Source organism: Epinephelus lanceolatus, chromosome 8, assembly GCF_041903045.1.
Source record: "Epinephelus lanceolatus isolate andai-2023 chromosome 8, ASM4190304v1, whole genome shotgun sequence".
Lineage (NCBI taxonomy): Eukaryota > Metazoa > Chordata > Actinopteri > Perciformes > Serranidae > Epinephelus > Epinephelus lanceolatus.
Genome location: NC_135741.1, coordinates 43,180,870 through 43,252,958, shown reverse-complemented (window position 1 = coordinate 43,252,958; position 72,089 = coordinate 43,180,870). Strand labels below are relative to the sequence as shown.

General features: G+C 40.9%; 3 protein-coding genes across 7 annotated transcripts; 2 read left to right on the top strand and 1 right to left on the bottom strand.

Annotated features, from left to right (window-relative positions):
* Nucleotides 1–21,559: 21,559 nt before the first annotated feature.
* LOC144464177 (uncharacterized) lies at nt 21,560–27,790 on the top strand. 2 transcript variants are annotated; one of them, XM_078170338.1, is made up of 4 exons: nt 21,560–21,633; nt 23,725–23,806; nt 26,809–27,135; nt 27,253–27,790. In XM_078170338.1, exons 3-4 carry the CDS (start codon nt 26,842–26,844, stop codon nt 27,523–27,525), a joined length of 567 nt encoding a protein of 188 aa, XP_078026464.1. In that variant the 5' UTR covers nt 21,560–21,633; nt 23,725–23,806; nt 26,809–26,841; the 3' UTR covers nt 27,526–27,790. The 2 variants fall into 2 exon arrangements, with proteins under 2 accessions (XP_078026464.1, XP_078026465.1); XM_078170339.1 differs by lacking the exon at nt 21,560–21,633 and adding an exon at nt 21,941–22,651.
* Nucleotides 27,791–27,866: 76 nt separating this feature from the next.
* Nucleotides 27,867–31,134, bottom strand: LOC117258016 (uncharacterized). Of its 2 annotated transcripts, XM_033628473.2 has the most exons (8): nt 30,400–31,086; nt 30,116–30,139; nt 29,817–30,026; nt 29,311–29,507; nt 29,116–29,172; nt 28,798–28,905; nt 28,375–28,612; nt 27,867–28,001 (listed from the first exon to the last, which is right to left on the bottom strand). In XM_033628473.2, the coding sequence occupies exons 4-8, from the start codon at nt 29,502–29,504 to the stop codon at nt 27,987–27,989; spliced, it is 612 nt and encodes a 203-aa protein (XP_033484364.1). In that variant the 5' UTR covers nt 29,505–29,507; nt 29,817–30,026; nt 30,116–30,139; nt 30,400–31,086; the 3' UTR covers nt 27,867–27,986. The 2 variants fall into 2 exon arrangements, with proteins under 2 accessions (XP_033484364.1, XP_078026463.1); XM_078170337.1 differs by having other exon boundaries at nt 28,375–28,905; nt 30,400–31,134.
* A 2,640-nt stretch (nt 31,135–33,774) lies between these two features.
* stk35 (serine/threonine kinase 35) lies at nt 33,775–63,798 on the top strand. Of its 3 annotated transcripts, none has more exons than XM_078170336.1 (4): nt 33,775–34,551; nt 37,236–38,050; nt 38,177–38,314; nt 59,799–63,798. In XM_078170336.1, exons 1-2 carry the CDS (start codon nt 34,005–34,007, stop codon nt 37,976–37,978), a joined length of 1,290 nt encoding a protein of 429 aa, XP_078026462.1. In that variant the 5' UTR covers nt 33,775–34,004; the 3' UTR covers nt 37,979–38,050; nt 38,177–38,314; nt 59,799–63,798. The 3 variants fall into 3 exon arrangements, with proteins under 3 accessions (XP_078026462.1, XP_033483752.2, XP_033483753.2); XM_033627861.2 differs by lacking the exons at nt 38,177–38,314; nt 59,799–63,798 and adding exons at nt 49,853–50,153; nt 50,306–50,905; XM_033627862.2 differs by lacking the exon at nt 38,177–38,314 and having other exon boundaries at nt 33,776–34,551.
* Nucleotides 63,799–72,089: the final 8,291 nt, after the last annotated feature.

Genomic DNA, 72,089 nt, shown 5'->3' with positions numbered 1-72,089 from the left:
AATAAGTGAGGACAGAAAAGTTGCTGTGCTGCTCAGTGTTATGGTTGTCCAAAAATACAACTTGCTAAGCAGCATCATTGCACCACCAAACCTGCCGATTAAACTTTTGCTGAGATTACAGAAACCCTAAAGCAGCATCTGAATCCAACACCACTGGTAATAGCGGAGTGCTTCAGGTTTCATAAGAGAAATCAGTCAAAGACTTAACCTGTATCGGAGTACATGGCAGAGCTGTGCAGGCTATCGGAGCACTGTCAGTTCGAGGAGGGGCTGTCCGACGGGAGAGGCTCGTGTGTGGGCTGCAGCACGAGGACATCCAGAGACTGCTTCTTACAGAAGGAAGACTGACACTTATTTGTGCATTAGAGATCGTGGTGTCCGCGGAAACTGCAGCAAAGGATGCTGGTGAGTTGTGGGGTAAAAACACAGTTACATGATCCTGCAGATTGCTGGTTTAAATATAAAGACTGCAGACAGTGCAATAAAAGAGGACACATACCGAAAATGTGTAAATCAAAGTACAGGGACAGACAGGAAAAGGAAACAGGAAAAAGGAACAAATAAAATACATGACATAACAGAGGCAGACTTCAGTGACAAAAAAAAATTGTCCTGTCTTGAGTTATAGTCCACAGAAGATGATAACCATGATGCCATATGGTTGACACCTAAAGTTAATGGAGTGCACTTAAAATGGAACTGGAAACTGGGTCAGCGTTGTCTATCATATCCTCAAAAGACTCCAAGAAACACTTCCCTGAACTGAAACTCGTAAACGTACAACTGTGTGAATAAAAACAAACACAGGTCAGAGAATCACTCCAGCGGGAAAACTGAAAGTAAAGGTAAAATATGAGAACCAAAGATGCAACCTTGAGCTGTATGTGCTAAAGTATGGAGGGGTACTATTGTGGTTAAAACACATCCGTCTCAACTGGCAGGAGATAAAGGCCATGCGAATTGCCAACAACAGGAAAACTCAGTGTGCAGATGGAAAACGCAGATAGTGGACAAACATGCAAAAGTGTTCAGAGAGGGCATAGGTAACCTAAAACACATAAAGGCATGGGTTGAGCTCAAGGACAATCCAACGCCAAAGCTTCACAGGGCACGTCCCATCTCATATGCCTTGTGCCCAAAAATGGAAGCAGAGCTCCAACACCTGATGGACCAAGGTGGACTGGTCTGAGTGGGCCACGCCCATTGTGCCTGTCAACAAAAAGACAACTGACAAAGCGCGTATCTGCGGAGATTTAAAGGTGACAATAAATCCTGTAATATATGAAGACCAATATCCACTCCCATGGAGAGATTATATTTTTGCATCTTTGAGACATGGTGAGCGTTTCTCAAAGATTGACCTCACACAGGCCTACCTACAAATGGAAGTGGAAGAGTCATCACACAAATACCTGACCATAAACACTCACAAGGGCCTATATCAATATAGTTGGCTAGTGTTTGGCATCACCAATGCTCCAGTGATTTGGCAACGTGCGATGGACCAAGTGTTCCAAGGGATACTGGACACCCAGTGCTACCTTGATGACATCATCGTGACAGGCCTGGATGATGCCACTCGTTTAACAAACTTGGAAGCTGTTCTGACAAGGCTAGAGGAATATGGACAGCGGGCCAACAGGAGCAAATGTGAGTTCTTTAAAGGTTCTATTGAGTACTGTGGACACAAAATCGACAAACATCATCCTCACAAAACTCAGGATAAGATTGACGCTGTCCTGAATGGTCCATAGCCAGAAAATGTGAGCCACCTGCGCTAATTTTTGGGTCTTGTCAACTACTATCATAAGTAACTGCCAAATCTATTAACTGTGTTACACCCGCTAAATGCATTGCTGCAGCACTACACCAAGTGGAGCTGAAACAAGGACTGTTCACAGGCATATGCAGTGGCAAAAAGAGCTCATAACCTCAGATGAAGTGTTGACACACTATGACCCATGTCTCCCTCTGTACCTGGCTTGTGATGCATCACCATACGGCATTGGTATTGTAATATCACAAAAATGATTGGTGGCTCAGAGCGACCTATTGCATTGGCGTCTCGATCCTCAACATGGGCTGAGCGCAATTATGCACAAATTGATAGAGTTTAAAGTTTAATTAGTACCTCTATGGAAGATGCTCCACACTAATGACTGACCACCAGCCCCTAGTGTCCATCTTCAGTCCCCAGAAAGGTGTTCCGGCCATGGCAGCTGCACACTTACCACGTGCGATAGGCTTTATTTTTAGGAGGACACATACACAATTGAATATAAAGGGACTAAGCTCCATGAAAATGCTGGTGGGTTATCTTGTCTTCCACAAACAAAATCTAAAAAAAGCTACTGACCCAGCCATAGTGCTACACATATCACAGGTAGAACCTCTTCCTGTCACCAGTGCACAGGTCCAAAAAGAAACAAGAAATGACCCTGTCCTTGCCAAAGTCTATGACTTGACAGTGAATGGATGGCCATTGCATGGAGACACCCAGATCCCAGACAGGGGCGATTGATCTGAGACAACAGGGGAGACTGAACTTCCCCTAAAATTTCATAGAAGAAGTGGTCACATATGCACTATTGAATTTACATTAAAATAAGAACTTACATTGCATTAAACGTGCACTAGGATGCATCAAATGTCAGCTGTTTATCACCAGTTTTCAAACGCAGCCTCCCTGTCATACATTCTTGTGTCAGCATAGTGGACACGGAGCCTCCAAGCATTCCTATGAGACAGCGCTGAGCAGGTTTTTTTTCATGCAGCAAAGCGAGACGGTCATTGGATAAATGCAACAAAATCGTCACTTCCAAGGAGGCTCAGCTTCCCTGGGACCTAATGGAGCGGTAGGTGGGAGAGAACGCTCGGTGTATGCATGATGATTGGAGGACCTGTCTAAAAGGCTGAGCCCCTTTGTGATTGACAGCGCTTTGGAAATACACAACGGCATCGTCGCATTTCGAGCTCAGTCCCATTCGGATATTTGCAAGTGGAGTCTTCTGACAGAGTGCCGTCCGGAGTTCCTTATTTCCATAAGCGATATAGCTCATTTTCACCGTTAAACCCATCTGAAAATCTTTGAGGTTTTTTTTCCTATGGGTCTATGGCATGAGTGTGGTTGAACAACGGCTTCAATTAAATGTTCCTTTGATAAGTTTCTGCCTCCCCACAACATGACAAATTTTATGATGCAAACTTAAGACCAGCAGCTGCCACTGATCCCAGAGTACTCTACTTGATGAGATCAGCTTTCTGTGTGCCAAGGCCGCATCATGTGGAGGTAACGTGTTGTTGTGCCCCCAAAACTTCGCTCAAGAGTGCATATGTCATTACATTAAGGGCACCTTGGTGTAGTTAAAACAAAAAACCTCGCCAGGAGTTCTGTGTGGTGGCCTGACATGGATAGCCAGGTCATGTACAGGTTGTCAACAGCCCAGCGGCAACCCCAACCCTCCTTTCCTAGTGTTTTGCATCAGTCCAATAGGTGTTGCCGCCAGAAAATACTCAGGTAAAAAAAAGAGAGACTAATCATAGACCTGTCTTCCCCACATGGCTCACACATTCCAAGCACCAATAGCATTATCCCCAGCCCAGATTTCTCCATGCAATACGCAACAATCAACCATGCCATCATCCTCATCCATTCAGCAGGCCACAGAGCCTGGCTTTCTAAAGCAGACATTACAAGTGCAGTCAAAGTCTTGCTGATTAACCCAGACTTCTGGTGTCTTTTCGGGAGCTTATTATCCTGCATCTTTCTCTGTCTCTGTCTCTGTCTCTGTCTCTCTGTCTCTCTGTCTGTCTGTCTGTCTCTCTCTCTCTCTCTCTCTCTCTCTCTCTCTCTCTGTCTCATTGTGTCATACGGATTACTGTTAATTTATTTCGCTGATCTGTTCTGTACGACATCTATTGCACGTCTGTCTGTCCTGGAAGAGGGATCCCGCCTCAGTTGCTCTTCCTGAGGTTTCTACTGTTTTTTTCCCCTGTTAAAGGGTTTTTTTGGGGAGTTTTTCCTTATCCGCTGTGAGGGTCCAAAGGACAGAGGGATGTTGTATGCTGTAAAGCCCTGTGAGGCAAACTGTGATTTGTGATACTGGGCTTTATAAATAAAATTGATTGATTGATTGATTGATTACTTTTCTGTGCACCTTACCTTCAGCTGCAGAAGGAGTCCCAAGATCTTCAACTCACTTTCAGAAGCCCTGTGCTGGATCCGGACCAACAATCACAGACTCATATACATTCTTCATCTTCTCGACGATTTCCTCATTGTCACTCCACCATCCTCACCTCCTCACCACGGGCTCACTACTTACACAAGCTTTCTCAGAACTTGGTGTCCCTCTCTCTGAAGAGAAAACCTCAGGGCCTCGCACTTCCATCGAGTTCCTAGACATCAACCTAGACTCCATTTCCTTTCAGGCATCTTTGCCCACAGAGAAAGTACAGTGCATCACTCTGCTTCTGTCAAATCTTCTGTTAGACAAATGCATAAAACACCAGCTACTGGCCCTTTTCAGCCACCTCAATTATGCCATTTGCATAGTTTCTCAAGCCAAATCTTTCCTGTCAAATCTTGTAACCAAAGTCGCAGCCATCCCCTCTCTCCATGATAAAGTTGTTTTGGTCGATGCATGCAATATGGAAATGCGTTTGTGGCAACATTTCCTTTCATCTTGGAACGGCATTTCTTTCTTCAATGATGACTTCAATCTCAATCTGAGGACATTCAACTTTACACGGACGCAACTCCTTCCGTAGGTTTCGGTGGTTACTACGGAGGGAAATGGTTCGCTTCCGCATGGCCCACAGAGATCAAAGCCCTTAACTCAGAGTCCCACTCTCCCTCATCCACGCTTCATGAGCTATATCCCATCATCATAGCTGCCATTCTTTGGGGGCATGAATGGTCTAGGAAGTCCATACCTATACACTCTGACAACACTGCAGTCATAGAGATCCTTAACAAAGGGCGATCTCATTCCCCAGCCATCATGCAGTTCATGGACAGGCTCACATAAATCTTAGCCCAACACCAGTTTGTCCTCAGGGCAGCCCATATTCCTGGTTACCATAACAGCATTGCCGATTCACTTTCTCATTTCTCATTCCAGAAATTCAGACACTTGGCCCCAGAATTGGATCCCACACCAATCCCACCGTTTTCAGCCACGACATTCAACTAGCTCTTCAGCTAAGAAACCTCTCTTACGCTTCACAAGAAGCCATCCTTAACAGTCTTGCTCCAAGCACTCTCTCAGCCTACTTAACTGGCTGGAATAGCTTCAAGGCATATCATGACACTTACCTGGACATCATGTTCATACTGTATGCAATTTTATCACCCATGCCCATTCCAATCAAAAAATCTGGTCCTCCACCATGCAAACCTATATAGCTGGTATCAACTTCGTTATCAAACTAATCACTGGCCACCACTGTCCCTCTATCTCTCACTCTCATGTCACAATGTTGATCAAAGGCTTGCGTAAACAGGAGCCCACTCTCACAGCTAGACGCCTATCATGACCTTCTAAGCCTCTGTATTCGTTCTCTATGACCAGGCTACATATCCCCTATGGCCGACTTAACCCTAGAATCCATGTTTCTGCGGGCTTTCTTTGGCTTCCTAAGATTCTCAGAATTCACACCTACTTCATCCTCCTAAAATCCTTCTCATCATCCCAGTCTATCCGACATCACCATCCACACTTCTGACTCCCTCATATTCATGCTCTGAAGGAGCAAAACAGACCAACTGGGAGTTTCTTTTCCTATTCACATTTTCCGCCTCAACTCCTATCTCAGCCTATACAAGCCACTGACCAAATACATCAGCTCTAGGTAAGCAGCCAATGCATCACCTCAACACCCTCTCTTTCTCACCGAAGCAGGAAAGATGGCCACTCAATTCTGGTTCCAGAAACATTTTCACAAAGTCCTCCGCATTTCAGGTATATCCTCAGAACACTACTCCAGCCATTCTTTCTGCATTGGCGCTGCATCCACAGCTGCCAGACTGAACATCTCACATCAAACAATCCAGGTCCTCAGCCACTGGTCATCTCAGGCATATCGCTCCTACATCTGCATCAAGCTAACATTCAACTCAGTTTACTTTAACTCTGGCTCTTTTGGGGGCCTGTAATCAGCTCAGATAGGAAAAATGCCTGAGACTTATCCCCCACACTGAGTCTCACTCCACCCAATCTCCAGTTCATTCTCCCAGACCATCCTAACAGAAGACATCTCTCTTTCACCTTCACCCCCACTTACATCCATTCACCATTCCTCAACAGCTAACGCCTCCTGAATTACAATAAACAGTTAAAAGACATATTGTTGTGGCGTGGTCCTTGCTAGTGAACATAAAGTTGAGTATTTCTGCATTACGACTCTGGAAGGCTGACTTTGAAGAAAGTTTATGTTTATTAAAAAGTGATCAAAATTGATATTAAAAAATCCCTAAGCGTGCAGCGGAATGGTTAATATACATACGGTATTCTTAGTTTAGTTGTGACTGGATACCTCGGTGGCATATCAAAGCCCCCTCTACTCACCTTTTTTCCTGTCTGCCTTCTCACCATCAATACTATTACTGCTCACATGCAATCTCTGTCACTGTAATATGATAAAGATTTAATCTCCTTATATCTTTCAACCTCCAAACTGAAATTAGTTTTCTGTGGTAAACCCTGAAAACTAAATCATGGTTATATGGTGTTATTGGTTTTGTGCTAAATAAAGGGCTGAGCTTATTACTGTTGGGACAGAGACATGTGACTCTTTAGGACTGAGAAATAAACTATTTATGCAGTGCCCTGCAGAGAGAGTCTATGGTGCTGTGTCCACAGTGAGATTCCTGCTGATTGCAGTGCAGTGGCCTAAGCCTCAGTAAATTCCTCTTTTGATTAGAGCCACAAATAAAGCTTTACTGGCCATTGAGCTGTGACAATAGACAGTCTGCTCTCTAAGTCCAGCTAGCCTGGTATGCAGGGCAATGAATGCCACAATAGGATGGCATAATACAAAAGCAGGACTTGTTTTTATCTGACAGTGTTGGGTGTTTAACCCTGCTACCAAAAGCAAAGGGCTCTATATGGGCTTCACTGGGTGTAAGTAATGGCAAGGACTCCAGGGGCCACTAACACAGTAACCAGCTCACCGGTGGTCTAATTTACAATATTGTGGATGAATGCATGTAAACACATAAACATGCAGATTACATTTTCATTATGAAAATACACTTATACTTACTTATACATGATAGAAAAAAGGATAAAACATTAAAATAAGAACCTAACCAAATTTAAGAACTGTGATGAAAAAGACATCATTTAGCCACAAGATCCTGACTGTTAAAGACCAATGTAGCCAGAACATACAACATTTCATTTGACATTGAAATAGGAATTTGTCAGTTGAACTCTAAAATTAATTAAGGGGATACTTTCCCGATTTTCCCTACATCTAACCAGTACACAGCTCCTCTCTCAGCTCAAATCCTCTGGATGAGCAGATTTTCACTGGCTGTTGTTCAAACTACAGATTGTCCTTCCTTATCTTGTACCTGCCAACCAGAGACACAAAGAGTATAGAAGCAGATCAAGAGAGAGAGACGCCATTCTCTCTCTCTTTCTCTCAAACTCAGACCAAACTGTAAAACTAAGCAGTGCTGATTAAATATAAACAAGATTCTGCAACATATTCTCATAAAACGGTTCAAATGAAATCCTTGAAAAATGCATGTACAACAGTTTGTATGATATCCTACAAATTTGAGCCCCATGAATGATGTCATGTCCTTAACGTACAGTTATGTAATTAACGTCAGTACACTGGTCACGTGATGGCAACTTTTCAAAATATGTGGGATTTGTACGGAATTATGTGCAATACTTTTTGTAGGAAAACATGCAAAAATTTGTGAAAACAGCTAATTACTGAATTGCCTCTTTTTCACCTCAAATGTTTTCAGAAACATTTTTTAACTTACTCTTTAACTTTACTTTTAGACTGTTGTTGGCAGCTGGCCACTATTTGTTTCCTGTGGTAAAATGGTAAAGCTCGCATTACGTCAAGCATCAATGGGAATGTTTATGGCAATGCATTCTTGTAGTTGTAGGTTTTCTACCCCCTTAGCAAAAGCATATGCACAGCCCTTCCTCTGTTTGTTCTGGTCATGTAGCATGTAATAATGTTTTAAAGACTTTTAATCTAATGTTCATTTAACCTTTTAAGGATGTTTATCATTTTTAATAATGTTCCTATAAGGTAAAATGCTAACTACAACATAATATTTTCATTGTAACATTCTGAGGATGTTTTGGTGATGTTGAGAGGTGACAAATCATAGAATATTCTTTTACAAAACATTCCCATAATGTTTCATGACAACAAAGGAAAAGCATTTTCAAAGCCATATTCAGAAATTGTTTTCGGGGTGTTATTGAGGCCTGACATTAAATTAAAAAAATGTATTAATCGGTTGTGTAATTAAGCAATATCACAGAGGGAGTGATGTTGTAATGTATATCATCACGGCTGTGATTCGGTCACAGGCTGAAGACAATTACAGCAGTCCTACAGTCCTAGGGAATTGTAGTTTTTTAAAAATATAAGTATTTATCCTAGATTTGGAAGTTGTTAAAATTGAATTGAGAGTACACTGTGGACTTTAAGGGGATGTTAAACACACTTGTGTAATCAGATTTTAAATATCTAATTTCTAAATGGGTGAAAAACAATTTTATCCATATTTTACCCATATCTGACAGCACCCCCAGTTGTTGATTCTACTCACATGATAGTTGAGGTCAAGAGCTCTCTATAACAGTTGGTCCCATGTCTTTACCTCCTGTTGTTGCTGAATTAAAAGCCTTCAAACATGCACTGAGGTCGAGGTTCAAAGGTCAGTATTTCAAAGCAGGAGCCATGTAGAATCTTCGTACTGACATATGTTACTCTCCAGGTTGAGACCTTTCCAATGATGTATTTGGTTTAGCTCTACGACAAAGTTTTGATTTTTTCATTTTTTGGACACAAGCCATGCCAGGTCTAGTTTCAGAGAGCACTTTGAAGGCCCAGTGTATAAAATGATTTTTGTTTGTTTCTTTGCTTGTTTTTTTTTCTTTTTTTACTGTAGATAGTTACTAAAATGAGTCATCCTCAAAGAATACAATACTACTAAAAAGTAAACCAATAATAACAATAATGAAATAAACAAAAATAATATCAAAATTATATTGAAATTTTAAAATTTATTTACAAAGTGGAATGGTAGCCTAATAGATAACTTAGACATTATTTATTATTATTTAGACACTATTTATTAATGCTTAGATACTATTTATTATTGTATTTACTTTTAGCATGCTCTACTTGCTCTACTTATCTACTGTATATGTTTTAATTTATCTCATCTTACTATATAATGACGAAAACTCTGTGTGTGGGTGTGTCTGTGTGTCTGTTCCACGTTTTTCTCCTCACTGACTTGGTCAATCCATTTGAAATTTGGCACAGTGGTAGAGGGTCATGGGGGATGTGAATGAAGCAATATTACATTTGGCCAAAGGGGGGTGCTATAGCAACCGATTCAAATTGCAAACTTCGAATGGGCATATCTCATGCCCCGTATGTCGTAGAGACATGAAATTGCACAGAGATGCCTCTCATCACGAGGAACAAATTTGCCTCAAGAAGCCATAATTTCCGGTTTATAGATTTTCCGCCATTTTGAATTTTTTTTTTTCCTTAAAGCCGCTACAAGGAACTTTTAACTGGATATGCAAAAGTCTCTTGTTTCTGCTGATGTCTGTGCATGACCTACAACAGCAAATGAGACCATCGGTGTGAAGATAAGCTATTTCTATATAGTGTATATCCATACCTTTAGGAAACTGTAACCGGGTCTGTCCCAGGTTGCTACCAGGACAAAACGATTTACGGCACTCAGACGGCACGTCTCAGTCACTCAGAGAAAATCCAATCCTTGGGAAGTCAGGAAATCCTTCAGGATAAACGTTTTGTTCGCTAGCGATCTAGCATTTACCAGCCCAATCCTGGGAGGAGCCGGCGGGTCCACAGCGTTAGCTGTCTGGGGAGCCACACACAGAGGCCGCAGGTTGCGCAGATTCACCACGCACCAGTGGGGATGAGGAGAGCAGGGGCCGCGGGGCTGGAACACCTCATCCGGGCCGACGACAGGTACCAGCCAGGCGTCGACAGGGTCCAGCGAGTGCCGAGAAATAAAAAGGCGAGGCACCGCTCTATACTCAGTCCAAGAAGCCGTGGAAGTGCTCGCCAAACAGGCCTTCAGCCTTACCAGTTGACCGTGGCGTTTACCTCTGCGGCGGTGGCACTTACACCGGAGAGGTGGAGCTGGGGCGCGGCAGAGGTGAGCTGGGATCCCCGATACGAGCGGGGGCAAAGTTTTCCCGTCTTGTTGTTTCATTCATCCCCAAAACAAACACGTGTGAGCCAGGTAAGCGTCTTTACGACAATACGCGCTAGAGCTCATGGGAAATGTAGGCTTCATTCTGGCAAAACACTACCGCTTTTGTCCACAGGGTCGCCAAAATCAACTCAAAATGAAAGTTCCTTGTAGGGGCTTTAAAATCAATCTCTTCCTAGGAAGTTTGACCTATCTCCATGAAACTCATAACATAAGTTTTATAGTTTAAGTTTAACATAATCTAGGGACCAATATCTAAAGTTCCCTCTTGGTAAAAGTTGGAAAACTTACTAAAACTGAGCTTCTATAAGGCAATCAATATTGCGCAGGGCGTGGCTCATCACATAAAGGTGTATAACATCTCAAGGGTTTCACCGATCACCACGCAACTTTGTAGGTATATGACCACACATAATCTGAGGAGACCCCTCCATTATTGACCCGATCAAACAAAATGGGGGCGCTAGAGAGCTAATTTCTTATCTAGGCCTCTCCGCCATATCGATTTTTACTAAACTTGGTAGATATGTAGAACAGGATGCCTAAAGAAGAAATGGAGAAATTTAACTCTAATTGGCAACTGGGTGGCGCTATAACAACAGAAAAATGCTTAAAAATGGCTAAAATGCGACAGAACGCTGTGGCTTCCCCTGTGGCCAAATGTTTTTTTTTTCTTTTCTAATCTTTGCTATGACTAAGTCATGGTATGGTATGCTGTACATAATCATGGAAACTGTCAGTGTGTCAGTGTGTCAGACATTCTGCCTGTCCCATGGTTTTTTGATCACTGACGTGGTCAATCTATGTGAAACTGCACATAGGCATTGCTGCTTTTGACATGTAAAGCATTTTGTGCTATATTTTATTGTATGAAAAGTGCTCTATAAATAAAGATTGATTGATTGATTGATTGATTGATTTTTAATAGTCCGGAAATCCCATCTTCATTCTGTTTAGGATATACTGCCATGGTACAAGATTTGATGCACACCCACACACACTTTTCTTAACAGAGATAGTGGCGTTTGGATTCGGTTGTGGCAGACAGGCGGCAATTTGAAATGGAATGCCCACAGATGGCAGACAGTACAAAACAGTAGTCGAATGCGCCACATCCGCCCACAGCACAATGCTCTTAAAACCCTACGCTATCCAAAGCTGGCAAAATACATTTATTTTATTTTATGGCCTTGACATTAACCTATCATATTGTTGAGTTATCAAGGACATTTTCGTGTTTTTGTGTGTATACAGTCAAGTCAAGTCAAGTCAAACTTTATTTATAAAGCACATTTAAAAACAACCTCAGTTGACCAAAGTGCTATACAGTTATTAAAATACAATATAATCATACACAAAAAAAAAGAGTAAAAGCCAAGGATTCTCACCTAGCTGGGACTGAACGTCAAGGAGAAATGATGGGTTTTCAGTAATGTTTTAAAGTGCTCAACAGACCGTGCAGCTCTAACCTGGAAAGGTAGGCTGTTCCACAGCTTTGAGGCTGCCACTGAGAAGGCTCTGTCCCCACAAGTAGAGAGTCTGTACCGAGGTACTGCCAGGAGCAGCTGGTTTGACGACCTAAGTGCTCTAGAAGTACTGTGAGGCTGTACAAGCTCTGATAAATAAGACAGTGCCAGACCATTTAAACACTTAAAAACAATTGATAAAACCTTGAACTGGATCCTAAAATTAACAGGCAAAGATGCAAGGATGGGACTGATGTGATCACACCATTTCTTTCCAGTCAGCAGGCGGGCGGCTGCATTTTGGACTTGTAAACGATGCAGTGCTGACTGGTCGAGACCAACAAACAAAGAGTTACAGTAGTCTAGGCGTGATGTAACAAAGGTGTGAATAACTTTCTCAAAATCATTTCTGTTGAGATAAGCCTTTACTTTTGCTAATAGTCTTAGCTGGAAGAAGCTCGTTTTGACAATAGAGCTTATCTGCTTATCAAACCTAAAGTCACTGTCCAAAATAACACCAAGGTTCCTTGCAAAAGGGTGGCAGTGAGACTTAAGGGTTAATGGTGCTGTCATACCCATCTAACAGATTTTGTTAGCCGAATAAAACAATCTCAGTTTTATTTTTGTTCATGGAGAGAAAGTTCACTTCCATCCAAGATCGGATATCATTGAGGCAGTCTAATAAGACCTGAACAGAGGCTTGCTCATTTGTTTTTAAAGGCAGATAGATTTGTACGTCATCTGCAAAGCAATGAAATGAGACATTGTGCTTTCTAAATATGGATCCCAATGGCAACATATCGAAAAGAGGAGGGGACCCAAAATAGAACCCTGAGGCACCTCACACCTCAGGAGGGAAGTGGCCGAAGAATACTGGCCCAGCTGGACAGAGAAGCTCCTGTCTGAGAGGTAAGACTGAAACCACTTAAGAGCAGTACCCTTAATGCCCACACAGGTGTTTAAGCAGACAGGAGAATGTTGTGATCAACCGTATCAAAGGCAACTGTCAGATCCAGAAGGACCAGGATCGCAGAGTTACCAGAGTCAACTGTTAAAAGAAGGTCATTTAAAATTCTTAAAAGCGTTGTTTCTGTGCTATGGCGTGACTTAAAACCAGACTGGAACTTCTCGGAAATGTCATTTAGATCAATAAAAGACTGCAGCTGTTCATTAACCACCTTCTCCAAGACCTTAGAAAGAAAAGGACGCTTGGAGATAGGCCTAAAGTTGGATAAAACTGTGGGGTCAAGATTATGTTTTTTGATGAGGGGCTGGACCACAGCATGTTTAAAGGCAGCTGGGACACATCCAGACATCAAAGATGAATTTATCAGATCCATAACACAGGGTCCAATGACATGGAAAACGTCCTTAAAAAGACGGGGTGGGATGCTGTCAAGAGGACAGTAAGAAAGCCTGAGGTGCTGGAAAATATCAGTTAAAGCTGAGAGAGGCACTTGTTTAAATGTGTCAAAAACAGCAGGGCAAATGGGAAAGATGGCAGGATCTAATGCAGACAGCAAAAGAGAAGACCTAATATCGGAGATCTTGCCAATAAAAAAAACTTAGAAAATTTTCACACAGTTTAGGTGAAGGAACAACACCATTGTGGTCACGGGGGTTTAAAAGAGTACTCAATGTATTAAAAAGAAACTGAGGTTTATGGCTATTGACTGACACAAGATCGGATAAAAACTGACTCTTGGCAGCTTTAACAGCTTTCTGATGCAAGAAGGTTTTCAAGATGGCGGCGTGAGAGAGGGTCACGTTCAGGAGAGCTGGTGCGCTAACTCGCTAATTTTTCCCATTTAACCCTGCAAAAATAGCACTCCAACCTCTTAATGGTTCATTAGCCTAACATGAACATTGACAGTTATTTTCTGAGACAGTCCGACACCATGCCAGGCAAGAAAAATCAAGCTGTTGACGATGCTGAGCATAGCCAACAGGCGGGCGGTGCCCACGCTGGAGCTAGCACCATAGCCGATACCGGAGCAGATGCTAGCTTACTGGCACTTCGTGAAGCCGTGGATGAAATTACAGCCAACATCTCCAGAGTTATCGACGAAAAGCTAAGCCCACTGTCAGAGCTCTCAAAAATACATCGGGAGGAGCTCGACAGCCACGATAAGCGCATAACTGAAGCCGAACAGAGGATTTCGGCGCTGGAGGATACCACAGACCCGGTTGACGGAAAAATGAAAGCGCTAGAAAAGATGGTGTGTGAATTAAGTGAGTGGGCTGACGACCTGGAGAACAGGGGGCGACATAAAAACATCCGTATCGTCGGACTTCCAGAAGAGGCTGAGGGAGAAGACCCGACTCAGTTCTTCGAGACCTGGCTCCCTGAAATCCTTCACATGGAAACGAAGTCGGGTCGAGTGAAGTTGGAGAGAGCACACCGCTCACTGGCCCCAAAGCCCCCCTCCACTCAGAGACCACGGCCGGTGCTGGTTAGGTTCCATAACTATCAAGATAAACAGCGTGTAATGAATGCGGTGTGGGAGATGGGACGGAAAAATAAAGCACTGAAATATGAAGACGCGACAGTGATGATATTTCAGGACTTCTCCGCATCCGTTCTCCGCAGGAGAAAGGGATATGATGGAGTGAAGAAACAGCTGAGAGCACTCTGCGCTGACTACAGGCAAATCTACCCTGCGTCTCTGAGAGTCACCTGTCGCGGATCCTCCAAGGTGTTTCACGACCCAGCCGCGGTGGAGAAGTACATCCAGTCACTGAGGGAGACCCTCCGTGACGATGTGTGAACATTACTCTGTAAGTTTTTCATGCTGAGCAGCGGATTAGTCGGACTTTTACTTTGTGTTACAGTTAGACAATGGATATACATTGCGCTTTATCTGGAGCGCTGAGACTGTTAGCTTTGCAGGCACATTATAAGCAATACCTCCCGACCTCCCGGATAGATAGCTTTCTTTTGTTGCTAGAGAACCCTTTCACTCGAGCTCCCCTAAGTTTAGGAGAAGGACAGTGTTTACATTTTATGCCAATGTTAGGCAAGGTGTGCTTTAGGTGCACTGTTTTTTGTTTTTTTTGTTATAACCGTTATAGTGTTATGTTCTGGTTCCATTTGGCTCACTCTGTTAACAGATTATTTTACAGGCGATATGTGTTCAGGCATTATTTTGTTTCATAGTCAGTAACTATGTCAGCTTTGAAGCTATGCACTTGGAATGTGAACGGTGTTCACACACCTGTCAAACGGAAAAAGATCCTAACTTACCTTAAAAGGGAATGTGTTGACATAGCACTGTTGCAAGAAACACACTTAAATGACAGTGAACACTTGAAATTACAACAAGGAGGTTTTGGACAGGTTTATTTTTCATCTTTTACTTCAAGGAGTAGAGGTGTGGCCATCTTAATACAGAGAAATTTACCATTCAAACTTCTAGATTGTACAAAAGACACAGCAGGTTGTTATGTGATAGTGAGAGGCGTACTTTACGGGGAAGAAATTGCTATAATGAATATCTACAACCCACCTGGATACCCAAGTGATCTTCTGACTACTTCTTTCTCTAAAGAGATAGATCTTAATATTAGAAACACGTTTATTGGAGGAGATTTTAATTGTCATTTAAATCCCATTATGGATAAATCTCCACCTGGAAAATCATCTCTTTCACCTCAAGCTAAAACTGTCTCAGCACTTTGTGAGGACCTAGATTACATAGATGTATGGAGAGCCCAACACGTGGCTGAGAAAGAATATACTTTTTTTTCACATGTTTGCAAGTCTAGGATTGATTATTTCTTCCTTCCAAGAATTATGCTGCAGTCAGTTATCTCTAGTTCTATAGGAAATATAGTTATTTCTGACCATGCTGCTGTGTCTGTACACTATATTTTAAGGAACCCAGTCAACCAAACTAGACACTGGAAGTTCAATCCTTCTATCCTAACAGACCATAAATTCATATCTTATTTTAGAGAGGAATTTCAGTCTTTTCTATCTGTTAACTCAGCTTCCACCAATGACCCCTCGTTGCTGTGGGAAACATCTAAAGCTTTTTCAAGAGGTATTATTATATCTTATATGTCCTCTAAGAGGCGAAGGCAGGATGAACAAAGAAAAATCTTAGAGTCCAAACTGAAACATGCTGAGAAAGAATATGTTAAAAACTCATCTGTACAGAAGCTTAAAGAGATTTCTGCACTTAGATGCACCTTGAACTTGCTATTAACAAAAGATGCAGAAGGTAAAATCAGACTTGCTAGACAAAAAATGTACGAACATGGAGATAAAGTAGGGAGATATTTGTCATATCTGACGAAGAAAAAAGCAGATTCCCAAATTATTTCTTCAGTTATAGACAGCCTGGGTAAACAGGCTTTCGACACCAAAACCATTAACAACACATTTAAAACTTTCTATGAAAATTTGTACAAATCTGAACTACAAACTGATGCAACTGAAAAAATGGATACTTTTTTCTCTTCACTTAATTTTCCTAGTTTATCTGTTGACCAGAAAACATCTCTCCAAGCTCCTATATCTAAGAAGGAAGTCCTTGATGCTATTAAAGGGTTACAATCTGGTAAAGCTCCAGGCCCGGATGGATTCAGTAGTGAATTCTACAAAGAGTTCCATGATTTATTGATTGACCCTCTTCTAAATATGTTTAATGACTCTTTTAAGAAAGGCATTCTACCGCAGTCTCTGAGAGAGGCGCACATATCTCTAATTTTGAAAAAGGGCAAAATCCCAGAGGACTGTGCATCATACAGGCCCATCTCCCTGTTGAATGCCGATTTGAAACTCCTCTCTAAAATATTAGCAACAAGACTAGAAAGCTTACTCCCTATGCTTATAAAAGATGACCAAACTGGATTCATCAAAGGTCGCAATTCATACAATAATATGCGCAGATTACTAGATACAATTCAAGTTTTTCAACAGCGGTCTTTGAATGGTCTGATGCTTTCGCTAGATGCCGAGAAGGCATTCGACCGCGTGGAGATGCCATACTTGTTTTACATATTACACAAATTTGGCCTGGGTGAAAATTTTATAAGCTGGGTAAAGTTACTTTATACAAATCCCCTCTCAGCAGTGCTTACAAACGGGTTGTGTTCTTCTAATTTCCAAATTTTAAGAGGTACAAGGCAAGGATGTCCCCTATCGCCCTTGCTCTTTGCCTTGGCAGTTGAGCCTCTCGCTGAGGCAATCAGAGCAAATGAAAACATACATGGTCTCACCATTGACATGAGACAACACAAGATTACTTTGTATGCTGATGATGTCTTGATTGTTTTGACGGTGCCTGAAGTATCTTCCCCAGCCCTTATTGAGACCATCAATATGTTTAGTACTTTTTCTGGCTACAGAATAAATTTCAGTAAATCGGAAGTAATGCCATTAGGTATTCTGAAACAAATACCCAAAACTCCATCTCCCTTTCCTTTTAAATGGTCACCAGAAGGCTTTGTATATTTGGGAATACGTATAACACCCTCCTTTGACCAACTATATAAAGCAAATTTCCCACCCATATTTGAGCGCATAAGGTTGGACCTTGAGAGATGGAACACTCTCCCAATTTCCTGGTTAGGCCGTGTTGCACTGCTGAAAATGAACATCCTCCCCAGGTTACTTTACCCAATACAAATGATCCCAGTTATATTTCTCCATAAGACCATCAAACAGCTAAATAGCTGGTTTAGTTCCTTTATATGGTCTAAGAAGAAACCACGCCTAAAAATAGCCACGTTATGTCTATCTTCCACAGAAGGAGGTGTTGATCTCCCAGACATTAGAAAATTCCAGCTTAGTGTTCATCTGCGTACTATAGCTGACTGGATGTGTAGTAAATCCACATCTCTCTGGTTGGATGTAGAAAGTTCAATGTCCAAATACCCTTTGAGTAATCTTTTGTTTATTAGGAAAAGTACATCTTTGAAGTCTGCTTGTACTAACCCAATTACAATTTCCACAGTTAAAGCATGGCATGCCATTAGAAAATTAGAGGGCAGATCTCAATTCACCTCTGTCTTTACTCCAATATGCGATAATCCTGATTTCCCTCCTGGAGTGATGGACAATAACTTCCGGATTTGGGTAAATAAAGGAATATCCACTTTACATAAACTACTGGAAGGTTCTACCATGATGTCTTTTAGTCAGTTGAAAAGGAAATATGACATTCAACAACAGGATTTCTTTCGATATTTGCAAGTAAGAAACTTCGTCACAAAGGATACCACAATCCTTCAGTGTCAAAATATTTCACATTTAGAGAGACAGCTCTTTTTACAGAAATCTGACAGATCTATTAGCTTATTCTATAATATCCTTAAGGGATATAACACCACAAACACCTATTTTCTGAAAGGCTTATGGGAAAAAGAACTCAAGGTTAATATAACAGACGATGGCTGGAGTGATGCTTGGAAGAGTGCAAAAACGCTGAGTGTTTGTAACCGAGTGAGAGCCATGCAATTGAAACTACTACACAGGGTCCATGTATCCCCCTCACAACGTCATAAATTCAACCTTAATTCATCTCCACTGTGCCCCAAGTGTAAAATAGAAACTGGTAGTCTTACACATTGTTTGTGGTATTGTAGAAAAGTACAGCAGTTTTGGCAGGTCATTGGGCAGGAAATTAATAAGATTCTATGTACTAATAGAAATAACGACCCCTTGCATCTGCTTCTTGGTATATCTGATTTGTCCATCACTGACAAATTTAAAAGAAAACTTTACCAAACACTTACTTTCTGTGCTAGAAAGTGTATTCTCTTAAACTGGATAATGGATAAAGTTCCATCCAAGGTTCAGTGGCAAAGGGTGACACTTGAACATGTTGCTTTGGACTATTTGACGTGTAAACTACACAGCAAAGATGATGTTTTTCGTAAAACATGGGAACCCTTTTTGTCATATATTGGTTTGAATATTTCTACCATTCTTACAAGAGGGTTTGTATCATAGCTGAGAATGCTCTGCCTCGTAAATGACATCCTACCGCTTAATTGATATGTTTTTGTTTTTGTGTACCTTTCTTTGATCATGTGAATATATCATGCATGGCAGTGTGCACTTGGTTTATTTTACCTGCTTATTTTATTTGTATAGAAGGACTCCCGAATCTCTCGCCTGTATAAATTTGATTTTAAATGTGTATGTGAGCCAAATGTATGGTTGTTTGTATTTGTCATATGTGTTCCTGTTTTGTGTCTTGAAAATTTAATAAACATATATTTAAAAAAAAAAAAATGTCCAAAGAAACGTGAAGATGATCTTTCTTCCACTTACTCTCGGCGTGTCTACATACACATCTTAAAGTGAGCCATGGCTCTGTTACTGGCTTAGAGCGTTTGCACCTTAAAGGAGCCACCAAGTCTAATATGTTAGTGCAAGTACAATTAAAAGTGTCTATAAACTCATCAGGAGTAAGAGTATACCATAATGATCCTGAGTATGTAGCACAGAATGATTAAATGCTGCAAAAAACTCAGAAGCAGTTGAAGGGATAATTGTGCGCACACGGCGGTCCGTGGCGCACAGTTTCACATGAGAGTGGGGCAGTGTAATATTAAATAAAACAGCGAAGTGATCGGAAATATGGGTGTCAAAAATCTCACTGACATTTAACTGCAGACCCAAGGATAATATCAGGTCCAGTGTGTGTCCCTTCTCATGTGTTGGACAGGCACAGACTGAGTAAGGTTAAAAGAGTCAATGAGATTCAGAAAGTCTTTCACCAAGGGACGGGATTCACAGCAGACATGGATAATAAAGTCCCCAACAATTAAAAACCGATCATAGTTCACTGTCACTCCTGCCACAAAGTCTGTGAAGTCCTTTATAAAATCCTTGTTGAAATGAGGCGGACGATATACTACAGCGCACAGGACAGGGGTAGTAAAGTTTACAATGAATGTCTGCAGCTCAAAGGAGAAAGAGATTGACGGTGACAATCGACAGTGAGCACGGTTACATGCGCACAATAATCAGATAACTGGGAATAATCAGGTAATGGTAATAATCCGATTTGACGCGTTTACGTGCACTTCAATAATCTGATAATCAGAAAAACCTGGTTTACATGATTCAGTCCTTCAGTTGGATTTCTCCTCAAGTACATGACATAAAACTCAAACTTCCTGTTACAGTAGGTACTCATATCCTTGAAAAACCTTGAAAAGTACGCAAGTCATATATTTGCAAAATAAAGCACTCATCATGCTGACAGCTTATATTTTTACAGTACTGTTTGTTTTTATCATTAACAAATACATGTGAGAGCATTCTAATATGTAGTTTAATGTGGAGCCAATTTTACATACTTTGGGTAGATTCGGAGTAAAAGTACTGCAAAGAGCAATATACAAGTGTATTGTATATAAACTTGTCACACAAAGTGCATAACATATAAGTAAGATAAAATAAAAGTGACAATTTAAACACCGAGAATATAAAAATATATTATTTTGTGTTAAATCTTTATCTGAAAGGAAACAAAAGCTGTCAGATTAACATAGTGGAGTAGAAAGTACAATATTTCCCTCTAAAATGCAGTAGAGTGGGAGTATAAAATAGCAAAATCCGAAAGAAACCAGATTAAAGGGTATACATGCACCGAATAATCTGACTATTGGGGAAAAAGCTAGGTGTGTTTATCTGATTTCTCATAATCAGATAATGGCTTTTATCTGATAAAGCCTATTGGATTATGCTGTTTACATGACCACTTGAATAATCAGGTAACTCCAGAAATCAGATAATGATTGGTTTATTAGTGTGCATGTAAACGCGCTCACTGAAAACTGGATTTAAATACAGATGCTACCCCTCCACCTCAGCCGGTGGTTCGGGGTAAGTTAAAAAAGAGACAGTTAGGGGGGAGCAACTTGGAGAGCTGGATAGACTCACTGACTTGAATCCACGCCTCTGTCAGAAACATAATATCCATTTCACGTGAAGTGAAGAAGTCATTCAAGATAAGTCTTGTTTGCTAGCAATCTAGCATTCAAGAGAGCCAGGCTACACTGTAAGAAAAATCTGTGTATTAACAGTTGAATGATTGTACAGTTTAACATATTTTGTCCATATACGAGATTCACAGGTTTATTTCTGTAAATTTACATCCCGAATTGCATTATGGGATTTTGATCTCCCGACCAACTTCTCTTGGCGGCCCTTGTTTGCAGGTGTCTGCATTTCATTTGTGGTAAGGAAAAATTTAATTAATTATGGTAATAACAATACAGTAAAAATCAATCAATAATAAAGCAACTGTTTTATTAACAGTAGGTCTAAAGGAGTTCGAAAAGTTATATTTTGTTATAGTCATGATGAGTAAAATACGACTCAGATATCACGTTAATGTTTGCTAGCTAGCACTAACGGTAGCTCGCAACTTTAGATTAACGTTAGTTATAACTTTACTCTATTTTAAATTAAAACACTTGGTTTGATTATTTTGAATTTGGAAACTGATAGCTGAATTAATTGTTTGCAAGAATAGAAACAGCCACTTTGTATGAGAACCTTTCTGTCGTGATAATGATCACTCGCCAGTTGGGTCATCATCTGTCAATTTACAGTATATTTGACAGTATTTTCTGTCAACCGGCACGCGACACGTCATAGCCCATCCCCCTCTTCACTCTGTCAATGCAGGTCTCTGTCAAGGTCTCGTTCTGCCCTGCTGGTTCACTTTCCATGTCAAGGTAAGCCAAGTATTTGATGGAAATATCAAAGAGGTTACTATTTTCTCGGTAAAATCTTAAATAAATATTATATAAACGTTAGTAGATTAGAGTTAACGTTCGCTAAAGTATTTTACTTTGGTCTCGCGACTCGCAAGCTATGTTACGTCAGCTTGTTAACGTTAGGTCTGGTTAGCTGCCTGTTGTCCCGTTGTTGATAAATTACAAATAGCACATGGGTATATAAAGAAGTATTTGGTTACTTTCTAGTCTGAAATGTTTTTAAAAACTTATTAACAGCGAAATATGGCTTTATTTCACCATCTATTGTTTGTGGTTTCAGCCGTGTTAAGTTACTGCTGATGAAGAAAGCATTTCCTGCTGCTGCTGCTCCAAATTAAAAGGGTTCCAGTTAGGCACTAACAGAAAGCTTTTATTCTGAAGAACATACAGGAAATGAAATATGTTCGATGAATCAGCGGTGCTACTAACAAACTGTGCAGACAGGTAACGTTAAAGAATATGCAGCCACAGCTAACGTTAAATAACACAACAGCTTTAAACAAAACAATACTCCGACGATTTGGGAGTTATGCCCTTTCTCTATCATTTTCATATTGAGACAACATGATTGATATCTTTTTTGTGTCTGTACGTCCAGTGGCTGGGTCTCAGCGGTTAGCATGGCGCTTAGGGGGTCAGTACGTCCTGCGCTGTGATCCGCGGAGGGATACACCGGTGTGCAGGCACAGACGTAGCTTTTTAACAAAACTCAATTGTTTATTTAGCCTAGCGAGACGGAGGTCAGGGGAGGATTGGTGGTGTAGCTGCGGGGCTTGCCAACCTATGTCTACAGAGGTGGAATCATTTTACTGCACAGAATGGGATTCGGTGCTACCATCGTTGGGGAGATTTATCATCAGGAGGAAAACCGCCGCAGAGAGTGCATTTCAAGGAGTGAAAACTTTGCAGCAGTCACTAAGATGAACTGGAAAAAAATGCCCAGGCCTGCAGGAGCTGATGGACAGCTTTCAGTCAAGTGAGTAATATCGTCCGTGTCGTCTCTTTGTTTGCTTTTACCGAGTGACCTAGCGTACCTGTCCCAGAGCCAGCTGCAGCTGTTGCTCACCGGTGTATCCCTCCGCGCAGGACATACTGACCCCCTATAAGCCGCCATGCTAACCGCTGAGCCCTGGCCATTGGACGTACCGACACAAAAAAGATATCGATCATGTTGTCTGAATATGAAAATGATAGAGAAAGGGCATAACTCCCAAATCGTCGGAGTATTCTTTTAAACAAGATAAAAACACGTCAGTGTGGTGTAAAGGAACACCGTCATTTTTACTACTGAATATCCGACTGGCATCAGAGCAGAGCATAACGTTATATTGTGTGAAATGTAGTGAACTCTGATGGAAATGCACACACTCAACCTGCAGCAACGCCTGTCTGTGTTTTCTACTTTTTCATCAAACGACAGGAAAGCATAAAGACACAGTGAAACATATCCTGCTGTTTTTTCTTGTAAAAGGCCTGGTTTAGGAGGAAGAAATGTAGAGTAAGACAAGATGTACTTTATTAATCCCCGAAGCGAAATTCAGTAAATTCAGTAGTATGTTCAGACACTTTTGAAACCAAATACCTATTATTGTCCTAATTGAAGACTGTTCTGAAATTACATGGTATTTATTTATTTAAAAAAAAAAATTCTAATTTATTTATTTTTATTTGCAGCCCATGCAGTATTTTTTTTTTTTCAGATAATCGTTTATTACTCATAATTGAGGTAAAAAGTTAAATTAATCTTGAATTTTGCCACAATCTGAAGCAATTTAGAGATGAAAAATAAGGGAGAAGAAGGTGAAAGAGACAACATTGGTGCAACCCTAATATACTGCAATTCATTTTAAGTAACCTGGAACATTTTTTTTGCAATTTAAAAAAAAAAAAAAAAAACCCGGTGCAGTTTTGGACAAAAAATGTTATTTAATATATATAATAGTCTGTGTTCAATAAAGCCAATAGTCAGTGTTTTATGTGTACATCCAATTGGATTTCAATTCAAATATGAATATATTTGTTGGCTAAAATTACTGTACTTGTTTTCAGGTGAACATCCACCCATGCAAAAGTTCTTGGACAGCTACACCACGTGACACCCCAGAAGCCAATCCATTACACCTCAGTGCAGGTACCATATGAAAATACGATGATTTTTACACATTATTATTTCTTTTTTCTTTATGAATAATGGAGTGAACAGCTTTTGGACTCTACAGTTGACACTAGCTTGGACACTACAGTTGACTCCCTAGAAGCCTTTGTAGCCATTACTCCTCAAAGCTTACTTGTTTTATGGGATTGCCATGTATTCTTTTCTTTCTCTTACTTGCTGTCACTATGACACTTCATTGTGGTATCTGCGAGTTCACAAGTGCCTCAGTGTCTGCCTACTTAAAACATTGCAGGACCCATAGAAACATTAGTCGGGCAGTTTTTCCTTGTGGTTTTCCAGATTGTGGAAAAAGCTTTACCTCTTACAATTCCTTTAATGTGCACTTGACCAGAAATCACCATGAGGGGAGGAAACAGTCTTTTAATCGTAACATATCTGTACAGTTGAAGTGTTCTTGGGAATTTTGTGGCAAAGAGTGTGGAAGCATAAAAGGTCTTGTAGCTCATCTGAAGTGTCATATAAAAGAGGGTCTTGAAGTGACATGTCCTTATAGTGGATGTGGAAAGACTTTCAAAATCATATCTACTTTTACATCTCATTTGTCAAGATGTCACAAGCAGTGTGATGTTACACATATTTGTCAAAGTCATATCAGTGAGACAGAGTGTTTACATGCTGATTCTGATAATGGCCCGGGGTCATACATTGATGGTGAAATCCAGCAAGATGATGGAGAGAGTGCAGCAGGGCAGCAAGATGGAGACACTCACCCAGGGTCAGCCGAGGATAGATACACTGAAAACATGGCTCTTTTTTTTCTTGGCTTACAAGCCAAGTATCTTGTCCCGGCATCTACAGTCTCAAAGATTGCAAGTGAAATGAGAGTGCTTCAGGACATCCAGCATGAGTTTACTATGGATTTGTTTTCAAGAGGTCTTGAAGAATATGGTGTACCTGATGAGGCTTTACAAAATCTAGGGCAACATGTATATGAGCAAAGCCCAATGCAGAGCACACTACATACAAATAATGGCAGCTTAACCACACACCACAGAAGACTTCAGTATTACAGGAAAGAGTTCAACTTAGTTGAACCTGTAAAGATAAATTTAGGCCAAGATGACATCGGCAAGCAACAACATTTCCATTACGTTCCCATCTTACAAAGCTTAAAAGCTCTCTTGTCGAATCAAGGTGTACGGCATCAAGTGCTACATCCCATACCTGCCAATGAGAACATGCTACGTGATATTGGAGATGGGCATGTCATTAAATCAAACGTTTTGTTTTCATCTGATCCGCATGCTCTTCAAATCATGTTGTTTCAAGATGCTTTTGAAGTTGCTAACCCCTTGGGGTCTGCCAGGCAAAAACATAAAGTTCTTGCAGTGTACTACAGTCTAGCTAATGTCTATGCCCATAACAGATCCACTGTTGATTCTATCCAGCTTGTATTACTTTGTTTGGAGAAGAACTGTAAATGGTTTGGACCTGACGCAGTTTTTGACACTTTGATGTCAGACTTGGGTGACCTTGAGTCAACAGGCATTTGTGTTGAAGGGAAAACCTTTAGAGGTAGTATTGCCTGTGTCATAGGAGATAATCTTGGGTCCCACTATCTTGGAGGATTTACTGAAAACTTTAGCAGTGCAGCATATTTTTGTAGGAACTGTCATGTTAGAAAAGAGGACTTTCAAAGAAATCCTCTTTCTACAGCCACTGAGAGAACACCAGCTAGTTACAGTGAATCATTGCAGGAGTTGCAAAATAACCCAGATGTGCAAATGCATCAAGGCATCAAGTCAAACAGTGTTCTTAACAAGCTCACGCATTTCCATGTTTGTGCACCAGGACTCCCACCCTGCCTTGCCCACGATTTATTTGAGGGCATAGTTGACTATGATTTGGCGATGTACTTGCAGTTCCTAGTAAAAACAAGGAAATGGTTCAGTTATGATGTACTTAACAGCAGGATTGTGACCTTCAAAGGAGAGAGTCAGAACAAGGCCAATGTTATACCTACCAGTGGGACAAAACTTGGCGGGCATGCTGCCCAAAACTGGTGGCTGCTTAGACATTTACCAATACTGTTAGATGACAGAGTCAGAGACCCCAAGGATGAAGTCTGGCAACTCATACTGCTACTGAGACAGGTGGTTGAGCTCGTGTGTGCTCCCACACTGTCAGAGTCACAGGTTGCATACATGAAGGTGCTCATTGAGGAGTACCTGGAAACGAGACATATCCTCTTCCCACTTACACGACTGAGACCCAAACACCATTATCTCTTACATTACGCAGATCTCACGCTACAGTTTGGACCATTTCAGGTGACTACCTCTTGAAGCTCATCGAGAGAATGCCAAGAGTGTGCAAAGCAGTAATCAGAGCAAAGGGTGGCTATTTTGAAGAAACTAGAATATAAAACATGTTTTCAGTTATTTCACCTTTTTTGTTAAGTACATAACTCCACATGTGTTCATTCATAGTTTTGATGCCTTCAGTGAGAATCTACAATGTAAATAGTCATGAAAATAAAGAAAATGCATTGAATGAGAAGGTGTGTCCAAACTTTTGGCCTGTACTGTATGTATGTACGTGGGTGCATGAATGCATGTATGTGTGTATGTATGCATGTATATATGCATATGGGAGCATAGGAGCATTATTCCCCGTATTTTTTCTCTTTTTAGTGTGTTTTGTAAGGCTCCTGTATTTTTGTTCTAAGTGTCTTGTAAGCCCATGAGGGCTGCACCTTCAGTGTATGACACTATGATAATAATAAAAAAAAAAACTAACTAACTAACTCAAGCCACTGACATAATTTGTGAAACCATTTCCATTATAAGACAATATGAATGCTACGAATATCACTGTGTTATAACAACGTAAATACAAGAAAAACTGAAATGTCAATGTTGAATCAGAATAAAAATTACATCAAATAAAATCATAACATCCCTTTGAGGGTAATAAAGTTATTTTTATTATTTATTGTTCTCATTGTTTTTGTTTAGGATTTGGAATTGACTCTGGAAGGAGTGGCACAGATGGAGGACACTTCAGAGGAGGAGTATGTGCCTCAACCTGCTCCAGACTCTGATGAGTCATGGGAAAGTTTGAGACTAGGGGGTAAAGGCAAAGGTGGGAGAGGAAAGGGGAAAGGAAGAGGTCACGCTGAAGGTCGGGGAAGGACACGCTCAAGGGGTGAAGGCAGCAGGTCGCGGTCCAGAGCTCCTTCAAGAGCACCAGGGCGCCGGGGCAGGCAGCGCACCAAAGCTCTCAGGGAGGAGGACAGAGTCTGGCTCGCACAGCTTAGAGCTGCCAGTATAGCTGAGATGCAGGTTGGTTATAGCTATTTGGTTAAAAAAATCTTGTTATATGAATGAATGAGTAAAAGAGGACACAGACTTGAAATATGAATCTAGCCATGTAAACATATTTCCTTGATCAATTTCTAGACGGCTTTACAACATCTGAGCCAGGAGGAGAAAGATGTCATTCTACAGTCAGTGGTGACCCGCCTACCAGGGGTGATGCTGGACATCCTGGAGTTCCAGGAGCAGACACCAGGACCACATCTTCCAGATAGAGGGCAGCCTGCATGGTGCACCTGCCTGAACTGCCGACGCATGCCGACCCAAATGGAAAACCTGTGCTGTTGGCAGACTCCGGAAGCAGGAGTGCCCACCTGGAGATGTACTGTCTGGATGAGGGTATGCTGCGTCTGGTGAGGATGACGTGGAACGACATCTTTGCTCTGGAGGACAGCCAAGATGTGGGAGCCGACAACAAAGAGTTTCGGTTTGCTGCCTACCGCCAGTTCACAATCTGGCAACATGGGTGCCTGTGAAGAGGGAACCGGAGGCCGATCCCAAGCTGCTGTGTACTTCGCATCCGTGCAAATTTCCTGACCCCTCTGGAAACGATACAGGCTACAAAGAAGCTCCATTTAGGGTGGCAGAGTAAAATTTCCAACTGTTCTATTTATCTGTGATCTCAAAATAACAGACTCCACTTTTATCCAAAAATAAAAACAATTTATGTGCAATATATATTTATTTTCAAAGTTTTCAGGGAGTATTTTTCAAATTTGCATTATGTACATAGTTTTATTTTGTTTTTTGTTTTTTACATGTTCCTAATAAAAAATGTTTGGAAAATAAGCAGGTCTTGTCTTCTCTCTTTTCTTGCTTCATGTAGCTGAGGCCTTTATGAAGAGAAGAGAACAGTAGCGTTAGAACATATACCAATGCTCCATAATCAAATCTGGTAATTGTTATTTTCAACTCAACCCTGGCATAACAGATATAACTAATGGCTTGATGCTGATAGTATGACCATTACAAATAGAAGTTCCAAACTTTCAACTGAATTAGCAGTGTATTATAATTGGTGAGAGTGAGCAAAAGATCTAAACTTCTGCAGTATTGGACCTTAGTACAGTGCAGCTGGCTTGTGAGACTGACTTCTATTTTTTTTTTAATTCAAAGAGGTATGTTTTGACTTGACCTGCACAACAATAACAAGCATTATTTGAAACTGATCAGATATGAAATGTGGGATGTAGGTGAACGACATACCTGTCCTCTGCGAATCTGTGTCTGGACCAGTTCTGCCGTTGGGGGCACAACTCCTGCAAGATTTCCAAAATGCCTTGGGTCACCTGGCCAGTGTTTTGCTTTTCTTGGAAGCGCCCCTCCATCCATACGCTTTCTTAGGATGCAACGCTGCAGCTCAGGGATGTAGCCATAGTCCTTTGCAACCTTTACCGCTTGGACACGGTAATTGTGTGACTTCTTGCTGTACAGTCTCTTGTATCTAAAAGACAACAGTTTAAAGATTTACTGCATGTCCCCCTCTCTCCCTTACCTTTTCTGTCAACCAACAGTACAGCCCAATAATTTATGTAGTGACAGATTATACTAAATCAGCACATTTGACAAGTTATGTTGTAGTACAGATCATGTTCAGTTGTCTTGAAGATCAATAAATGTGAGATTTACGATTTCTTGTTATTCCAGCCGATGTAATCTGGTCGATGGTTGTGGTGGTTGTAGTCTAATGCAGCAAGAAGGCACCTTGCTTCATAGACAGGAGGAGATAAGGCAAACCTGTGTGTGTGCGTGGGGGGGGGGGGGGGGGGGGGGGGGCAATAGAGGTAAAAAAGTTTAACCAAATAAAATCTGCAAGGGACTCCATCCTCTTGGGCATAAGGCTCGCTTGAAACATCTCTTTTCATTTGTATGGGACCAGGATAACTCAATATTTTCAATAATAAATAAATAATTATAATAAAGAGTGAATAATCAAATAAAAATCACCTTTTTCCAGCATACATGAGAATGCAGTTCTGGAAACTCTCAAGTTCTGAAGTTGACCTGTAATGTAAAACACAGCTAAAACTTTTGAGGAATATTATTATGATTTTTTTTACATTCCCATTTTATTATTTGTAATGTGCCAGGTTTCATACTGATACTATAACTGTTCTGCTAATGGAAACAATGTTAATTTACCGAAAGGTCAGATACTTCGCGACATCCTTCAACCAGCGTCTGTTGAACATGACTCGTTGAAGAGCCTCATGTGGTGCAGAGCCTGGCACCATGAGCTCTTTATCACGGGTCGCTTCATCAAGTGGTCCATGGTCACATTTGCCACGGGTCCATTCATGCTTCCCTGTGACATGATAAAGCACCCCCACCCACATGTCCTACAACAAAATACAATTTTGAGAAGAAAAACATTTGTCATGTGACAGAAACGCTCCTCCACCACTAGAAGCAAGTAGGGTAGCAATCATCCAAACAGAAAGATAATTATTTCAACATGTATTGTTGCGGTGTTGGTGTTATCTCCCTTTCTTAGGATCAGCAATAAACAAAGACGTAGTAAGGCTTGTTCACAATATTCGATTATTATGTTGTTATAATTTTGGCAATTGTTATTCAGAGATGAGCAGTGACAGTCTCCATAACCAGTCGTGCAAGTGTCTAATAATCTTTGTAATAAATATACTCACCCATCAGTGCTGCAATCTGCATGTGTGCATCAGTGACAATCTCGGTGATGTTCAGGTTCTCCAAAAGGCTGTCAAACGTCTGTATGAAGGCATGCTTCTCCATGATCACACTGTTATGGTTGGTTTGTCTCTTGTCCACAGTGACAACACTGATGATGTCCTTGGACTCATTTTCCATAGTGGTATAAGTGCAGTACTGGGCAGTGTGTCCTGTAGATATAAATGAGTTGTTATAATATGAAAATCATTTTTGCTTGCAGAAAATGTGTTTACACAAATTTGATAAATAGAATACTTACCTGGGGAGTCCATCCTTCCATCAGCTGAAACAGATAAAAGCAAGCAAATTGTGACCTTTGCAGCTTAAACCAGGGCCATTACATATCCTGGAAGTGTATTAGCATTTATATTTTACTTTACACTAATGTTACACAGACATACGTTGAATAGAGTAATACCTTACAAAAGCTGGGAAACAATCGTTTCTCAGGGACAGTGAGAAACGTTAGGTCACCCCAACTCCTTGGTGATCTCATATGATTTTCAAATCAAGCTCTAAACATGACCTATAATGTTTTCTTACCTGGTCACTAGGAAATGAGCCATGTCAGCATCTGTTTTGAGTCCCAACTCAAGTCGAAGCTGCCTCCATGACATGAACGTGTACCCGATGTGGCTTGGACGGCTTTGGTCATAATCTCTTTTCAACTCACGAGATGCTGCTGATAAAACCTTTGTTTTCTTCTTAGTACCACTTTTTAGTGGGCTTTGTGTGGTGCTGGGTCGCTTGCTGGCTGCGGAGGAATCCATTACTACCCAAACAGTAGTCTGGATCCACCGCGCTCGTCTTCTTCCTGTATCCAAGCCGAAAGCCGCCGAGGACGCGCATGCAGCGTCATTTGACGTCACATCCGCAGGACAGCGCGGGAAATTCGGACCACGAATTACAGCGCATTATGCAGCACACAGCCTGTTCAAGGCAACTGAGAGATACGCGGCTGGCCCCATTCTTTTTGGTTTTGAACGCTTCATCACCCATTAGTATTAAAACAACTTAAAACACGTGTATTTTTTCACAAATCCTGCCTCAATTTCCTTTAAGTCTTAAATGTGGAGATGGTGTCTGCCTCCCGGACCACAACAGGAAGATGATTCCACAGGAGAGGAGCCTGATAGCTGAAGGCTATCACATCAGCACATATCATCACTATGTGGAGGCTAAGTGGCCAGGCTCTGTCCATGATTCCCGTATCTTCTGTGAGTGTAGCCTGAGCAATAGATATGCATGTGATAAGTAGCCCAAAGCTTTGTGCAAATATGTTTTTCTCTTTTAACACAACCAAATGTATCCATTATAATTGCAGGAGAGTTTGATGGCTACCTACTTGGGGACCGAGGATATCCGTGCCAGCCCTCTCTGCTGACCCCTTACCCGGACCCTGAGTCGGGCCCCCAGCAGCATTTCAATGGGGCCCACTGCAGGACAAGAACCCGGGCTGAGATGATTATTGGCATTCTCAAATCCCGGTCACCCTCCGGAGGGCACGTGACATTATAGTGGGATGTGTTGTTCTCCAAAATATTGCCACGATTAGAGGAGAGCAACATCCTGCTATACCACTTAATGACCCTGAGGATGACCATCCCATCTACCCTGCAGATGTCTAGGATGGAAGGGCCGTAAGAGATAATTTGCTTATAAAAAGATACAAATCTAATTCAGACGGAACTTTGGGTTTAAACACTGTCTTGGCTTGAGTCCTATATGCAATAACCACCTTTTTCCCCCGGCTAAATTAGATTCTGCATTTTCTCTTTGGCAAAGACAAGGCATTTCTAAATTTAAGTATATGTACATAAATGGTACATTTGCAAGTTTTGAGGACCTATCACACAAATTCAGTCTTCCTAGGTCCAGCCTATTTCGTTAATTTCAGTTCTGCCACTTCCTTCAGAGCCAGGACCCCACTTTTCCAAGCTTGTCAGGCTTAGATCAGGCTTAGATATGTCAGGCTTGTCAGGCTTAGATAGAGATTCCTTTTAGATCAAAAGGGCTAATTGCAAGGATACATGACTATACAGCTTCTCTTGAAAACATAACCCTCGCCAAGATTAGGGCAAATTGGACAGCTGAGTTAGGAGAGGACATGGAGGAGGATGAATGGAACTGTGTTTTACAAAGAGTAAACAATAGTACTTCTTGTGCAAGACTAAGTATAATACAGTTCAAAGTTCTACATTGAGCTCACGTCTCCAAAGCAAGATTAGCTAAGTTGTACCTTGATTCAGATGCAAGTTGTGACAGGTGCCAGAACACTCCCGCCAACTTGACTCATACGTTCTGGTCATACCCTGCTCTGACAACTTACTGGTCTATGATTTTTAAATTTCTATCTGAAGCAATTAATACTGATTTCCAACCCAGTGCAGCAGCAGCCATATTTGGAATCACAGCTGTCCAATACTCTGTATTTAGGAAAAGCCACAAAAATATTATTGCCTTCACAACATTGCTTGCTCGCAGGAGAATTTTATTACACTGGAAATCAAAACACACCCCTAAAGTGTCTTTGTGGTTAAGCTACTTGATGCTCTTCATACAGTTAGAGAAGATTAAATATTCACTTAGGGGATCTAGTGACAAATTCTTCTCCATTTGGAACCCTGTTTTGACACATTTAAGTAAACTCAAAACTTTGCCCAATGCCCTGTAATAAAATTTCCCAATCCAAGATATTTAATCATATAGAACACAGTAGGTCTATGCACAGTTTCACTAATAGAACTGGTAAAGTGTATTTATGTATTTATTTTCTTCTCCTTCCCATATCACTTATTTTTTGATTTTTGTACTTGTTTGCATTTCCAAATAAAAATATTAATACAAAAAAGAATAAACTGATTAGAATTTTATGGTCAAAGGTCGAGGTCAGTGTGCCCTCACAAAATATGTTTTTGGCCATAACTCAAGAATTCATATGCTAATTATGACAAAACTTGACACAAATGTGTAAAAGGACTAAAAAAAGGAAGTGATGGCATTTTATATCCAAAAGGTCAAACGTCAACTTCACTGTGACACCATAATGTTCTGCATAAAACACTTTTCTGGCCAATATCCAACATCATATCTGAAGAACAGAGGGGGAAATATTTGGTCAGATACTTAATTAGTCACACTCATCTTGGATTCTAATTGTATAGATCTTCTGTGCTGTCGGGAGGATAATGGGTGTGAATGTATGTCTATACTAAATCTTATATTGTATGTCAACATACTGTAATGTACTGTACACCTACATATGTGGTCATATAATCAATGCACATTATTCCAAGGTGTTAAATGGGTAAGATTCATATAAATGTATACACAAATTAAATAAAATGAAACAAATGATGAATTGGGCATGAAGAAACATCTAAAAACAATGAAATAAAAAAAATAACCAAGTAAAAATTACAGTTTACAAACCTTTCATTACACATGTAACAGAGTAGTGATATTTTGGTATAACAAAAATAGTATTTAAGAATATTTTATTTCAGTTGTCAACAGTACCCAGGGTGGCACTCATACAGAAATAATATCCCGTCTACCTTTGCTCCCTGTTTGTCAATGGTTTGTCTGTTGCTGAGAGGGAATGGGCGACACATGACGTACGCGTTCCCCATACACATGGTGTACACGTGCCCGTTAGTCCATGCTTCCAAGAGCACAGATAAAGGAATTCACGCTGGTTTACTCTGAAATAGCACAATTTATGAAATACACAAAGAGTTCAAATCAGAAGCTTTAGTAATAACGGACCCTCATCAGACTAGAGTCCTATTTCAAAATAAAAACATAGTATTCGCGTGCTCGCTGTATTCTCCACCCCTTTGACCATAATGGGATCTCTGCGAGCTGTTTCCCCTCTCCGCCAATCAGCACGCGGCTGCAGAGAACACCACGCCCTCTGTTCTCCGTGTGTACTTGGAAGCTGGAACATTTTGTTTGTGAAGGTAAATTAGTCTCTACAGCTGGACAATCGGTAGCACTAAGCTAGCGTTCTCATTATCAAGAGCAAAGTATTCAACTTTTAACAGGCTGGCGTTTAACCTCCGCGAACATCAGCTAGGCAGACGTAAGGACGTCAGACTTTTTTAGTTTAGAGTTTAAGTAATGAGCGATAAAGACGTCCTTCCTTCATGCTTACTTTCAACAAAAAAGAAATTATGGATATTTGCGTCGGGAAGAAGAGGAAACAGGTAAGCGGCGGTGTGCAGGGCTGCAGACGGAGTGTGGCCGTAAAGATGAAGCGGGAGGTGGGTAAAGTCCTCCGCTCCCTGACGGTGGAGGACAATAATCGCACGGAGCCCATGGAGGAAGAAGAGGACGACGACTGCTTCTCCATTGGTTTCCTTCGGAATGACCGACCGGAGCCCGCCGTGGCGGTGTCTCCACGTTACAGCCTGCTGCGGGAGGTTGGCCGAGGAAGCTACGGGGTGGTGTATGAGGCCATAGCTCGGAAAACAGGGGCCAGGGTGGCGGTGAAGAGGCTCCAATGCGACGCCCCGGAAAACGTAGAGCTGGCTTTGGCCGAGTTCTGGGCCCTGACGAGCCTGGAGAACCGACACCAGAATGTGGTCCAGCTAGAGGAGTGTGTCCTCCAGAGGAAGGGCCTGGCTCAGAAGATGAGCCATGGCAACAAGAGGTCCAAACAGTACCTGCGCCTGGTGGAGACGTCACTCAAAGGTAAACAGGCTACTGTCATGTTTAGTCCTCAGTCGTTAGCAGTACAATACCTTCATTATTGCAAATAATTAAAGAGTACACGCACATGCTTTAACCTGTGTCTTATAATGTCCTTACTCCAAAATGCTTGTCTATAGAATTATACTTAAGTAATTTAAAAGGTGACAGTGATTTTGTCAGTTTATGCTCCAGTTTTTTTAGACTTTTGCATTAAAAGCTCAGTTGTCTTGTGTATTAATTAAAGTAAATTAAATCCAGCTACAGAACAGTTAAATGTCTCCTCAGCTTATGTAAACATGCACTGTGGGTCTGTAGTTGATGACAGTAAATTAACCAAAATGGGTTCGCTTTAATCAACCACACTCAGATGCACACCACAGAATAATTAAGACTCTATAAACTGCATGTATGGTATTAAGTTTCATTCACGGAAAAGGCATTTTGTGAATTAAAAGTAACATGAATTCCTTTTGCGACCCTCTGTCTGTCAGTGACGTTGCTATACATTACATATAGTAGGCACAGAGAGTACACCGTGTTTCCCTCAGCTCACAAGAGTACACAGTGTACTACTTGGCAGCATGTTGACATATTTCTTGTTGACTGTGATTTCAGAGACTAAACAATGATGTTACAGTGTAATGTGGAATATTATAATGAAATACTGCAGCTATATGTTATGACAACTACATTTTTATTCATTTTTGTTTTTATCATGGTTGTCATCCATCCAGTTTGACCTACTTATCACTTCCTTTGTTATTGCTCAGCAGGGCTAATAGAAAAATAGGTAGTAGCTAGTGAATATATCTTCATAAAATTGAATTTTTGCATTAAACTACCAGTACTGACCTGTGCTGTTAAAATTTTAGAGTTGCAACTCAATCAGTGCTCAGCCTTTGCTTCTTTTCTTTTAATAGCCTGGCTGTTATACAAGTGTCACCATTCAGGCTCTTGAAATGAAATATTAATCTGGAGCTGACATCTTTTGCAGCCATGAAAACAACCTAATGTTTGTAGGGCTGGGTAACAATGCAAAGGGCTTGTTTTTAATCTACAAATGCCTTTTGTCTTGGTCCACTTAACCTAGTTTATTAAGTGTAAAGCCAAGTAGTCAACAGCTCACATAAAGATGATAAGGGCAGGTCAGTGTTGGGAAGGAATGCTATTTGGACATTTTAAAGCCAGATTCACTCTTACCTCAAAGGTATATCCTGTTATTATATATAATACACCTGATCAGTACAGTGTACAATAAGACATGATATGTGAGAAAAAATCACCAGTTTCTGTTAAGAGCCCAACTGATAAAGCAGCTGGGCCAATATATCAACTGATATTATTGTTAGTATTATTATTATTGCAGATAGATCGTGTTGGTATTGGCAATAGGTGTTGGCTGATAAGTAACAACAAACGATTGTGAAGAAAAATGTTTTTGAGGTAATCTAAAAAAAACAACAATGTTTTTCAACCAAAGTACACTGTCCTGCTCAGTGCATCACAATTCCTTAAGAATCAACTTTAATGGAACTGTTAGGGCTGGGCCAAAAATCAAATATCACAATATTTTTTGACCAAATCCTCAATATTTATATTGCAACGATATTGTAGGGTTGGCTATTGGTGCTATACAAAATTTGATTTTAATTCATAATCAGCAATGTGGATATAATGATAAAGTGGGTAAAGGCAAATAATAGAACAGCTAGAACAGTCTGGTGAGTTCAGAAAATGACAACTTTACTGTAATGCAACCTTTTAAACCAGGAAAAGACAACACTTGTGATATTACGATATCAAAATTCAAAACGTTATCTACTCTTCTATCACAATATCTATGTAATATCAGTATATTGCCCAGCCCTAGGATCCATATAAAACATGAGTTTATTTAATGAAACAAATATCTGTCAATTTCTATTAATTCCCAGATATCTCTGTCATTATTTTTACCTTAAAAATACAGTTTTGGTTGGGTTTTGCTTTCCATTATTTATCACCCTACCATCAGGGTTTTTTGCAGTGTTTGATAGAAGAGGTTGGCCACCTTGCCTAAATCAAAGACCACCTCCAATGCAAAATGTGTAGAGGTTCTATTTCACAGCAGAAGTCATATATTTAACTAATGTGCATAATGTTTGCACTGCTTCTAAATTGATCATGAGATGAGAGGTGTCAGGATCCAGGTGGTTTACCACCTTGGCTGAACCTTAGATGTTGCAGGACAGTTAGATGACAGCAACAACACTTGCAAATCGTACAGAAATGTCTGCAAAGGTTTGAGGTTTTAAACCTCAAATGTAGCACTCTTTGTAGTGGCACAGATCATGATACTATCAAACCTACAAACCACTAAACATTGTGTTGTTTCCACAGGATGATAACAACTTACCAAGTATCTCTAACTCCTGAAACCTGTGGATGATCTTCAGTCAGAAAATAATTAGCATGTCAAATCCTGTGTTGAAAGTAGCACTGTCTTTGTGTGTACATGACTCGTGTATGATTCATTGTTGTGGGCTTGAAGTATAGTGTGAGAGTGAGTGTTTTTGCACTTGTTGTGGTCCTGGTATGGAACACCACTGCTTTTAGCTCTGATCAATAGACTGAATGTCACAGTTTGACTGCTGTTATCTCACTAATCAGATTATATCTGTCCATTTTCAATCTGCACGCTGCAGGGGAACGTATCCTGGGTTACCCAGAGGAGCCGTGCTACCTCTGGTTTGTCATGGAGTTTTGCGAGGGTGGGGACCTCAATCAGTACATCCTGTCCCGCCGGCCTGACCCCCAGACCAACAGGAGCTTTATGCGCCAGTTGACGAGTGCTGTAGCTTTTTTACACAAGAACAACATCGTCCATCGTGATCTGAAGCCAGACAACATCCTCATCTCACAGAAATCTGGCTCCCCTGTTCTCAAAGTGGCCGACTTTGGCCTCAGTAAGGTTTGTGCTGGCCTAAACTCAAAAAACAGTGAAGAACACCCTGCAGGAGGAGGGGGCGGCCGAGGCAGCAACCAGAACAACATCATCAACATCAACAAGTTCTGGTTGTCATCAGCTTGTGGCTCGGACTTCTACATGGCCCCCGAGGTGTGGGAGGGCCACTACACAGCCAAGGCTGATATCTTCGCCCTGGGCATCATCATCTGGGCGATGATTGAGCGGATCACTTTCATTGACGCAGAGTCCAAGCGTGAACTGCTGGGCACCTACATACGGCAGGGCACAGAGATTGTACCTGTCGGGGAGGCTCTGTTGGAGAACCCTAAAATGGTTCTCCACATCCCTCAGAAGGCCAGGAGCTCCATGTCTGAAGGGGTGAAGAAACTCCTCCAGGACATGCTTGCAGTCAACCCTCAGGACCGGCCAGATGCCTTCCAGCTGGAGGTGCGGATGGACCAGGTCACGTGTGCTGCATGACAGCCCCCACCTTCCCTGAACCTCTCCTTTTTTACCCTAACCAGTCAAAGAAGGGACCCCTTTCCTTCCCAGGTAAGCTCCATTTCCTTATTAACTCATTTACTGTCTTGTGTGCAACTTAAGAAAGCTGCAGTTTTTTTTGACCCCAACCAAACTATACCACAGCTAATTTCACTGATTTCTCCACCTGTTAACCAGAGAGGGAGGGCAGTCAGCAAAATGAGCTGCTGATCTGATTAGTGAGAATTAAAACCTGCAGGCTCCTCTGTGACACAGGACTCACCACCACTGGCTTAAAGGGAACACTGGCCGTGGGTAACCCAGGGGTGAGAGCAGGTAATCTTCCTTCAGCTGACACCATTAGCCTTTCTTGTCCCGGTCACTGGCTGGAACGTCCCTCATTTAATAGCCACTGGTGGTCAAGTCACTGTTTGCTGTGGAATATTACAGTTTCATGCATGTGTTTCAGAAATGTTCTTTCCCTGCTCTTTAGCTGTTTTTCTTACTTTCAGTAACCATTACGTTACTATAGATCAAGTGAGAGATTTCAGGAATAAGAATAGGCAAAGCATTTCCATTTTAATATAAACTCTATCATGACAAAGACCCACTTTACATCTGGCATTAGTTCTGAGTGGTCAAAGTGGATAGTTTAAAATGCGTACAATCTAGTGCCTGATATTTTAACATCTTTCTATTGTTCAGGAGAATTCTTCCTTGAAGGAGGATTAGGGCCATGTTAAAGAAAAACATCTTAAAGTTTGAGAATAAAGTCGTAAATCTATGAGAATAAAGTTGAAATATTATGAGATTAAACTTAAATTAAACTAAATTTCAGGCGAAAAAAAGCCACAGATTAAGACCATTAAATCGTGTGACATGGTATAAAAAGCAACAAAGTGTGCACAAAGAGTGTTGGGGGTGACAGTAATATACGTTTTAGCAGTAATTAAGTAATATAACGCGTTACCAACAAGATTATGGGTGATACTGCATTTACAATGTCACACAATGCATTACAACCTGAAAACTATTAATTGTTTTAATTTTTCCTTCATTCACTGATCCACATTGTTCCACTTCCACCAGTGGACCACCAGTGAAAAACAAAATCCCCTGAAGGTTGTTGTGTCATATCACAAACTATATTATAGAGGGTGCTGCAGTTGGTGATCGCACATCCGGGTGATGCTGCACTGTGCGTTATTTTGTTCAGTGTGTTTTCATTTATATACCTACAATGCATCCCGTTCTGCTTTGCGTCCTAAGGCTGCCTGAAGGCAGTGGGGGTAAGGAGCTGGCCTGTGATATGTTTTTTCCTTGTCCTGTTGATCAACACATCTGGGTGATGCCATCCTATGTGCATTAGTATGTTGAATATGTTTTCATGCGCAATGCAGCATCACCCAGATGTGTGATCACCGGCAGCACCCTTCTATAATGTAGTCTGTAAGATGACACAACAACCTTCAGAGGATATTTTATCTGGTGGCACACTGGTGGAAGTGCAACGGTGTGGATCAGAGTCGATGAAGGAAAAATTAAAACAACAAACAGTTTTCAGGTGGGTTAGGGTTAGGGTTGACATTGTAAAAGCAATAATATCACCCGTAATCTTGTTGGTAACGCATCATATTACTTCATCACTGCTAAAACATATGTTACTGTCACCCCCAACACTGTTTGTTCACACTTTGTCATTTTTTATACCATGTTACCTAACTTTACAGTCTAAATCTGTGAAGATTTTTTTTTTCCTTTAACATTGCCGTAATCCTCCTTGGTAATTCTCAAAGGGAACAGTCAACCCAGATTATTTAAACCCCTTAACTACAGGTAAGACTAAGGTTGAAGCAGGAAGTGGGTCTGTAAAGTGTCATGGATGTTAAAACAAATGAATAAGTGGCAACCTCCAGGGCCAGTCACACCTATTGACTCCCATGTTAAAAGGTCCAACTTTACAGCTAAAATAAACGTGTTTACAGCCTGGTTTTGACCTTAATAGCTAATATCAACATTCTTGACAACTGTACAGGGCTGAAAATTTATATAATTGACCCATTAACATTTTATTAAGGCTTTAAATTATGCATAATTAAGGGCGGGCTGCTTACAGTGACAGGCTGTCTGTCATTAGTACCCTCATCTTCTCAGCCAGATCCACCCCTCACTCCACAGTGCCAGCTTTTCGCTCAAATATGGTCACTGCTGGCTTCAAAAAATCAAGATGGTGATGGCTGTACAGGGCTGTACGTTAACTTTTTTAGCCCGTAGCACTGGTGCTACAGACAGAGGGTGATAATTTTGTAGCACAGGCCAGAAAGTTTGTATCACAACATAGGGCCATCACGATAACAAATTTTGCTGGGCGATTAATTGCGTCAGAAATGATTGTGATAAGCGATAATATTGCGCAGTATTGTGCTTTTAAGACAATTTTTAGTATTGTTGTAATTTTGCTGTTTTTAGACCATTTTTTAAACTTATATAATGATAATAAAGGCATATTGATGCAAATACACCCTTTTAAAGAGAAATAAACATTTATTTAAGAATATTTAGGAACGCAAAAAAGAAAATTTAAATATCCAAAATAACACTTAAAAATATCAAAATAAATAAATACAAAAAAATGGACTCTCTCTCACTCTCAGGTGGGCCGTGGCATTTGGTTTAGGAACAAGTTCCATGTCTTTCTCTTAAGCCTGATTTATGGTCCTGCGGCGTACCTACGACGTACCTACTAGGGTTGTGCCGATAGAAGGGTTGTTTCACGATGTCTTTTTTAAATGACAATGCAATCGCGAGGTGTGGGGGGGAGACAGCGCGTGTGTGGAGCATGCTGACGAGATCAACGCCTCTGCCCGCTCGACACAAGCATACTCAGGCGTACTATAAGCGGAGCGGACTCCGCGAGGAATGTCCGCAGTCATTCGGGCTTTCATAGTCGAGCGCACTTCCGCGTTGTGGAATCCGTTCCGCGTATTTTCCACCCGAGTATGTTCGGGCCTTAACGCGCATGTCGTGGAGCGGTGAACAAACCAAACAACACAATGTCAGGAGAAACTGAAAAGAGGTGCCATCTATGCCATCTATGTAAAGTCAACTTGCTAATTAAGGAGTCATTACATGTTCAAGAGTTTTATAAAGCTGCGCGTTCCTTTCCTGAACGGTTATCGTCATCTCTAGTTGATTCTTTGTTTAGCTTCCGGCTTTTCCGGTCACGGAGAAATGAACGCGGAGCACAGACAGAAGGCTCCATCCATATCCGTATTTAACGTTGAGCATAAATGGGCCTTCATACTGCAACATCTACATCGCAACAGGTGTTTAAGATGTTTAAAGATGGTGGGGATTCGCGGTGGGCAGGGCGGAATCTGGAAATATGGAACCAGAAATGCGTTGCTACCAAGCAAACCAATCACAGCCCTCTCGGTCTGCGCTGGGTCTGCGTCGCCTCGACGTGTAGTTACATTTTTGGGGAGGTGCACGTCAGGCTACGCCAGGGGCTACGGTGAGCCTTCTGCGTAGCCACGTACCCTACGACGTAGCGACGTCGTCGATTTAACGCAGGACCATAAATCAGGCTTTATGCTCAACTCTCTGTTTTTTTTCTCCGCCTCGTCTCCCCCTCACGAAGATCGCACTGTGTGTGTGTAGCCCATAGCCCCGCCTCCCCCACAGAGACAAAGACACTCGATGGCAAGAGCTTTCCCTCCATTCATTACGCTAATGAACCAACTCACTTGGCTGCCAGACAATGCACGGCAGTGAACGCTCTTGTCGTCCAGTCTCTTTGGTGGAGTGAGACGAGAAAAACAAACACGCATGAATATGGCAATTAATCGCAGCTGGAAAAGTTACCGTCTCCCTTTTAATTTACCGTGCAATTAACCAACTTATAGCATATCGCGACAGGCCTAGTATAAAATGTCCGTTACCACCTCTACAAATTTTTCGTAATTTTTCTCTTTTTGTTTGGGGTTTTTGTCGAGGGGCTGAAAATACCTCTTCATTTTCACCGCCGTCTTGCTGAAGTGAAGTGATGATGGGAGAGGCTAGAGGTAACCCCACAGGAATTGGAGACAATTGTAGTTGGATATACAGGATACTACGAATGGTCGTTATCACAGTAGACTACAACTACCATGCAGACTAGCGATTTTTTTTTTGTAGGATAACGATGAGCCATCGCTCATGTCACGTGTCAGATTTTACGAGAAAAAAACAGACCACACACACAATGGACAATGCATCACCACTTCCTCTCATCGTACTGAAATTAAGCCAATCATGTTAAAAATCAGTGTGTCTCTGACTCTCTGTGACTGACACGGGGTTGGAGGGGACTGTGAGCCAAGCTACTGTCCAGTTAAAAGATGTAGTTAAAAATGAACAAGATCTACCAGGTAATGGTGATGTGAGAAATGGTGATGTGAGAAAGTTGTCGGCTGGAAAACTTTGAATGTCCAGCCATACGGCCAACAGCTGGTGCTTATGGAAAACACCAGTGGCACACCAAGTTGTCATCAATGGACTTGGTTAGTACAGTGTTATTTTTCCTGACAAGAATGACAGCCAAAACTGTGAAAAAACATCCAAGTTGTAATAACTATCCCTTATCCTTAACTGTCCACAAGACATGAGAAGACATGCTGGCCTGGTCCCTTAACTTTAAATATAGTTTCTAAGCTTGACTGCTGCTCCTGATTTCTGCCAAAGCATCTCACGTCACTGTAAAGGAAACAGGATTAACGAGTGAACAAATCTACTGCTCTGACATCAGTACTAAACTGAGCTATAGATACAGTTAACAAGATGACTGACGCTGATAGAGTGCTCAAGTTGTCACAGTAAAAGTTGAAGGTAAGTAACAGGAGGTGTGTTGATGACCTCAGGGGTTGAGAGGGTGGAGGATGTGAGCAGCAGGGAGGACAACTTTTAGATTGGCACTGGGAACGAAGCAGAGTACAACATAGGCGTGGACGTGGAAGAGCCTGGTTAATAATTCCACTAACACAAACGAAATGAGCAGGTGACAATGCTGCGCGCAAGAACAACAGTGTAGTGCGCGCAAGCGTGAGCCACGTGTTTTCATTTGGATGATGTGCTGCTGGATCAAAGATCATAGAGCGCTACGCGTAGGGCAGGGTTGTCAGGTCCACTTATTAGCTGCGACTTTGGGCTTCTGTTTTTTTGTAAAGTCACTTACAAATATTGGTAGTCGCGGCCTCGGGTTGCATTTTTTTGGGCTTCTTTCTAAAGTGGAGTTGCTTATTTGGGCTTGCTCCCTAAATGTCGCCTTTCTCTCTATATATCCGTCTAATAAGTTATTTAAACTCATGATATTATGTCAGACTGCAGGATGTTTCCACAGCTCTGCTCCCTCCTCCCCTCTCCTTCTCCGCATACACACAGGTGACGGTCAGTCAATGAGACTTTTCATATTTAAATTGCGCGATTAATAGAGGTTCTCTAACTATTTTGCTAACAAGTGGGCTAAATATGGAAAGAATACAATAAAGATTTGTAGAAAGAGAGAGGATTAAAAGATTCGACTTCAAGAGGGGGACGATTCAAAGGCACTGTGCAGATTCAGATTCTGTGTGAAATATGTACTCATCATTCAGATCTTGTTCAGCATACCAGCACTGTCAGTGAAAGTAAAATGGCTCGTTATATGCAACTTCTTTACTTTCATTTTCATTCATTCATTTATTCTTTCAATCATGTGGCACGCCGGGAATTTGACCGGCATTTTAAAATCATATTTTAGACTGAAAACCGGCCCGAGCAGCTCTCTCCACCTGGGAAAGGCTACCCCAATGTTGACCCTTGTTTTTTGAATTCACCGGTCTCGTTGCCTTTTTGATTCCCTTTTGGGCTTTCTTGGCGACAAGGTTTCCGTCTCCTGTGATGCTGCATATGCATGATCCTGCATTATGCTCAAAGAGTGGGATTTTGTTATGCTGCAGTAGTGCCGGGGTAGTAGCGAAGCGTCTCTTGCTCCTCTCCTTTGGCTTCTCAGTCACGCAGCGCTGGCCCTGGCTCTCAACAAAAACGCCAAAGGCAGTGCTGTATGTCCCTTGCTGGCAGATGTGTTCTCAAGATGGTGAAATGTTAATGGAACCCCCCAGACGACTTACTTGCACAATGTACAAACAAATCTGAAATTCTCCTTTTACGAGAATAAGTCAGATTATTGGTGGAGGTAATAATACACCAATGATGACATATTTAAGAATGCAGACATCAATTTTTGCCAATAAACAACCTAAAATGTTACACAATGTCCCTTTTAAAGCGCTTGGAGTGGCTGTACAAGAAAGGCAGAATACTCTGAAAAAGAAGCTGGGCGCGGCACTTTTTCTCCAGGCGGCCACATATGCCTGCTTCTCATAGAGAAGAATTAAAAAAAGACAGCGGCACTGAGAAGAAAAAAAAACTGCCGTCTTGATCAGTTAGTTTGTTTTATTGTGTAACTTTGTTAAATCCAAACTAGGGATGCTCCTGGCATCTAATTTCCCTGTCAACTAAAAGAAAATTTTAATTAAGACTAGTCGACTAGTCTAAACAAGGGAAAATACTCAGAAAACATTCAAAATTTGGCACAATTTATTGTTAAGTATTTTAAACATTGTCTCCCCCCCCCCCCCCCCCCCCCCCAAAAAAAAAAAAAATTGTGTGCATTAAGAGCCTTTTGAAGCCTATTTCGCAATCTTCAACAACCATGTCGGATTTAAATGTCGCTGAAGTACGAGACACTTTGCGTATGAATGTGAACATGACGGCAACTCAGTCAAAAGTTAACCACTAAAATAACTTCTAAACTAAAAAAATTGGTTCTGAAATGTGGAGCACATTTGAACCCTGCAGATTATCTGACAGAAATGTTAGCAGTTTGCTTTAAAGTTAATAAAACATGTAATTTATAATTAAAGTTCAGATAAAATGAGAGCCATTTTGCTCCGTGCAGTATGAATGTAAACCCTGCATATTATCTGACAACGACTCACTTAAAGTTAACAAATAATGTAACATCTCAAAAAGATCAATTGCTGCTGAATTCATTTTCTAGATCAAAGTACTGCCAAACCATGCTGGTTTTGTGAGAGGACATCTCTCCAATTTCCCACTGTGCTGTTTTAAAGAGGCAACAGATAGGATTGGGTTTTTTTCTTAGCTTGGCGCCACCTTGCGTCAGTGGTGTTGTTATGACCAAATTGACCGTGGGGATCAGAGATAATCAATTATATGACTCTATTAGACTTTCTAAATTAGGCATGTCCCAATCCGATCACGTGATCGGAAATCGGAAATCGGGGCCGATCACATGGTTTCAGACTCGATCGGAATCGGAAGTTACATCCCGATCAGGGATCGGATATAGGCCTATGACATATCAGATACATGTCAGGGTTTTCCCTATTTGTCTAAAGCAAGACGGGCCGCATGGGGGGCGTTCAGATGTAGCTCTTTTGCACTCTCAAACCCATTACTTTTACTGTAGACGTGCGTCATGTGTGCTCATAACCCAAAGCAACGCCAGCGGCGCGCCTTCGGTGCAACACGGTTGTTTTTCGTGCACGTCCGTGTGTGTGTGGCTGCGTCGTCGCGGACATGTAACGATATGAAATGACGGCGCTTGCGAGAGTGTGAGAGACGATCGTCCGTGTCACCGTGTCAGCTGACTGTTTAGTACGTGTGTGTGGCTGAATTGTTTCACTGCTGACTTCCAAGCAGCTGTTGTTGATGTTTGAGCGCTACAGACCCCAGCAGCAACAACAGTCACTGCAGCTTCTACTGAGAGTGAGTCAGACGTAACGCACGTGAGACAGACACACGGACAGACTGCGCAGATGTCACGGACATCGTTAAACTTCTCACACTGTTGTGTGACGGCAGATACAGAACCAGGTATTTATTTAAAGTTAGAGAGGGAGAAGGAGTGAGGTGAGCTGGGTGAGGGAGGGAGGGAGGGAGAAGGAGCGAGGTGGGGGGGGGAGTGAGTGAGGTGGGGGCAGACAGGCAGGTGAGGGAGGGATAAAGGGAAAGAGGCTGGTGATTGAGAAAGGCATGATAAGCTATTTTATTTTTGACCAAATGTTCTTGTTGTTGACTAATGGATAATGGAATTAATATTATACCGTGGAGCTACTGTACTATTTTCATACAGTGAGGTTTTGATATCATGACATGTCTTACAATACTGCAATAAATGTCATGGGCTTGTTATTGGGGTACAGTATTGTAATATTGTGAGATTGTGATATTGTTACATCCCTAGTAGAGCACAAAGAACAGAAAAATAGTGGGATGATACAGTTAATCTACAGTAAAAAATTTTACTGCATCGCCAAAGTATCGGATCGGGACTCGGTATCGGCAGATACTCAAAATCAAATGACTCGGACTCGGGGACAAAAAAATGTGATCAGGACATCCCTATTCTAAATTAAATAAAATGTAGGCTGTAAAGCCACCAGTATACCTCTCTGTATATGTAGAATGAGAAGGCGTGTGGACACTCTACTAAATAAATGAGTAAAGAGACCGAGCAACAATTATCAGATTTATCTGAAGAAAAAACAAAAAGTAATGCCAATAATTATACCAGATCGCACAGTACCAGTACAAACAACTCACAGTAAATTATACCAATACATACAGTATCAGTACAGACAACAGTAGACACAGTGGAATTATACCAATATGCACATGTAAACAGTCCCGATTCTATAAATGGTACCATATGGAAACGAAGCGCCCGATTGGAGCTCAAATTGAATTGGAAAGAAAAGTTCAGTGCTCACTTACCTGGGTGTTACTTAGCTGGGCAATGTCCGTCGATAGCTGCCTCCGTGAGAAGAGAACAGAAGGAAGGGAGGGGGGGTATCACTGTCCGAGGGCCGCCATAGAATGGCAACGAGGATGTCAGCCGACCAAACACTCGCTACCCGGTCCCTGGTTGCGGCGATTTGCAATGCTGGCCAGCTAGGAATTATCTAGCAGCCAGTACAGTACAGTCCTCTCTCGTCTAGCTAACATTAAGCCGTGTTACTTACTGATCCATTAGAAAGACAGCTAGCTGGACATCGGTTTTGAAGCCTCTTTGGTCACGGAGCTCCCTCCATCTCTTGAACACTTGACTGACGTTTACTCTTGTTTTTCCTCTTCTTTTATCACTCTCCTTTTTGCTCTTCTTTGCCTCTTCAGACAGAGGAGCTCGTTTTCTTTTGCTAGGACATTTTTCACTTGTCTCCAAACGTTGTCCATCTGCCATTGTGCTTGTGACTCAACTATCTCATGCTCAACTCCTCATAAGGACTCACTCCAGTCCCTGATTGGCTGACCGACCAATTTCACAATACATGGCGCGTTTCCTGCCGTAAAGCATTTTTTTTCTGCAAAATTTCGGCACTGGTGGCAGCCACTAAGTAACCTATGTAAACGCTGATAGTCTGATTTTACTGTGGCCATCACCCTGTGCAACCCACATTATTTTCATAGTTATATATTTAGGAAAAGATGCCATCTGTTCCCTCTTTAAAACTCCAGTCTACTCGAGCATTACTGCGGGGAGGGGGACTGCTGTCTGACGGCTCTGTAGCACCCACTAATGGCAGGCTGTGGCTGCATGACAGCTAAGCCGCCTTGTACATGGATAAAACACTAATAGGCTTGACCGACTAATATTTCTGGTGCCAACAAGCAAGGTGGTAGGCATTTTATCGTTTAGATGTCTAAACATACCTAATCCAAACTAACCCCTTTTAAACACTAAAATCACACAATGACACAACCATGTTGTTAAAATGGTATAATGTATGCATTAGCTTGGTCTCTGGAATGAGCCACTTGTCATTTAAATTTCAAATCAATAGATTGGGCCTCAACTGGATTACTGTGTGTCATGCAATTTAAAAAATGATGCTGTCATGGCAGAAAACATGTTGTATTAATGTTACAGAGTAAAACTGTGACATTGATGATTTACAATAATGTATCATCTGATGTGTCCTGTCTTTTTTTGGGAAGTTGTAAAAGCTAGAGGGATTAAAGGGGATATGATATCACTGACAAGCAACAAAATGAAATGCACCATTTCTTGGATTTTTCTCATTTTGACTATTGTTGGAAACATTTGGGATAATTGAAGTACACAGCTCAACAAAATATACAACATAGGTCTAGTCATTTTTAAAAATGTTAATATCATATCTTTAATCATAACCTAACCTCCCACTAAGGCTGTGCAATTAATCGTCTGGTGATCGCGATTACGATTTTGAGGTCAAATGGTTTCAAAATTAAGGAAATTGAGGGTAAACGTTTTTTGGTCACGGATGCCTGGAGATGTGATTTTGTCTTCTATGGAAGCCGCGCATGCACAATACCGCCCCCTTCCCTCCCAAGGATGTGTACAAGAAATCGCCCCCCCCCCCCCCCCCAAACAAACATGCCTACTCAGCAGGAAATAACTTTAGTGACAGTGTAGGAGAAGTGTCCCTGTAAGATTTTAATTATCTCAGTTTGCTATTTAGAGCGGAAACTCCTTGTTTAACATCAGTCAGCCGCTGAGAGGATGTTCAGTGACCCGAACTGTCCGTCTGTTTGTTTGAACTTGAACCCTCCATTGACCACGACTAAGCCTGGTGTTTGTTTGACAATTAGTCCTACAATCCCACAGTCATTCTTAACCCCTTGTTGTAGGCCCCCGCCTAGAGACCTCATCCCCTCGCCCTGTGATGTCAGCAGGATAGACTCCGAAGGGTTGTTGCGTGCTAATCCACTGCTGCAGATTGGCCTTGTTCTCTCGCGGCATGATGGGATGGCATGTTATGCAACAGGCCCATGGTCCTGCACTGGTTCAATTGGAACCTGTCATCTGTTGGGAGGGGGGCTAGGATTTAACATGCACACACACACACACACACACACACACACACACACACACACAATCTGTAGTCCGATGGGATGACGTATGGGGCTCAGATTGTTTTATTTTTTCTTTTTACGGGGACGGGGCAGGTCTTTGGGATCTGGTCACATTAGTGTGGGGATGGATAACTTACAGTTGGTGACAGACAATTCGCATTATTAATCAATGCACCAACAATTTTTTCTTCCAAATGAATTGATTGTCACTTTTAAAATGCCAAAAGATAATGTCAAATGCTCATCATCAGTTCTCAAAGTGATGTCTATAGTTTGTTTCTTCAACCTGACCAACATTTCAATACCCAAAGCAGTTATTCAGTTTCTATTGGTAGAAAAAGGAAAGAAGCCACCACTCCTCAACACTGGACACATTTGAACCTCCTGATCATTGTTACTTTATCTTATAAATGGCTTTAATTATCAGCATTGCCTTTGAGTAAGTTTCTTATGGTTTATTGGTAACAGAATTCTTGAACTCGAGGACTGTAACAGCACAATCATAGTGAAAATGCCACCACAGGCACAGGTTTTTCACTTAATGTTTGTAAAGCCTGGCTGATTCTGGATTATTATTTTTTTATAGAAACTAAAACATTAAAGAAGCCTAATAGCTAATGCACTTTTCACAGTGCCAGTGTTTGATGAGGTTGTAGTAACTGCTACTTTGGCAATAAGCAATATGACGAGGTCTCTTGTAAGTACAATTGTGATTTAAATCTGTAAGTAAGTTATAGTCAGTATCTTAAAAAAGGAATGAAGACTATAAAGAAGATGCTGTGATGTTTTATTTAAGAATATATATACATATTGTTTGGGACTGTTTGGGCAAATTTTAAATATTTAATGAGATGGATCAAGATTGGGAAATTCCTCTAAAATGTGTATTTTCAGCATCATATCATAACCATGTGTACCTGTGATGTGTGACCATAGACTGTATAAAATAATGGACGTAGTCACCGTGACGTCATCCATCCGTTTCTGAAGAGTGGATTTGAAGCTCAAAATACTCCACTCTGGACGTCGCCATCTTGGCAGTGCCTGACTCCGCCCAACTCCTGGATAATCAAAAATGGGCAAAGAGGCGGGCCGAAGGAAGCCTGGTTGCTTAAACACGCCCACCTCGCTCAGTGCTGCTAAGTTAGCTAAGGCTAACAAGCTAGGCTAAGAAGCTACGAGGCTAAGAAGCTACGCTACTTTGGCTAGCCCTGCCAGCTCCCTCACGAAACTTGAGGTAAGTTGAGTTTAGCTGAAACTAACGTTATACAACAAACCTTGAAACAATGATTCAGCTGTTATCTTAAAAAAAAAAAACGCTAATTCAACTTTTTTTTAAATATATAACGCTAATTTTTTTTATTACACTCATTTTACTTTCATATGCAGTGTGGAGCATTGGTGACAGCTATGTCCGGTGTGGTGTCCAGAGAGCTGCAGAGACTTGGGAATCACCCTCAGTATGCCAGGCGTCCGTGTCTGCTGGTTTGGCTGGGGTGGACTGCAGCGGGGAGGCCTTCTCTCCTTCTTTTCCCACTCCCTGCGAGGAAGAGCAGCACCAGATGTCCTCATCATCCACTGTGGCGGCAGTGACATGAGGAAGGTCAGCAGTGTCAAGCTGGTCAGCATGATGAAGGAGGACCTGCACCAGCTTCACCTCCAGCATCCTGGCATTAAGATAATATTTTCTTCATTGGCCCAAAGGTACAGGTGGGAGGCTGGTGGCAATCCAGCAAAGATTGATAAGGCCAGGAAATGTGTTTACAGTTAGAAATTATATGTTTTTAAGTAAATTAGTTAACTGTTTTAAAGACCACCTCCAAACACAGTGAACTGCTTACAGTTGGCAGTGTCACTGCTTTTGAATTTGGGCTTTAGGACACATTTTGTTAGGCCTGATCATAGCCCAGACTGTCAAGGCTAATGTTGAGTTTTTGATATTCATCTATAACTTGTTTAAAATGTCAATAAATTCTATTTATATTTACACTCCTTTTGTCTTTGTTACTGACTGAATGTTGTATTTCACAATCAAATCTGACTGTCAATTGAAAGGGCAAACAAATCATACACTACAGATAAAACATTAAGCATTAATGTTTAACATTGTCACTGACAAAAAATTAAGCAGTCCAATTCTGTGTGGGCCTGATTATTTTAACTTTGTACTTGAAGATAACTAAGCACCTTACACCCAGATTTTGGAGAGTAACCTTTGTTTGCTGCTCTGTTAGAAGTCTAGTTTTAACACAGAAGAATGTGACTGGATAAAAGGGTTCAAAGTGAAAAACAAAGAATTAGCTGGACACAATAGTTTTGAAGCCCCCAAGGAGGTATCACTTGTTTGCTATGTTGCCAACTCTGAGAGGGTCTTCCTCACGCAAAGGTATTGTGACTTTTTTTGTAGTGAGGCAAACAGAAAGATAATCAGCCAGTTATGTGTTGTTGTTTTTTTAGCCTCACTATATAAGCCTCAATACCGAGCAATACCCACAGAACCTTCTCATATGTCACAACGTCACAAATAAATAATACCTCCTACGGGACTTAAAACTATTCAGTGTGCAGATATTTCCTTGTTTTTCACAAAAGGAGAATCGTTTCTCAGTGAATTTTCTTCATTTGTCTTAAAGAAATGTCCAAACAAAACCAGCACATAACATCAGCTTTTCATTTTTATTTTTATTTTTTACATTCTGCTAAGACAAATGCAAACTTGGGTAAATGTTAAGACATAAATGAAAACATTAAGATGCCATTAATAACGATTATATTTTGTTAATGGTTTAAATCACCACTATATTTCCAATCATCACAGGAAACTGATGAAAGACAGCTTTCAGAAGATTTGCTTTTACTCTAAAGTAAATTTTGTCTGATCCATTTTATATAGCAAAAGTTATAACCATTACACAAACAGTTTAACAAAATTAAGTCAAAGCTTGCATTCATGAAATCATCACTATTAAAAGGTTACAAAAAGTACACATGAAATAAATGAAAGATTTATAACAGTAATTATAAAACCTATGGATTAGGACCCAGTGTCATAATTTGCAAAATCTTAATTTCTTGTGAAACAACCTCTTTACTGTGGAGTAAACATCACATTGGTCGAGGCGTTGTAACTTTCCTCAAGTGTCCTACATGAGAGAAAGATGACAGGTTAAAAACACAGGTAGAAAACATTGACTACAGCCTGTCTTGGTTAAAAGCCCACTCACCACCAAAATGATCTTATTGCTGAGCAAGTGGCTGTCATTCATAAAATAGTTTTGTGTTTAAGTTCTGTAGATATTCGCCTTTATATTTGAATGTGATTTTAAATTTAACTGTACTATCAAGACAACTGGAGTATGAATGTACAGTATGCAATTCATCCACATTAAAATAATTGTTGCTATCAAAAGGAAACCGAACTGTTCTCAAAGCTCACTGCCACTGTGGAATCATGCTATGTTCGGCTGTCTCATTATGAGAATATTTTTTCCATTGGTTTTTCACAGACTGTGAGTGGGGAAAAAGGTAGTAATTCTCACTTTGATAAAGGGTCTTTGCATAAAAGGCACTAAAATGTTAAAGTCGGTAAATACATGTCATGTTCCTTGATTGATAAAATCTTCATTTGGCCTTTTGCATTATGGGAACACTAAACTGCACTGGTGTGTCAGTAATTTCACCTTATCAGTAATAGTACAGAGCAAGCTGTGCCCTAATCGAGTACTTAGTAATGTATGACAATTAGTAATTTATGTAATGCATTTAAATGTATTATGGACAATAATTCATCATTTTAAACTAATAAGTTTCTTGACTCTTTGTGAGGTACTGTATAAAAAAAGGTGTCTTTATCCTGGAGTCAGTGCTGAAGTGATGACTCTCAAAGTGTTCACTGCACAGATGGGAAATCTTGTTTGGAGTCCAGTTCTGTCTCCTTGTGTGGAGTGTCCACTGGTCCAGTCTGTCTGGGTCACCTAGAGGAAAACTTTACACAGACAAATAGATATTAAAAGTAATATATGTGTTAGGTAACCTACTTCACAGACACCTTTACATGCAAACAATACAACTTAAATTACTTCAGTGTTCAACAGATCATAATCAATTTATTTATTTTTAGCAAAACAAAAAGGTGGTTGCCATCACAGTCCCCATATTCTGTCTGTGCATTATCTATTGTTGTGTAACTACATGCCTACAGGCCTATATCATACACTAGTCTTCTTAATATTTTATATGTGACAGTCAAATGTCACATTAGTTTTTTTAATCACGTTACACACCTTATTGTAATTTCACACAGTTCCCCACTTTTTAATTTACATAACGTTACACAAGTATAGCCTTAATGTTACGTTAACGTTACACTGCTCATATGACAACGTTAACATTGCATCACGTTAGCTAACTAACGTGGTGGACCTTTATTTTCAAACCTCACACAGCCCCAGCCTTTTGTTCAAAATATTCTCTCCCTAAATGCCTAAATCCTAACACTTCTCTGTCAGGCTCTGACTTCGATGCATCCCCGGACTGGCGTCTTGCTCGAAGGCTAACCGTTAACTAGCTGGTTAGCTAGTTAACGAGCTAAGCTTGTGTTGTATTGTCTGTGGCTCTGTAACTTGATGTGGATGTTGCTGCTGTGATACAGGTCGCATTTGAAAATGAGACCTCCGGTATCAACGTGATTTTACATGTATTAAATAAAGGCTTAATAATATAATAATAAGCTGACAAGCTAGGTGGTGACCGCAGACACCGATACACGCTGCTGACAAGCTAGGTGGTGACCGTAGTGACCGCAGACACCGATACCCGCTAATTAGTGCTAACATATAAACATAAATAAAATAATACTAGAATTTCCGAATTTCACTTACCGAAAAACCTGGAGCACAGACTTCTTGGACGGTCTGTTGGTATAATTAATCGAACAGCAAGGCATATTACTCCAATATTTGCCTGAACAAATATCCAAAAGGCACAAACACGGCTGAGAGCATAGGTTCAATGCCTTGAACATGGGCATGAATTGGCTGAGTTGACGCTGAGCAGACGGCCGAGTCTGAGCTCAGCTCCGCTGAGCTCCGCACAGCAGAGCCAGCGGCTAGTTAGCATGCTAGTTAGCCACCTGTGATGGTGCGACCTGTCACTCAAAGTGACCACGCCCTTAATTATGCGCAATTTCAAACCTTAGTAACATTTAAACGGAAGAGTTAGTAAACATGTTTATTTCTGCTCTAAAGTTGGGCATTTTAACATGGGGGTCTATGGGAATTGACTCACTTCCGGAGCCAGCCTCAAGTGGACAGTCAGTGAACTGCAGTTTTTGGCACTTCCGCATTGGTCTCACTCGTCTCCCCCGGAGGTTGGGGCTTGTGCGTGACATGCCCTTGTCCATTTCTCTCCCCCATTCTCCTTACCTACCCTCCCTTCCTCCCTCTCCTCCTCTGCTGGACAATGAGAGTGCTGCTCCTGGTTCATGGCTTATGGAGGCTTGCGTCTGGAACATTTTGTCCTCTTGCTGCCTGCCAGCAATGAACTGACTCTCTAAACCAGGCTGGAGCACTGTAAGCCCCCACCCCCCACCCCCCATGTGTGCAGACATTACTTTGGGAATCCTTTTTGATTTCACTGACAGCATGAACAGGCCTTTTACAAGTTGAGGCATTTTCAGGGTGTTGTCCTCACACCCCATGCATGAATGCCTCAACCTTATGTAATAAAGACACTGATGCCTTCAAGCAAGGTTGAGGATTTTCTTTTTGCATATGTCTTCCATCTTATCCAAATATTCCAAAGCAATGTACATTTTAAACAAAGCCAGTAAGGTCTGAGAGAATGCTGATCTTGCTCCTCTGAAGGAAATGAAGTGGTTTGGACAGCAGTATGAAGGCAGGGTACGCTATGTTCTCTGTTGGCTCAGTCAGTGGGGGATATTATAGAGGGGCTGAGACATGCCAGAGGGAGGCTACCTTTATGAGATTCTGGGAGTGGGTGTGATGAACGCATTGGTGTTCTTATGCAACATGCTTGTTAAAGTGAGCATTCAGTGGCTGAGAAGGTTGTAAATATTTCCTAGGGGCCCTCAGGGTTCAGAGAAAGAACTACAGAACTTAGATTCTACACAAATGATTCTGGTGGAGAGCCGCTTTGTGTTCTTGTATTTATTCAAAAGTTGAATTGTAAAGAAAAAGTCTCAAAGAAAAGCTCACCTCTCTTTATTTTTAAGTATTTGTCAATAAAAATCTACAAAACTTGTGTAAGCCTTCAAGCACCCTATACCCTATAGCCTCCCATCCCACAATGCTCTGCTCTGGAATAACACTGATCCACATGTTTTCCACTCAGCTGTCCCCATTCATGGTGGCTGTGTTGGATCTAATGGGCTCTAAGCTCTTTACACTGTGTTAATCTCCTCACAGTCTGCATAGCATCTACTGTATCACAGCCTCTCAACTCACTGCAGGTGCTGTATGTGGTAATATTTTGGGCTTATGGTGAATTATTTTCGATACTGTGGTTCTGCTGTTGTGTTGGCAGTTCATATTGTTTGAGCAGTACTACTAAAGCTGATGGGGTTCATCTTGATCTATAAATATTAGATGAAAAGAGACATGGTCATCATCTGTTGAAAGCAGGGAGTGGTCTCCTCTCTCTGATATCAATTTAGTATTTTTGAATTTGCTCTGTCACTGTTGTTGTTGTTGTTGTTGGCTGTGCGCTCTGTCCTGTGAAAAAAGGAGAACATAAGAACTTCAACATGGCAGGATTAACCAAGGAACACAGATGGTGGAACAAACAAATAGTGAAAAAAAACTTTAAACCAATGTGGGGCAACTGATCAGGACAGAATGACACATTTTAATAGCAGCTTTGTTTTATTAGAAAGCATAACTTCTGAATACCATCCCAACTCTTGAAATGTTACATTGTTGCTTTTGTCTACCAGTTATCAAAGGTGATCGTATTACTACACTTTGTCTAACCTCTGTATTTACTGGGAATGCTTTGTCAGTTTTGCATCAAGAGGAACTTGGAGGCACACACCTAAAGTTACATAATGAACACTTTTTGTGAATGCCAGCCAATTGAAAGGTGTTGATTTGCATGCCGCACAGCCACAAAACCACCCAGAGCTCGTAAAACTGCAACACTCCCTCTCCAACTGGTTATCATGGAGAGCTGCCACAGCGTTCTGTGCTCATAAGAAACCAGCCCACACCACTTCCCCAAAGATACCAGTCTCTGCCGGTTTTTAACAAGGTGGTCTGCTTGTGGGTTATGCAACAACAAATGGCTGGCATTGTGGTTCAGGAGGCAGCAGGCCTTAGTGTGTCCAGGATCTGCGGGGCTACGACATCTGCCATGTTTCCTTCATCTTGATTTTTAATGTAGCTGTAATAACACCTAAAGAGCAATTATCAGAAAAATGATATGCTGACCTCAGCAAGGGTTTGACCAGAGAGGGGTTTTATAGGGTTTAATATTCAGACTACAAACTGCTATGTCAAAAAGCAATAACAAAGAAGCCCAGTCCCATGACATGCAAGAAATGGACACAAACTCATAAAAGCACATTGCGTGGTGGTGGGCATGAAATGCAATACCAATGCAAAGTGAGGATTTTTTTTTTGTTCTGGTAGACACACCAATTAAGTATAAATGGCGAGGAAGTCTGTGTAGGGCAGACAAATTGTCAAACAAATACAGACTTTAAACCAGGAGGCCGCTGTTCGTGTCCTGTGTGAAACCAAAAGTCAGTGTAGTGAGACTTTATGGACTTTATGTAATTATGCAAAGTAGGTACATTTATGTCACTTACTGTTATTATTATTATTTTAACCAAAACCATGATTCTTAAACATATTTTTTGAAGGCGGTACCCGTGTCTCACGGTCTCACGCAAGCCGCACACACATCAGCGCAGTGTACACAGAGGCAGTAAGAGCTACAAGAAAAGAATGCCATGTATTAAAGGTAGGATCTGGAGGATTTTCAAACAAAACAAAATGTAGACATATACAAATGAAATCCTGCTTAATCATCACCTATGGGCTTCTACTCATGTGTGGTGGTGACTCTGTTTGCAGAGCTCCTGCCCTTTAACTGTATTTTGATGTTTTTGTAAGCTCAGACCGCTTCTGGGCGGAGATTTCCCCATCCAGTGAGAGAGCGCAGGTGCCGTGCCCGAGTGTGTCCGAGCATGCACCAACGCGAGCCTTGCCTGAACCTCTTCTCTGAAGCCTTCTTCCGTACCTCCGGGCTCAACACACCCGGGAGAGTTGAGCCTGATAGGAGGGGCCAAATTTGAATGTGTGTTTACAAACACGCAACTGGAAAATTCTCCAGACCCTACCTTTAAACAACTAGTGATGCACAATGGACCTGCAGCCCTCGGGCAGGTTCAGGTAAGCTTAGGCGACAAGAAATTATCACGGATTTGGTCAGGCATCTTCCACTTTCTCTTTCCCTATTTCTAACACACTCTGAAATACACACAGACACCAAACACCAGCCCAGCAGCAATCAGTCCGTGTCTCAGTCCTGACAAATGTGCTATTATAATGCATAAAGTTGGTGGTTTGCGGCTCAGATTCAGATGGTTGATTAACCTTGCCTACATAGATGAATTTGGTGGACCTAAAGGAACTCACGGTTGTGCTGCTGAGTTTTGCATATCTGTCGAGTCTAAGGATTGCATCCATGCAGGGGGGTTTAAAGGACTTACTTAAAGGACTTGTGTCTTTCTGTAATGATGCATATACATTGTACGAATCAGCCCATCAGCCTAGAACATAACCAGTTTTCCAATTTTCCCATTATTATATTTCCCTGGAAATAGAAAATATTATGTATGTGTATGTCTATGGTGTGTATTCGCAAGAATCCTGTGTCGCCTGACCGTTCATTAGGTGAGCTGTTGGAGCATAGTGTTAGGTTATACATTGCTGTTCTCTATGATATATTGTATACCTAAGTACCTCCGTAGAGGGCTAACCTGTTCTTATTCCTAAATGTACGCAAGAAAGGCGCTGATCTCATGTCTAGTTATTATCCTATGGGCCATAAGTATTTAAACCCAGCAGTCATTGTCTAAATAAACTAACTGCACACTAGAAACATAGCATCGTTGGCTAGACAATGACATACATGCTATAATGACCAATCACCAGTAGCTCAGCTCATACACAGTTCACCCAGGGACAATGTTAGGGGGTTATAAAGGTATGAAGAAAAAGATACCGCCTAAGCCTAACTGATATATTCATCCAGATCAAAGTATTGTTACAGCCCTGGTGTATACTCAGGAGGCATGCTTGTTAAATTTGAGTTGAGAAAGTTTACACACATAGGTACGACATTCCCCCACAGCTGCACTTGTAAAAATGAGATGAAATTCAAAAAAACCCTGCTGAATGTTGAAGCATTAGAGCCACGTCAGTGAGTATAGACAGACACTTCAGGGCACCATGAACTCATCAGTTGGTCTTTTCAAAAACAACACTGTTTTTAAATAAGATTTCATTCAGAATATGACAGCAAACAAAAGGAAAACAGGGTTCAGGTCAGAAATGAGTGGAACTGTTTTGCGTGTCCAAAGCTTGGACATGAACAAAGGATTAAATCAGTGACCAGTGGCCTCAGTCAACCCCTGGACTAGAACACAGATCGATAGTGCCTGGCTTTTAGCACATCAGGATAGTTTATGGCCTGACAGCTCCGTAGTGACATTGGAGTCATCTGAGAGGAATCTATAAGAGGAACCTGTGGGTTGACCTCATTGTGAAGACAAATTTTATGTTGTCATAATATCTGAATGAATTTTTCATTTGCTTTAGGCAACACTTGTTTTCCAACCACACCATATTGTGAACGGTATGCTGTATTTTACTGTAAATATATTAGGCAGTGCTCATCCTCAGCAGTGACATAAGCACTTTCCATGTCTCCACTCAGCACATTATCGCTCATTCATCATCAACATGCATGCTTCCTCCTAAGCTGACCCACTTGTGTTCATACCATGTGCTGTGACGTTATGCAACTTATGAGGAGAGGAACAAACCCCTGTGAGCTGTGGCACATCAGCCGCTGGGCTATTATTAGAGCACAGCACTCAGCTAAACCTAGTCACATCTACAGGCAGGAAATACACTCAGGTATCAGGTGGTGATGGCATTTTGCTGCAGGTAGATGTTAAAGAAGTGACCAGTCACTCCATTGTCATCAACTACAGTTGATGTTGACTAAAGTTTAAGTGTGATAGGATATTCCATCAATTCTTTGGACAACGATATTTGCTGATATCACAAAGTTTGCCACTGTATGATTACATTTTGATTCCAGTTCAGAGGCCTGTGATTGATAAAAGATGATATCAGTATTTTTGCAGTCTACAATACTATAGGGGACATTTCAAAATTTCTTTATGTATCATGTATAGCGATTATAGCCTAAAAATATTGCAGCATTATTTTTAAGCCTTATCACCCAGCCCTATCTCTAAGTATGGTAACTATGATGCAAAATCAAAGATGCTTCCATACCTTACGTTTCGTTGAGTGTTATATATATCTGTTCACCACAACTCACCAGTGAACATGAAGATCTAGATGCATTTAAAGTGTCTCCAATTTGCCAGAAATACAGTTCTGATGGTGAAATACCAAATCCTTGTTGGGGCCTATTTTCAGTCAAATTTATCCTAACTAAAATATATGTAGTGTCTAAAAATTGCAATGGTGGCCAAGACCCTCATACAGTGTTATCCTAACCTAGAGGACTGATGGTCACAGCTGTGGAAGTAAAGCCTCATATGTGGTTTTCTTTGTTTTCTTGTTGCTCCATGCTGACCTGTTTATACTTTGTGTCTTTACAGCTTTGTTTACTACATGGATGTGGACTCCAATGGAAAAAGGAACAATGAAAAAGTGAACTGTGAAAAATCCACAATCATGATTTGAGCGGGAAGTGACGGACTGGCTAATGATTCCAAAACTCCTGGACAGGAACAGTATGCAAACCAGACCACAACAGTGCACTTCCAGGACCATCCAGTTCCAGTTACTGTCACCATGGAGCTGAGGACATTTAACGGGTGGATAATGTTGGTGTCTGAGCTGACTGGATGTGATAACCAGGTTTATTTTTTAATGTTGTTTAATATTTGTTTATTTTTGTTCCCAAAAGCCCCAGTATAGGCCTGCTCTTCATCAACATTTGTAATGTACTTGGCTGTGGCACAGGTAAGGTACTGGATGTACCAGTATCTTAAGGTCAAAGCTACATTATCCTGATAATAGCATTTGAATGAACATCAGATGACACCACCAGCTTGTCTACCCGCCCTGTACAACCTCGTGCCTTAGAGATGATTCACTCCAAGTGTGATTGGATCATAAGATAAAATGATGCTGAAGCGGCAATTTACAAAAACTTAAAATGAAGATATGGTCATCACAGATTTTGAGTCAGTGTCACATGTATGCTCATGTAAAGATGGTTTACAAGGATATTTCACAAATCTGTGCCACACTCCAGAGGCAGAGGCTGAACAAATATGAATATGAACGTTTTTATGTTGTTTTGAAGGTGTTGTGTAGAATTCACACCTTAGAATTAGCAGGCCTGTATCAGCTCCATACAATATTGTGCTATTACAACCAAACAGTGTCCAGCAGGGAATTCAGATTGGTTTTATGTGGGTATTTGTTCCTGTTGAATCCAAAGAGCACCTGGTGGACAAAATGTGTATATCTGTCTATCGTCACTGCAAAGCTTAGTATGAGTATATTTGCTAAATTAATGTATGACCAAGAAACAATCATGATCATTGGGTGGGTTAACGGCTGTTTTTGGTAACTTTGTACTGAATGTTTTTACATTGAGGTAGAGTGTGGCATTTTTGGACTTCTCACAAACTGAAATACCACTTTGAATACAGTTCAAGATATCAAGTCAATAGGTAACTAGGAATCATCTGTCATCTAAGAGATATTGAGTATTGCTCTGTATTCTATCTTATGATTTTGAAGGGTTCTGTTGGGTGTGATATGGACATGGTTTATTGGGCCATTCTATGAGAATAGCCTTACACCTGAGCAGTATTGAGACATCTTTGACTGAATCTTTCATGAGTATCTGATTTGGAGGACTCTCGCAGGAAATTTGAAGATTTGCCATCTGGAAAAAATTCCCTAAAGCAGCCACGGAATACACATCCTCACTGTCCCTTTCTTCCTTCCTTCCTTCCTTCCTTCCTCTCATTACTGAAGTGCTTCAGAGTCTTTGCAGAGGCACGTAATGTTGTGTAGAACACATTCAGTTAGTTGCTGGTTGCAGCCTACTATCTGTGTTGTGTGAGAAAATTATGGCTAGTTTGTGCTGTGATTCCTGAAAAGCGATCACTACATGTGCACCCTGGGGATAAACAAAAATATCAAGCCACATGACTGATCCTCAGGTGAGATGGTACTTGAAGTAACTAGGATTTTCAGGAAGAAACAACAAAATGCAGAAGTTCAAACGCACAGAATAATAAAAAGCAGAGAGAGCGGTTAAAGCGTACAGCAGTGAGCCAGACAGAAGGGTTTAAATGCTTTGTATGCTTCACATGTAGAAAGCTCTACTGCCTTCACTCTCCAACACACACCAGAGGGATGACCAGAACCTCCTTCTGGATTCATAGCACTGCGTAGCATTTGGGTTCAGTTCAGTGACTCAGTAGTAGTAGTAGTAGATTTAAAGGCATTTTGTAGTGTGGTCCTACCTCATTCTCAGCACTTTGAAACATCTTGTCTACCTTGACAGTCTCAACTTTGTCTTAGTTTCTGATGCAAGGGTATCTTTGCTTGAGTGGGATGGATTTGTATCTCAGACTCAACCACTCCAGTCTTGAAACAACCTTGGACTGACTTTTCTGTGTGGTGTTTTGCTTAGTAACACCTAGCTTTTCCCTTTACAATGATTACATCTACAACACCTGTTCACTTCTGTTATACAGAGATAGTCCAAGCTCCACTTATGTTTGCATTCAACAACTGCAGCTCCTATATAGCTGTGTTAGTGCCCAGAGGTGTCTATGCCTGAAGGCCTTAGTGTCTTTCCAAACAGTACAGTACAACAGTACAACCATATCCTTTTAGCTGTTACGAAAGGCCGTACTTGAAGCACGGCAAACAAGTCCACTGTTCTAACCTCTTAGTTCCTGAGTCCCACTGGCTCGGCAAACTCTGCAAGAATTTGGTGTCTTTTGCATGTCTTTGTTGTAGAGGTCAACTGATAATGGATTTCTAAAAGCTGATAGTTTGGAACAGAATAGCTGATTAATAGGCCAATATCTCACTGACCCCCTCTGCAGAAATTCAAAGTAAGTACTAAGTCAAAGTAATACATAACTAAATAAATATATCAATCTGGAACTAAACATCAAATTTATCATAAAAAATCTAGGTCGGAGTGTTTTTTAATTATTAGGCTAATCATTTTCCTCAAAGTCAAACTGAGATTCTGAAGCAGTCAATGACATTACCTTGACTTTATGTATGAAGAGTTCATGCAACCGTGATCAGAGATGGGCAGGATTTCTGTGAGTTGTATTTGAATTATGTATTTCAAGTACTGTTGAGCATTTTATAATTGCTAAAAAAATTAAGTGTGATTTAAAACAAGATACTTAAGAGTGGCATAATTTTCTATTTTCATTCATTTTCTGTAACCACTTATCCTGTTAGGGGTCACGGGGAGACAGCTGACATTGGGCGACAGGGGGGTTGCCAAGCTATCACAGGGCTGACACATCGAGACAGACAACCATTCACATTCACATTCACACCTATGGACAATTAAGGATCAATTACCCCTAACCTGCATGTCTCTGGACTGTGGGAGAAACCTGGAGAAAAACCCATGCTGACATGGGGAGAGCATGCAAACTCCGCACAGAAGGGTTCCCCTACCCCGGGGTTCGAACCAGTAACCCACTTGCTGTGGGGCGACAGTACTAACCACTGCCACAACCACAAACAGTGACAGAAGTATTAGTGTAAAGAATAAAACTAAACAAAATACACACAAAACAGAAGTTTTTATTTGTGTGTGAATTTAAATGAATGTGCTTCTTTTTTTAATGTTCAAGTTGATTTAAAAAGTTGTGAAGGTGCAGGACTCCATGAACTTAGAGATGGCAGGAGCAATTTTGATCAAAGGACAACAGAAAGGGGCTTATTTGCAGTCAGTGTTGAAGCACCTTGACACACTGGTTGCTGTACTTGTTGAATGCCTACACAACTCTAGCTGTGAAAATACAAAGATGTTCAGTTTTGAGATATGACTTTAATTTTTCACTTTTTCCTAAAGCACTAGTGTAGCACATAGAAGCTCTGTTTTTTACTGAGATGTTGATTCTCTGACCTGCAGTGTTCAATACACGTTTCTTCATTTCTCCTAACATAGTTAAAAGACTGCATTGCTGTGGTAATAAGCTAATCGAGGATCTTTAAATCATCACTATGCTAAAACTGTGCAGTGCTCCTACTGTCACTGTATTTTCTGTAGGAGCCGTTTCATTTAGTTCTCTTCAGACTAGCAATGATTCCACTTGAAAACACTTTACACTATGCAAAATGTTTCACTGCCTCACTGTAAACACCGTACAGAGCCACACTGTTCTCAAACAGTTGGGTGTAATATCTTGAACTTTTTTTCTTTAGTACATATTTCCAGTGTGTACAGAAATGTATGTTGTGTTAAATAAGAACTGCTTTTTTTAATGAAGCTGACAGGAGCCATTAGATGTTTGAGAAAGCATCATTTTTTTTGTTTTTCGTTTTGCTGTAAATATGTTTGACAACTTTTATTGGAATAAATGATCAAATCTATGACTGTTTCATCTATCTTATTTCCTAATGTAAATTTATCTCCTCACATTTATAAATGTCATACTGAATTCTTTCATCTGTCATTTATTTAGCGTTTTGCTTATAAAAGATAGAGGAGTTTTAACTGGTTATGAAAGTCTTCGCTTAATACTGATGCCTCTGTCCACCTAATTTCTAGCCCTCATGATACTTTGCGTAAATTATGGGTGCGACTTCCAGCGCCGAATGTAAACTGTCTTTTTTACAGCATATAATGGTATGCTAATCCAATTTTATAGAGAGATTGGGAATAAAAGTCTTGTGAAACACACTACCTGTTTTCACTCCAGACTGGATAACCTCTATCATCTTTGACAGCCATCTCAAAGCATTAGTTGTTTTCCTTTTTAAACAAGCATGATAGCGATTAACTCGCTACACAGTGATAGTTTCATTTTAATCTTTCATCAACAACCTTTTTTCCATGACGTAAACGAGACGATGACAAGCTAAAAATAGATCTTGGTAATAAAAACTCTGACGAAATCTATGTTTTATTTTCATTGACAAGATGAGACGTGATGAAAATGTTAGTGGTGGACTATCAGACACAGAAAGCCGAGAACAGACATGCTTGTACTTTTCTTCGAATGCTGCATGAGTGACAGGCTGATAAACTCCAGTGAATAGTCTGGGCCAGGATGTTTTGCTAGCCAGCAAAAATACTCACAGCGGAGCAGCGTCAGCCGTTGGTGCTAGTTGTGAGCTGTAATTCAGCAGTAAATAATCAGCCGTGTGTGTCTGACTGTGGATGGTGGAGCTGCTGAATGGATATGCGGACTTTGTTAGTTGAAGCGGTGGCTGTTAGCAGTCAGTTCCGCTTGTTAGCTGCTGAACAGCAGCAGAGCGAGCAGCCACAGGCTACACAACTGATCCCTGCAGGACTTCACTCAGACCGGGACTGTCTCGACATGTTTTTATGGGTTGATGGTGTTTGACAGGCAGGTAGGAGGCTCGGTTATCTGTGAGTGCACCTGTTCTGTACCCTGCAGGGCTCTGACTGTTCTGTAAGTATAGTCTGAACTCAGGTCAGTTTTCTCTGACAGAGATTAAAGTTTAGTTTTTATCACCAACTCTGAGAGGACACAAGTTTAAACCTCCAGACTAACATTGCAGATTAAGAAAGAATTCAGGCTTTAAGTTATTTCTCTGCTTCTCAACAGTGAGATGGATAAGTCAGGAGTTTACAATGAACCTGGGTACAAATCCTAGTTGTCTCAGAAAATCACCCTTTAAACATGTCAAACACTGCTGGAGAAATGACAGTTAGTAAGAAAGAGGAAATTATTTGTAGTTGTAGAAAAAATTGTCAAAATGAAATTTGTATACACCTGTTACCTTGATTCTAATTTCTGATAATTGTAGTATTAGCCTAACAGGATTAGTTTCACGATAAAAAAAAAAAAAACATAGAAAACATAATGACTAAAAATTGACTAAAACGTCATACATTTTTGTCAACTAAAACTAGATCAAAACTAAGAAGGATAAAAATGACTAAAAATGTGACTAAAACTAATTAGCATTTTCATCTCAAGACTAAGACTAAAATAGCTGACAAAACTGACACTCGAACAAGTTGAGCATACAGTGTCCTCCTTTTCTCATGAGTTTGGACCCCAAACACAGCATGGAAAGTTAAAACTTCCCCCCAAAAAAATACAAATTTGAAGTGGGTAAAATAATAAACAGAATTTGAACTCATCAACATTATAATATGATGTGAGCCAGGTGACACCCATGTGTTTGTTTTTGTTAATGTAAGCTGGTGAATGCGTTTTGCTGACCTTAGTGTATAGAGCACATTCACAGATGTCAAAGGGACGGTTTACTGCCTTGTTCACTGACACCAGTGAGGCACAAATGATCCCGTCAGTGCTCTCTGTGTCCATGTGTGATTGTGTGTGTGAGTGAGTGATTGAGAGAGAGAGAGAGAGAGAGAGAGAGAGAGAGAGAGAGAGAGAGAGAGAGAGCCCCGCCTTTCTGTTCTATATGTTCAGGAACATGTTGTTCTCTGGCAGCAGGCCTGAAAGCAGGGCCATCACATCCTCACAGTACAGCACATGTGCTCTTACATGTTTCAAATCTGACTCAAACTGCTTCAATAAGTCTGCTGTGGCTACTGACAGCATACATCTGAAACAGAATGGGGGCATATATTTTCAAAGCAAATAAAATATGATTTACAAATGTGTTTTTTTTTATTTTACATTTTACAGATAATGTAAATCTTAAATGTTAATACATTTTGTATTGTGAGGAGGGGAGTTGGAACAAGTCACCAGTAGATTACTGCTAGAATCTGTTTTGACTTTCTTTATTGTGTTGTTGTGTTAGCACTTGGGTATAATTTATGAATCACACATTTTGCATATGTATATTTTTTGGCAACATTTAACAAATAATAATGCTAAGTGTGTGACTAAATAATTTAAGTACACATAAATAATGGAGTTTCGATTCTTCAATTCTGATTTGTCTTGTCTGGGATTCCAGGATTCTTGCACTCCTATTGGCTGCTTGCCGTGAATGTCACAGCTGTTACCATCTTCCCTAATTTCAGCAGCATCTCGTAAAATCCCCCCACCCTCACCCCCTCTTAGCTTCATTTCACTGCCTATAGCTGCCTCCTCCCCTCCCTGCTCCCCCACTCTCAGTACAGTGTGTACCCAGCTGGACATAAAGAGCACAGAACACTGGCATATTGTTGTCTGCTGTGTGTGTGTGTATGTGTGTGTGTGTGTGTGTGTGTGAGAGAGAGAGAGAGGCATTGTGTGAGCATGTCTATACTGTGGGAAGTATTCCTGTGGTGTCCTTGGTCATCATTAATCCACACTTAACTATTAATCCAGAAGCCTAATCACACTGTGCTGCACAGTGGTTGTACAGAGCGGGGCTTTGTTTTTGACCAGGACTGTGACATGGCAGCGCAAATCCCCCGTGGAGTTGTTTACAGTTCCATACTTACTTATTACAGCAGGGGGTATCCCACTTTCCCTCAGCCAATAGGATCATTGCTCTGTTATTCTTTCTGAATTAGCCCTATCAGGTGCTACCAATGCACCTGTTTCTCTTCCTAAAGTCCACAGAAAAGAAATTAGACAGTATACAGAACAAACACAGACAAACTCATAACTCACACTAGGAAAGCAGACAAAACATCAATGAGGCAGGTTTTAAAGGGCTATTCCAGTGATGTGTTGCAGAGTCCTGCATGGGTCCCTTTTTGAAAACCTGTACCTGCCCACACTCGACAATAAAAGTCCTGCGACCCGACCTGCACCCGTGATTAAACACACATAGGCGACAGTCAATCACATTAAAGGGGAACTAATGTTTTTTTCAACCTGGGCCCTATATTCTGATCTACTTTTGTCTAAATGAGTGAAAGAATGTTCAATATTTGACATTTCTCCAGTACGAAGCTAGGGCTGACCTGTCTGCAGCCTGTGAGCACGCGCTATATTAAATACTAGGGCACTCAGACAGCATCAAACAACGTCAAAATACATCCACTAAAAGTGCATTTTTTTCACACAGATAGGCTTGGATTGTTAGAATAATTATCCGACAACATAACGGAAAGGAGAAATGAACTGTGTTTACCTTTAGCTGGATTCGGACATGTTCCTCTGCGTGCTCAAACTGTTTCATTTGTGCTGTGTGCCATCTTCATTTACTCTTTACATATAACACATATACTGATATTTACACATCTTAACAAATCTCACAAGTGTTCCCTTTACTATGACACCAAAAGTATTCAAACAGACCTTGTGGTTGCAGAGATATTTCATTTCATTATGGGTATGCAATTTTCGAGCAGAGGACTATAATACTATAAAATAGGTTTAGGATTGCCAGTTGAAGCTGAGCACCGACTTTTAATCGTTCCTCCTTGGCTCCAGAAACTATTACCTCAATTTTTTCTTTATTCAGTTGAAGAACATTTTGGCACATCCAGTTGTTGATTTGTTCAGTGCACTTAGTCAGCACTTGTATTGGACATAGTCTCCTGGTGACATGGTTATGTAAATCTTATTGTCATCTGTATAACGATGGCAACGTGCCATATTTATACGGTGTTTCTTTGTGCCTTGGCTCAAGGCACAAAGAAACACAGGTTTAAATTAAAAACAAAAAACAAAAAAACTGGGTTTATTTTCCCAAACAAAGTTCAACAAACAAATAACTAGAAACTAATAAATTAACAGAGTTACAGGGCCCCTAAAAGAGGTCAACAAAACAAAACTCTGCTGAAAAATAAGACTAACAAAACAAGACGTTAACTCAAATAACAGACTTCCCAAAAATGAGACCTGAGGGAAGCATATATACTAACTGATCAAACCAACAAACAAAGACAGGGGAGAACAATACAGCCCATAACTAAAACTCAGCAAAACAAAACCCTGATCCCCCCCCATGCTGTCCAAGCACTTGGTTTCGTCCATGGCTTGGGCCTGTGCATAAAATCAGGCTCTACCCTCAGGCCCATCTTTTGGGTGGAAGGACTGTTGTTGGTGGCCTTTTCGTCCACACGAGCGTCGAGGAGCGCGGTTTTTGAAATCACGACTTCTGCAGATTTTTGACCTTTTGAAAACGTTTTCTTGATAATAACTTGGCGGTTGGCATAAACTGGTTTGTGATTGGATCAGGATGACAACATAGGCAGCAGAGGAAGATGATGACATGGACTTTGGCTGGTCTCCGGTACCTAATGGGAAAGGGTGAGGTAAGTCAAACATGAGGCAGGATAGGGATTTAAGTGTGTCTGCTAGTCAGGGCAGTAAAAGAACTTTAGAGGAGAGTTATAGATCAGAAGAAGGTGAACGGGTTATTCGCAGGAAGGTGGAGAGGCAGGAATTTAAAATAATACTTAAATTCAGGAAGGAGGATGAGCAGGTGACTCTAAGTCCTATAATGCTGTCTAGGGAGTTGACAAAGAAACTAGGAGAAATGGAAATGGCCAAGATTCTTCAAGATGGGAACCTGTTGGTAAAATGTAGAAATGAAGGACAGAAAAATAAAGAGTTGCATATTGAAAGTATATGCAAAAAAACTGTGTCTGAAAGAAGAGTACTGGGTGAGAACAAAGTCAATTCAATCAATCAATCAATTTTATTTATAAAGCACAATATCATAAATCACAATTTGCCTCACAGGGCTTTACAGCATACAACATCCCTCTGTCCTTTGGACCCTCACAGCGGATAAGGAAAAACTCCCCAAAAAAACCCTTTAACGGGGAAAAAAAAAACGGTAGAAACCTCAGGAAGAGCAACTGAGGAGGGATCACTCTTCCAGGACGGACAGACGTGCAATAGATGTCGTACAGAACAGATCAACATAATAAATTAACAGTAATCCGTATGACACAATGAGACAGAAAGAGAGACAGAGAGAGATGCAGGACAGACGGTAATGACAATAGCTTACAACAACATTAATGAAAGTAATAATATTATAATTATAGTTCTGGCTGCTGTGGTACAATATGTTGAAAGTATATATTAATATCTGATAGTATACATATGTGACAATAATCATATGTGTATAATAACAGTAGAAGTATGACTAATAACTAATGATGGCAGCAGCAGCAGGAGGCATCTGGCAGGACCACGGCAGCAGCACAACCACACACGTCACACTATCCAGGCACCGCTGTGATATAAGTTAACCTGAGAGACAGTGGAGCACAAAGGCTCCGGAGAAGAAGCCGAGTTAGTGACATCCAGAATGGCTGAGTTAGCAAAATGCAGTAATAGGACACGAGAGAGAGAGAGAGAGAGAGAGAGAGAGAGAGAGAGAGAGAGGGAGAGAAGGTGCTCGGTGTATTATAGGAGGTCCCCCGGCAGACTAGGCCCAAGTCAGCCTAACTAGGGGCTGGTACAAGCCAAGCCTGAGCCAGTCCTAACTATAAGCTTTATCAAAGAGGAAAGTCTTAAGTCTAGTCTTAAATGTGGAGACAGTGTCTGCCTCCCGGACCGTAACAGGAAGATGATTCCACAGGAGAGGAGCCTGATAGCTGAAGGCTCTGGCTCCTGATCTACTTTTGGAGACTTTAGGGACCACGAGTAACCCTGCATTTTACGAGCGCAGTGTTCTGATGGGATAATATGGCACTATGAGCTCTCTAAGATATGACGGAGCTTGACCATTTAGAGCTTTATAAGTTAACAGTAGGATTTTAAATTCAATTCTGAAAGTGACTTGTGGAGTTATAACTGGCATTCCCATTCACAAAGATCTGGAAAAAGTCAAACGAAGCATTCATGGGGGCAAGGTGAGGAGGTTAAAGAGGCTGATGAGAACGATGAATGGCGAGAAAGAGGAAAGTTTATCAGTGCTCCTGGAGTTTGAAGATTTGACTCTCCCAGATAAGATAAAGAGTTTCCCAGTCAGGCCTTATGTTCCACCTCCGTTGCGGTGTTACAAATGCCAGAGGTATGGGCACATAGCAAGGGAAAGCAAAGGTGTCCCAAATGTGGAGGTGAGCATAGATTTGAGAAGTGTGAAGAACATGTTCAAACTAAGTGTTGTGATTGTGGTGGCCAGCACAGTGTGACATATGGGGATTGTGAAGTTCGGAAAAGAGCAGTGGGGATTCAGCAAGTGAAAACGACTAACAACATAAGTTATGGTGAAGCAGTGCAGAGAATCCAAGGACAGAAGGGAATGGAGGTTACAGATAAAAGTTTAAGACCAAGAGGAGGTCAAAGGGAGGAAGCTAATAGGCTGCAGAACTTAACATGGATAAGGTGATTTTGGTCATTGCTTATGTCATCAACTGTGCAGATCAAGTTAAACACAAAACAGAGATGATTAGAATAATCGTGAAGGGAGCGGAAAAAGTTTTGGACATGAAAGATCTATCATAGGAGCAAATCAATAGAAGATTTAAGGCAGAAGGGAAGCCCACAGTCGGTGGGGAAAAAACCTAATGTTTATTCTTCAGTGGAATGCAAGGAGTCTAATAGCAAATGGTCAGGAATTTAAAGGTTTTATTAACAGTTTCAGAAATAAACCAGAGATTATATGTATTCAAGAAACTTGGCTTAAACCAGAATTGGATTTTGTAATTAAAGGATATAATAGTATATGCAGAAATTGAGTGGAGGGAAATGGAGCAGGGTGTATAATATTTGTGCAACAAGAAATGCAATATAGAGTTCTGAAGAAAGGTAAAGACTGGGAGATGATAGTCATTGAAGTTCAGACAAAAGAGGGTATTATTAAAGTACTTAATTTTTACAATCCTTGCAAGAAGCTTTCATTGGAGTCACTGGAGGAACTATCTGTATATCTAAATGGAAAAAGTATCTGTTGTGGAGATTTTAATGCTATTAGTACATTATAGGATGATTATAATGATGGGAATGGAGAGGTGAAGAACTAATGGATATAAAAAACCTAGTATGCCTCAATGATGGAAATGGTACAAGAATTGATGTTAGAAGTGGTATAGAATCTCATAGATCTGACTCTAGTATCAGAAGATGTGGCGGGCATTTGCAAGGCAAATTGTAAAGGAAGTAACAGTAGGAAGTGACCATTATCCTATAATAATGAAGTTAGGCCTGAGTCCAGAAGAATGTGACACTGCAGGAGTAGATAGATGGGTTTTCAACAGTGTTGACTGGGAAAGATTTAAACTGATTAGTGATAAAGAAATGCAGCAAGTTGATGTTAGTAAGGATGTTGATGAGTTAAACCTGTCTATTTGTGAAGCCATTCTAGGGGCTGCAAAACAAACAATTCAAAGGAAGAGAGAGTTAAGCAAAAGGTCTGCTTTATACTTCCATGCCAAAGTGATGACAGTGTTTGAAAGAAGAATCTGAAGTACTGAGGTTACATAGCACATTATAACTATCATAAATTTAGCCAGTTATAAAGACTCAAAAGAACTGCTCTGACATATAACAAATGCTTAATTTCTGAAACGGAATAATGCCAGTACTTAAGATTCTTCTTTCAAACACTTTCGTCACTTTGGCATGGAAGTATAAAGCATTATGAATGCTGAATTTATAATGCATTATGTAACCATTTATAATACTTTATAAACCTTGTTATAAGTTGTCATACATGATTATAAACATTTATAACGACGTTTATAAAGCCTTATAAATGCGTTATAATGTCTTATGAATGTGCTCATAATGCATTATAGACCTGACCTTCAAGTAAAGTGTTACCGAAAAGGGTACCATGGTGGACAAAGGAATGTTAAAATGCAATTAAATCTC

Coding starts and splice junctions, on each gene's coding strand:
- LOC144464177 (XM_078170338.1), top strand. CDS start 26,842: ATGGAGGACACTTCAGAGGAGGAGTATGTGCCTCAACCTGCTCCAGAC. Junction 27,136..27,252: donor CCAGTATAGCTGAGATGCAG/GTTGGTTATAGC, acceptor ATCAATTTCTAG/ACGGCTTTACAACATCTGAG.
- LOC117258016 (XM_033628473.2), bottom strand. CDS start 29,504: ATGTGGGTGGGGGTGCTTTATCATGTCACAGGGAAGCATGAATGGACC. Junction 29,173..29,310: donor GCGAAGTATCTGACCTTTCG/GTAAATTAACAT, acceptor TTTACATTACAG/GTCAACTTCAGAACTTGAGA. Junction 28,613..28,797: donor GGCTGGAATAACAAGAAATC/GTAAATCTCACA, acceptor GTTGTCTTTTAG/ATACAAGAGACTGTACAGCA.
- stk35 (XM_078170336.1), top strand. CDS start 34,005: ATGCTTACTTTCAACAAAAAAGAAATTATGGATATTTGCGTCGGGAAG. Junction 34,552..37,235: donor GGTGGAGACGTCACTCAAAG/GTAAACAGGCTA, acceptor TGCACGCTGCAG/GGGAACGTATCCTGGGTTAC.